Here is a 72,089-nt window from a genome sequence, read left to right on the forward strand (position 1 = left end):
TTATCTTTCGTCTTGTTGTATGCATCAAAAAATCAGAATCATTTTCATATGTTTCCTTTATGTTATCAAAAGAAATACCTTCAATAGTAGATATATTATAAATGGTAGATCTCATACTCAAAGCATCATTAATAACATTTTCACGTCCAGGTGTATATTAAATAGTTGGCTAAAAACTTTAAATAAAAGATATCCACTTAATATGCCTATCTAATATTAAAGGTTGTAAAATCAATTGTTTAATACTTTGTTGATCAATTTTAATGTTAAACTCGGAACCTATAAGAATGTTTTTAAATTTTTCATGCATGAATAACAACAATCAATTCTTTATCATAAGCAATATACTTAAGCTCAAATGGTTTTAGTTTTTACTTTCAAAAGCAATTGGATGATTATCTTGCATAAGCATAGCACCAATACCATGTCTACTAGCATCAGTTACTTCCTTTATGCAATGGATCATCTAAAAGATCTTCATTTTTAGAATTACTCAAGAGAGAAGGCGTCATTCTCTATATCTTCTTCACCATCAATCATGTTGACGTGTGCGGTTGTTGAATTTTTTCTTCTTCTCATTCAGGGCAATTGGACACAATGTGTCCTTTTTGTCGATAATTGTAACATATCACAACTCGAGGTATAAATTCTTGTTTCTTCTTTGCGTCATCGTTCTTCTTATTGTTGTTGTTGTTAGCACCATGATTGTTATTGTTGTTTGAAGCAACATCCTTGGTATCATTGGTATATCTGTCAAACTTACGAAAAGGAACAAACTTTCTAAATTTGTTAGCATAAGAATCATGTGGTGGTTTGTTATCCTTTTGTACTCTATTCTTTTGCTCACAATTGTAAGCCAAACAGATGGCCATGGAGAGAGAATGTGGTTGGAACATATTGATCTCTGCTTGAAGAGGAGGCTTTAATTTGGCAATGAATTTGTGTTTTTTATCCTTTGTTTGTATCCGTTCAAATAGCCAGGAGTTAAATGAGGACTTGCCAAAATTTGTCCACATATAGGTGTACAGTCTCTTTGTCAAGTTGATGAAGCATATCCCATTGTTGATGTGCACTTGCTTTATATTGAGATGGCAAGAAATTCTTTTTGATTCCAAAACCTTAATAAGGTCATGGCAAACCTTGTTGCCAAATGGTCAGAGGTGATATTGATGGCCTCGTCCATTATCATGTTTCATGCCATTTTTGACTTGTTCAAATTCTAAACTTAAATAGTCAATTCTTATATAAACCACTCTTTAGAAGTACATTTTTGTACTTGTTCAAATTCTAAACTTAAATACTCAATTCTTATATAAACCACTCTTTAGAAGTACAATTTCTTTGAGAAGAAGGAGAAAAAAGCTTTATTAAAAAAATCATAATTATTCGAGTATAAGAATTGGTTATCACTCAACTTCCTCAGCCTTAACTAATAGAAAAGTCCTAGTCGTCATACTAGAATAAGAGTGACTAGTGACATGGCTAAGGTTTACTATCCTATGAGGCAAGGAGAGAAGAAGCTCACTATCCTATAAATTCTTCTAAAGGTTTGAATATTTTGGCGTATGGATTTGCACAGACGAAGTTTTGGTACTAAACTCATCTTAAAATTAATCAAGGTAAACTTATGTTTTCTCAAAGCATCTCATTTTGACTATAATAAGCATAAATCCATCGACATCCAATGAACCACTGATGTCTTCTATCCCAATAATTAGGAAAGAACATCTCCTCAAAATGTTTGGACAATAATTCCCTCTTGCGGCCCACGAGTTGATAAGAGGTGCTTGAATGAAAAGCTATTATATATCTTATTCGATGTTAAACTTGTGATCCCAAATAAGCAGAAAATATTTGAGCAGCCCCTGTTACTTATGATCAATCAATCATGGTTGTAAGGAATTATGTCATCCTCTTGGGCAAGAAGGGCTCGTCAAACTAGTGTCCAAAAAATAGATGTCAAAATTTATTTGGTGACCCATTACTTTGATGCCAGTAATCTATAAAATGATCAAAAAAACGCTCACTGATAGACTCAAAAAGATTTTAAATAATGACCTCCATCCTGCACAGCATGGTGTGTCCCACAAGATGACAGATCACTAATAATATCTCTAATGCCTATGTGGGGATATAATATGCAAAATATATAAAGCAAGATATTTTATGACTGTAGGTTGGTGTAGTAAAGGCATTTGACATTGCTCAATGGGATTACATTGTTGCAGGCATGACAAAGTAGCTTGGGTTTGTGAAAAGACTATCAAATGTTATTTAGTGGCTTTATGAAGAAAGTATGGAACGTTGCATATTGGGCGAAGGACTATCCTCTCAATGGGTATTGGGAAAATTAATCAGATAGCGATGCCTATTAAGTGCTTTATTATATGCAATTGCCACTCGTTCCTTTGCTACTCTACATGGATAAACTCACTAATATTGGGCACTTACATGGGTTGTAATTACCAAATGGGTGTGCTTTGGTTGCTCAAGATTATGTTGATGACTCTTTTTTTTCCCTAAGAATACACACCCAATGATCTTAAAGTACTTGTGCAAGCTCTTAAGCTCTTTGGAGAGGCGAGACACATGTTCATAAATTTTGGAAAATCAAAATTATACGTTTAAAGGAGATGGATTGACATAGCATTTTATGACCGGGACATATTATTCAGACATTTTTCAACCCTTGGGATATCCTCTAGGATAGAATGTCTCATCAAATAGCTACTAATTGGGTCATGCAGCCAAATTGGATTTCTAGCACTTATCTACTTGATCTCTTCATGTACAACTCATAGTTGTGTAGTCCATTCTTATGGCTTACATTCAAATCTCTTCTTGCCTTTTTTAATATGGTAAAAACAATAGATTTCAAGCTTTATGTCAAAGGTGATGGAGGTTTTATGGCAAATAAAACATCATCTGATGGAGATTTTATGGCGAATAAAACATCATCAGAAAGCACTATACCTTTTGAGATTTGAAAGAATCTGCTCACCCAAGTTGTATGGTGGTCTCAAAATTCTTGATATTTATTATCATACGTTAGCATGCAAAGGAATCCTGTTATAAACTTTTTTGGCTCAACAACAATAGCCTTGGACTCTCATGATTGTTGCAATGTTGACAACCTATTAAACTTACTCCTTTGGTAAATGGAAGCTCCACTATTGGGATATACTATTTGGACATATCCAAGGCAAGATTCTTGGCTGTCTATACACAAGTAGATTAATTACTGATTGGAAAGCAGTATTGCAAATAAGTTTCTCTACCATTCTTCTCATCATAAATACTTGTTATTTCTTTAGTTTCAGTTATGGCATATTTACCACAGTGCTCCACAATTCAAGAACAAATTGACTCTATTCGTGTGAGTTCTTATTTAAAGAACGATATCTTTGACAGAAATTCCACAAGAAACTTCTCAAACGATTGAGTAGAGACAGTGCAAAAGAACTAAGAAAAGTTAACACGAACACATGTAACTCCATTACTAACAAAAAGTCCAAGAAGTCTGTCTTTACATATTACAGATGTTGTCAAAAAGGACATTATGCTAAAGAATGTCTGACAAAAAACAAGACCACCCTATTGGTCTAGAAGACCTCAAGCAAGAAAACACACATTGGAGTCGTGCTTTTGTTGCTCCATTGGTGATTACAGCTCCTAGATCAGCTTACTATCTATCTATCAAAGATGTCTATCCCTTGAGGAACCTGTTCTATCTTCCCACAGGTTCAACAAAGATGGGGTTGGGTATCCACTACAGGCCTACATGGTAAAAAATTCAAATATAACTACAGGACCTTGGCTAGGATTGTGCGCTTTTGCCGCACAGGTTGTAGCTGGGGACTTGCGGACACTGTATGCGAGCCACGAATGGCTGCAAGCATACAACCAGGGAAGGAAGCTCAAACAGAATGCCAAAGGGTGTGTCACTCACCACTCAACCGTCGCCTTGAAGGATTCCCGCGTCGCAGTGAAGAAGGAGCCGCCGTCGCCGCTCTACCGCCTCTCCGCCGTCGTGCCGCTACACAGTGCTCGATCGCTCTCTCACTCTCTCTCTCTCTCTCTCTCACACACACGCAGGAGAAGGAAACCAAAGAGATAAGGCAAGAGCACTCTTGTATTCACAACACATGAGAATGAGGATTTTAGGGTTACATTTGGCTCTTATAGGTGACTTGGCCGTTCACACTTGGGCGCCCATACATGGCTGGCCGATCCTAACCCTTATCCTACTGATATTCAAGGTGCGCCTCTCATCGGCGATCACCCAATCCCTTTATCCTTAACATATGGTGCCGACAAGCCCGGCCCATGACTCAGAATATTTAAATTAATGACGTAAAACATAGTACGTCTCAATGTCCGCCATGGGTTAACATGCCCCCCTTCCTGATGTAGATTCCGTCCTCGGAAGCTATGGTATGGTAAGCTCGAGAGGGTTGTTGTGGTAGACCGTCTCCAAAACAGGGAAGTAGAGTGAAAGTATGCTGGAATTCAAAAGATATAAAGTGTATAAATTCAAGCATGTTAGACCACAATGGATGCTGCTATGAGAACTTAGTTTAAGGGTCACATGAATGAGCTAGTGTAGCAAATTAACAGGAGTTTAAAATTATTGAAATTAAATCAAGAGTTAGCAAGGTGTCAAAGGTTAATCAAGGTTTATAACTGGTTTAAATCAAGGAAAATAACCAAGCTTAATAAATAAACAGATGACCACACTGTGTCTACTCTAAGAACAAGTTAATACCACAAGCCTAGGGACACAAGAAACATCAGAGTTACAGGAGCTTTTTGCCTCTTTTTTTTTTGGGCGCTAGACAATTTTTACACACAATGGCGACCTTCCTAAGGCAAAACTAACATCGATCCTCGTACCATGTTTAACACAAAGCATTCTCCAAGAATCTATTAGTTCACCTTAGGCAAGGCTATCCCCTACCAACCAAGGCATCGGTCTGGAGTAGAATACTCCTCACCTACCAAATATCAATAAGGCGATAGGCCAACATTAAAGCACATCATAAACTTGCATTGCCATTTATTGTAGGCTTTTAAAAAAAAAAATTTAAATTTCTTTTGATCTTCGCTCCTGAACTAAAATGTGTTCTTACATCCTTTCGACAAGGGGTAAAAGCTATGTCCTAGAGGTCAACACACACACAGCCAGGTGTCAAACATTAAGATGGTTTGATCCTAGACCTAAGACAATCGTATTCCAAGGTTAACTAAAGACGTCATGCATTCTCAGGAATATATCCAATAAGGTTAAGCTCATTAATGATTTACACTAGCACGTCAAGCAACTTCACAAACTAAGTATTACATTGACAATTTCCATGTGGTCATGCATTATAGTTCATGCAATTAATTGAACAGAAAAAACGGAAGAGAGTGGGTATGGAAGAATTACACCTGTATTTTGGAGATCTCCTTGATTTGACGAGACAGCTTGCAATTTGATGTAGATATATTTTGATGAACGTTGCGGCAGTCTCAAGACTTGAAAGCGAACCCACCTCAAACTTTTTAACCTGTACAATCAACTAACAAGCACTATACCTCGAGAGGCACATCAGTGTGAAAAATTAAAGACTCGTTTAAGGAATCTACACTAGAAAAAACTTGAAAACACTAACCTACCTACCAGTCACCACACTACTACTGAGGATACGGTAAGAGGATGTTGTAGAGTCCTGGCTCTAGCCCTAGGGCTAAGCCTCTATCCGCATCATCCAAATAAATAAAGTCAACCTCAGTAGTGCCATGAGTTTCATCCGTCCATTCATCATTGTCAGATATTTCCTTTTCATTTTCCCATCCGCATAAACTCATCAAGAATGTAACCATGCGAGGATAGTCATCTTGTGGAAAAGGAAAGCATTGGGCTATCGGGGATATTTCCTCTACGGAGTAAGGGTCAGTCATGGTCAATAGGCGAATTAGCCATTCTAATTCCTCAACATTTTCCTCTCTGGCTAGTACGTCTATATGATCCCATTCAGTTTCAATAACAGGATAGCACATGTGAAATATCTGAGAAAGGTATAGATGATACCTCTCACCAAAGGTAGGAGTGGATGAAGTGTATGATGATCGTGCATCTGCCATATGTGCAAACACAGATATAGCATCAGTAGGTTTATGATAGGTCAATCTAGTTCTTGATTGTATACGGATATTTGTCTTGTTTTTGTGCTCTTGCTCTTTTTACTATTTTTTGTTTTTCTTTTCTTTGTTTTTTTTAAAAAATGTATGAAGCTATATATATACATCTCCTTGAATTTGGCAATTACATGGTCAGGGGAGAAGGTTAAGGAGGAAGCATTAGAAGGTCGAGCGTGAGTACATGCTCTCCCTTTCCTTGGGTAGATCATATTAGTTGCAATGATGTTGCAGCCTCTTGGAACCAATTTGTCCAGCGGGTCATAGGTTGTGATGTGGGCAGATAGCTTTTTATGACCCTTGTGGCCACATCCAATTGCAAAGATGGTAGTGTACGCTCCCATTGCCGAATGGAGGAAATGGTTTCCGATGATACTATTACAAGGGGAGACGTAGACTCATCGGTTTTTTGTTGGGTGTTGACAAGAGTAGGTGTAGAGCATGTAGAAACTTCTATATTAGCGTGTGCCTGGCATGAGGAGCTAGAAGCTTCATGTGGCTCCCCTCTTCCTGAGCTAGGTGGTAATGATCGATATCGTTTGGGAATCCAAACTAACTCTGGAGGAAGTGGTGCAGAGCACTCTGTTACCTTTCCCTTACCACGATCTTGAATTGTCGTTGGGGTGGCAACAATTGGTTTGCAAGGTTTCACAGGTGATGTAGAGGGATTCAACTTATGTTTAGGGACCCAAATCTGGTCATTCCCCTCGTAGTACCCTTGGGCTACTAATAATTTTTTAGGGATCCATCGTGATGTTACATTGCCCTTTCTTGGGTGGGTAGCTGTTTTCTTCCTACGAGGCTTCTTGGTGGCTGAACGAGATTGAGCAGGGGAAGTAGCTGTTAACGAAGCTTTTGGGACCCATTTGTATATACTCTTTGGCATAGTAAGCAGAGCTTTAGAGACCACCCTGCATGTTTCCACTCTTGGCGTTGAAGCATTAGAGGAATGGCAAACAATCAAAGATGATTTTGCCACTGGACTTTGTGAATTTTCATTATCTAATATTTGAGTGGATGACTTAAGTGCGGGATTTTGAGCGGTCAGACCTAGTGTTGGTTCTTGCGTCGTGACTCGTCTGGTTGCCCAATCGATATTGCATTTGGTGGCCATCATCCATTTGCGCCCTAAGTTTACAGTCCCCTCCATTGTACCAACAGGCATAACCAAAAAGCTTTGAATTATGGTTCCCTTGTCATAAGCAACCGGAGTGTGCAGAATTCCTGAGATAGGGGTTTTCTTCTTGTTAATTCCTTGAACTTGGATAGAACTCTTGGATAAAGGTGGTTTTCCCAGTTGACACCACACGCCATATGATAGCAAATTGTGTTGAGCTCCCGTATCCAATAATGCATTATACAGCACCTCCCCGTAAGGACTCTGTAACTCAATTGGGTATCTTAGAGGTGGGTCGTCAGATTCCAGTGAATCCTCCTCTGCCTCCTCGAAAAATACTTGCGTAATTCCCAAGTTGGCTTCTCGTTGACGCTGTTGACGTTCTTTGGCTTCAACTCTCGCTTGTATCTTTTTAAGCTCAGCTTGTTCTTTAGCTGCCTTCTTTTGATGGATTGCATGTAACTCCTCTTGGCTCAGGGGGTCATAGTATCTTTTGAATTTACTCCCATTAAGGAATCCAATGGTTTCGACTCCGTCGAGAGTCTCCACTCGGATGGTACCTTGCGGGGTAATTTCACATACTCTATACGGTCCCTTACCAGCATATTTGAGCTTCTTCTTTTCGTTACGCACTCCATACATCAGGACTTTATCCCCAACCTTGATGTCTTTGTCCTTTTCAGGTGGCGATCAAACCATTTTTTCCTTCTATCCTTCTCCACAAGGGCATTGTACACAGCCAATTGTCTTTCTTCGTTTAGCCGCTCAAGGATATATAGACGCTCTGCTAAGGGATTACCATCCCAACCCTCTTGAGTAGCAACACGAAGACTAGGAATGACAAATTCCCACAGCATGACTGCTTCTGGCCATATACCATTTTGAATGGTGTGCAATTAATAGCCACTTTGTACGCAGTACGATAGGCCCATAAAGCTGTCGTAAGCTTTAGATCCCAATCCGTGCGATGAGCTTCAACTGTCTTTGTCAAAACAGAGATTAAAGTCTTGTTGGTACTCTCAGCTTGGCCATTCGCTTGCGGATAGTAAGGAGTAGATTTATGATGGGATATCATGAAATTTGTTGTGAGCTCCTTAATCACTTCATTTATAAAATGCGTACCATTGTCGCTCACAAGTTCAAAAGGACAACCGAAGCGTGTGATTATATTTTCAAAGAGGAACTTGGCTGTTGTCCTCGCATCTGCCTTACGTGTCGCCTTCTCGCTTCAGCCCATTTGGTCATATAGTCAGTGGCCACAATAATATAGCGAGATTGTGTGTTTCGGGCCGCTGGGCTAATCGGACCTACAAAGTCTAAACCCCACTTTTCAAATGGTTGGTTTACTTTGATTGGATGTAGGGGCATCTTATCTTTCCGTTGGGGTTTCTTATATCGTTGGCATTCATCGCAACCCTTCACAAAGAGTGATGCATCTTGGAACATAGTGGGCCACCAATACCCTGATTGTAAGATCTTTCGCACAGTTAAGTCTCCTGAGAAGTGACCACCGGCTACGCCCATATGTGCCTCTTGCAAAATGTATAGATACTCATCCTCTCGGGCACAACGCCTAAGAACGTCATCCTTTCCTCTTTTATAAAGAGTCCCGGCTATCAGGCAATAGGGTTCGCATTTTTTGATCAGCTTTCGAGCTAGATCTTTACGAAGCTCCTTGGGTGGAAAGCCATTAACCAAAAAGTTAACAATCTTCTCACTCCATTCAGGCATTGTCTCCACCATGAACAGGGAAGTGTCAAGTAAGTCATCATCAACCCCCGTAGGAGCCTCACCATTAGGTATGCGAGACAAATGATCAGCCATAACATGTTTTTTGCTAGGTCTCACAACAACAGTGAAATCAAACTCAAGAAGAATCAATAGCCATCGTGTGATTCTTCCTGTGGAGCATGGTTTGTTTACCAGATACAACAATGCTTGATGATCTACATAGAAAACAAACTTGGTGGCAAGGAGGTAATAACGAAATTTCCTTATTGCATATATCATTGCCAACCCTTCTCGCTCCGTAGTGGTGTAGTTCATCTCAGCATCGTTCAACTGGTGACTGGCAAAGCTAATGGGGTAGTCTAGCTTGTGCTCTCCAGGTTGAGTTAACACACACCCAATAGCAAAGTTTGATGCATCAATATGCACATGGAAGAGTAAATCCCAGTTAGGCATCCTCAAGATTGGAGCACTCGCCAAGGCCTTCTTTAATAGCTCATAAGCATGATCACATTCTTCGGTCCAAATAAACTCGATGAGAAGCTTATACAATGGTCGAGCTATCTCGACGAAGAAGAGAATAAACCTTCGATAATAACCAACGTGGCCCATAAAGCGTTGGACTCCCTTGTAGTTGGTGGGTGGTGACAATTCCAGAATGACCTTGATTTTACTCTCATCCGTGGAAATCCCATTTTTGGACACTATATGCCCTAAGATAACTCCGTGTTTAACCCAGAATTGGCATTTGAAAGGATTCAATGAGATGCGATATAATCTACACCTTTCAAATATTTTTCGTAAACACATCAGGTGCTCGTCCCAGGAGGAATGAACACAAAGATCATCTAAGAAAGCTTCACAGAAGTCCCTTAGATATTCCTTAAAGGCCGTGTTTATCAATCGTTGGAATGTTGCAGGTGCATTGGTCAAGCCAAAAGCCATGACGCGAAAGGCAAACATTCCAAACTCCGTGATAAATGCTGTTTTAGCTTGGTCCTCGACTGCAATTGTGATCTGATTGTAACCCGAGTACCCATCTAAAAAGCTATATGCCTCTTTGCCCGCCACTCTTTCAAGCACATGTTCAGAATATGGCAAGGGGTAATGATCCCTTCTGGTGGCTGCATTAACCTTTTTGAGATCAACGCACACTCTGAGTTTCCCATTCTTCTTTGGTACGATGACTATCGGAGAAACCCATTCTGAGTGCTCAATAGGGTATATGAATCCACATTTTACAAGCTTTTCAATTTCCTCTTGTACAATCTTTGCATACTTAGGATTCATTGGGTAGGGACGTTACTGGACTAGTTTAGCAGTGCTAATCATTGGAATCCTGTGTTGCACCACCGAGGGTGGAACACCCTTCATATCATGATATGTCCAAGCAAATATGTCCTTGAATTCTTTAAGAAGCTTCGTAAGTGCAGCTTCTTCCACCTTGGTGAGGTCTTGAGCAATAAAAACTGGTTTAGACTCCTCACCTGGATCTGCTAAGTCTATCTCCTTGACTACTGCAGGGCCATCATAGACACCGCTACTCCCATTGGTAGGCGTTCGTTGGGCTTTTGTGTAGACCACTTTACGTTCCCCTGTGGTAAATGATTTGAAATGCTCGGGTGCGGGGTGTAAGTCTACTGGTTCTTGTTGTGCCAAGCTTTTTTCTTTCAATTCCGCTTCCTTTTGTTGCTGAGCCAACTCTTGGTTTTGCCGCCTCCTCGTTGTAGTACGACTTAGTTTTGGCTTCTCATCAATTTCTAATTGGGCGACGTCATGAGGTTGCGGAATACACCACATGACACTTTGGAGGTATTGTCCCCAATTATCCGCTAACTTCCGATGAGCATCAATGGCTCCTATATAACTAAGCCATTCTGCGGTGGATCTCTCCTTGTTTATTGCAGTGCGTACATTAGCTCGATAGCGTTGGCGCTTATGTCTCGTTTTCTTCTTACCAAGTTTTTGATTTTTGTTTTTGTCAGATTCAAACTCACTTGATCGATCTTCACTTGTGTCCCCCTCACTTTCGGATGAACTGCAAGAGGTCACTGTCCTAGGCCTTGAGCACCTTGCTTCCACATTTGGGTGAATATTTGATTCATTCCCCCCATCAGGCTCAGAATTAGTTTCTTCTTGAGATTCATACTCAGAGTTGCATTGGTCAGAGTCTTCGCTACTTTCAGTGTCAGTGGAGTTTGCCACTTTCTTGCCATCAGGAGTCAAGTGCATAACACCTATCATGTTTATTGGCACTAACGGTGGCATATCTTGCCCCTCACAGGTGTTACCCAGCTTGTGCCTCTATTCCCCCATGTGTCTATGGTTGCGGCTAGGTGTACCCAATCCACGTTATCCGACTCAGACATACCCGGTAGGACATCCATATAAGGAGAATCTTTCCCATCATCAGTCTCTTTTTTGCATGTATAGCAATACCTTAATGGGGCGGAGTGAATAGTGGTATCCGATCGATTATCAATGATAACCTTGCTTCCTAAAGGATGTGCACGACCATTCTCAAGATCAACTCGAATGACAGAGTCCTGGAATTGTAGATAGACATGGTTTGTCGACCAATCATGCACCATTTGTGCTTCCCTCATGAAAGGACGTCCTAAGATCATTTGATATGACATAGGATGCTTGGAGAAATCCATTACAATGAAGGTATGTTTTACCTTGTATCCCAGGACCTTGATCTTAAGGTCCCTTAACATTCCAATAGGTTTAGCTATGGTTCCGTTTGCCATCTTAACCACTATGTTTGTGACTTCCAGGTGAGGTCTTCCCATAGACTCCCAACAGTTTTTAGTCACAATGCTCACTCCAACACCACCATCAAGGATTCCCTTTAGAGTTAATCCCTTGGTAGTAATGGGGAGGGTTGCATTAGATTCGTCACCTTCAAAGTACTGTCCCAACTTGTTCACAGGTATTTCAACGACCGAGTCTTCATCTAGGTTGGGTTGTAGATCCCAATGTCCCCCTCCATCTTGAAGCGTGTCAGGTCTATCCATATTTGCAAATTGTGGTAGCCCCGCCTTTAGTTCTCCATTGAGAAATGCCCGAAGAGCTAAGAATAGCTCAGGATCTCCATATAATTTGGATATGATCGTGCTTCTGATTTTAGAGGACATGAAATCCATTAGCTTAGACACATTCAACGGTACTTTTCGAGACATCGCCCCTTGACTAGGGACTGGTGAAGATGGAATCACTTCCTCTTCGATGGGGTCCGGCATTCCCTCACTAAACATTCTTTCAAGCAAAAAGGGTGTTTGCCCACTTCCTGATGTCCTATCCTCACTTTCTTCCCGAATGATACTAGGAATAGCTAACGGTTTATGGTTCCTGTGAGGCTGAACTTGCGTAGGAAACACTGTGTCTGGAATTTTGATTTTTCTCGGGTTTGGCTCCAGTTCTCTTTGTGTTTCTTCCACCAAACCCCTTAAGTGTTGCACTTGTTCAATTTCCTCAACTGGTTTTGGGTAAGTTCCAATCTTTTTCTTAAGGGTTTTTGGCCCACAAGGCTTGTCTTGGGGAGTCTCAGTCAGTTTGGGTGGTCGAGAGGGCATTAACTGACTTGGTTGTGGGGCCGAGAAAGTTTCCTTTTGTTTCCCCTTATTTATGTATTCGCTTGATTCTCCTTCGTTGAGCTCCCAACTGGGTTCCTCCCTTAAGGTAGTGGCTTTGGTCCCCATGGTTTCTATTGAATCAGAATCATCTTCAGGATCATTCATATACACGGGGTCGTTTCCTGTCCCTATGTTAGTCTTTGAACTAGGCTTGGAGCTCGTGGCATTAAGCGATCTCTTCCGCCGTGTTTTCTTTTTCTTTGCCTGAGCGATTGATGCAGTATCCCTCTCTTCAAGAATGTAGTTTTGATTTTGAAGCATTGACCGTGTAACTACATTCGCGGGTACAACGGGTGTGGTTCCTCGTGCTTGGTTGGTGACCTCAACCAAATTCAATGGCGTAATCTTGGGTGCATTAGGATTATGTGGACATTGAGCGATCAAATGATCTATGCCACAACGATTACATGTAAGTACCGGCATTCCCGATGTACTCCCTTGATTTGGTTGCATCTGAGTAGCGATCTTCTGTAGCCTGTTAGGGCACTCCGCTACAGGATGCGGTCCGCCACACTCGTAGCATTGAAGAGGTGGTCTCCTCGCCAAGGTATTAAGGTTTTGCCCTCTTGTGGCGAGAGCAGTCGCTTGATATACAGGCTTGACTTGCCCGAAATGATCCTCCATGTAGTACTGGGGAATCATTTCAAACGTATCAATCCCATATGGAGCAGTGGGGTCTATCTCCTCTTCATAATCCCCACACGCACTATGTGACTCACAACCCATCTGGTTTATTGGGGTAATCCTTGGATGTGGAGGTTGTGGTCCTAACACTGGCGGTGGTAATGGCACAGACTGGACTACATTCGGATTCCTTGGCACTATGTGTTGCGGTTGCTCGACAGGTTGTGCAGGCATTAGCGCGGGTACTTGAGGTGTGTTTGACCAGGCTAGTGGTGCCTGATTTGCCAACATTCGCTTAAGTACTAGGCAATCTTTAGATTGATGGCCATACTTACCACATGCATTGCAATTCCCATTGAATTTGACTCTGAATGTGGGACATTCACTCGTGCTATGTGGTCCTAAGCACACCGAACACCATTGTTGCTCTCTTCTTGGGTACATATGGCTATTCTGAGGAGCTCGATTACCCCTAAAGTATTCTTGGAGAGCCTTAGTAAGGTCGGTCACAGACATTTCGGATATCTTGGGCTCCTTGGCAATAGGTTTTACTGTCATTGGCTCGTGCCCAGATACTTGCGAACTAACGGATTTTGTTTCTGAAGACACCTTTTTACCTGCAATCATCAAGTTGTCTTCTAACTGGATTGCATTGGCTACTTCCCACGTTATAAGACCTCTAATGACTAGGCCATTGTAAATGTCCTCGTGGCGCAATCCTCGGATGAATCTATCGAGGAGTTGGTTGTTATTGAAGCGTTCATCGGGAGTGCAGCGAGAATTTAGATGCTTCAATCGACTTATAAAGTCTCTCACTGACTCCCCTTCCTCGCGTTCAGCTTTTTGGAGTTGAGATGCTACTCCCCAAAGCACACCCTCACGTATGTATTCTTTCAAGAACAATCTCTTGAGAGTGGGGTAGTGAGTGCGCTCTTCAACCCTCAAGGTTCGATACCAATCTCCGGCCTTCCCACTCAAGGTTAAGCCTAAGGCTTTACACTTATGTAGCTCATTGTGCTCTTCCAAGGAATCACACACGTGTTCAAAGACTTCAATGTGCTTCCTAACATCCTCGTTACCACTGAAGTTTTGAGTGAGCTTAGCCACTTGTACTGCCTTGCTTCTAGGTTCTCTCTCAGGCATGCCCCGCATGTTTTCCGTAATGGATCGTCCGATCGTCTGAGCAAACGCTGCGAGATCACCTAGGTGAGCAGGCATAGCTAGTGGAGGCACTTCTGGGATAGCCTGGCTGATAGGAGTTGGCGTTGGTCTGAGTATGTTGGCAAATGACGTAGGATATGATATGTGACTAGGCCTAGCTCCTATTGGATAAGGGTGGTGATAAGGCGATCGTGGAGCATACGCCATTGGCATACTAAGAGGCGTAGGAGCTACATGAGCATGAGTAGCGATAGGTACATATGGTTGATAGGCACTGGCACGCACTGTTGTATGTACTGTTCCACTAGGTAGCGGCGTCGTACTAACTACAGCGGTAACAGGTGCACTTTCCGTTATGCTCATCATTGGGGTAAGCATTGTGGATTCCTTAATGGAAAGTTGAGCCAAGGTTGGAAAACTAAAGTTACTGCTCGTGGGCTCAACCTGCATTGAGACTCCAGGCGAAACAACATATGAAGGGTCTATGGGACTCATCGAGGGAGTCTCCAATTGTGATAGGGTTGGTTGTTTGGCCTTGCCCGTATCCAAAAATCTCATAGGGCCAATGGAAACTAAGTTCACTCCCCTATTTTGCCTCTTAATTTGGATAATTCTATGAATAACCTCACATATCATGTGTTGTTGCTCCTCTAGATTAGTGGCGCTAGATGTAGATCGTAGGACTTCTAACCAACCTACATGGTATGTGCAACCCGTGTATAGGTCAGTTAGAGTCTCTGTGTGTGGATCACATTCCCAATTTTCATTGAGAAATATCCCATCCAGACTTGGTGTGCCAAACGGTTCTCTTGAAGTGGACGCAATGTCACTTCTTATGGATTGGCTTCTAGGGACCTCTACTTTAGGAAGAGCATTGGAGTGTGGTAGCTCAGTAGGGCCCTCATTAAACGAAGTGGGTAGAATATCCACATGGACACTCTTTGGGAGGAGGGTAGGGTCTACATGAGATGTGAATGGCGAATCCACTACCCCTCCTTCTTCATTTACTTCGCTTGTCGCATGTTCAGAGCGTGTAGCTCTACTAAAGGTCTCTATTAGACGACTAAACATGCTAGATCCGAGTTGTGGGGCCCACACTGGCATGTTTTGGCTTGTCTCCTCAGGGTTCTTGGTAGGGTGTCCTTCCATGGCTTCTAAGTCAGAGGACGAGTCACTATCCACTATTCGTGGATCTTGGGTTGCACTCCCTTGGGTTCCAGCCGAAGGCCAAGATGCCAACGTGGAGGGATGGTGTGAGCCTGTGTAGACTGAAATGCTTCCTAGTGGCTCAGACTCCAGCACCCGACCAGAGCGTAGATGCATGTGACGTGGGTACCCTACGTGCGTTGGCAACTACCCTTGAAACTCACACAAGTGGTTTCTTAGGTGTTTCGCACCCCGTTTTTTCTTGTTTTTAGATTGTTTTTAACTCGTTTTTGACCCCCTAACTTACAGTCGAACTTGGACTAGGGCGTGTGATAGCTCGAAACGAGCGTATCATTCAAAGGGTCCTAGCGTGCTTTACAGCACCGTGTTCGCCTATCTAGAGCTCCCGTAGTCCTCAAAACAGTCCGTTTCCCTTGGGGGGAAGGGGCAAAAGCCTATTTGCTTGTGGAGGAAAGGGTGAGGGCTTTATCCCACATGCTCACTTTACTCCTTGGGGAGTGGGCTACATATAGGGCACAACTTCCCATAAGCTCTCACTTGAAAGAAAGCTATGGAGGCTCACTCTCCTATATGTATATATCAATAGACCGAGACCGGGGTCGGGGTCGTGGTCGTGGGTCAATTGGGGTTCTTTCTTTTCAAAAATTTTTTCTCCAATTAGAAAATCTTTCCTCTCTTCCTCTCCACACGTTTGGTTCTTTCTTTAAAAATAAAATTTAATTTTTTTTGTTTTTAATTTTTAATTTTTTTTATTTTTTATTTTCTGTTTTTTTAAAGATAAGTTTTCTAGGGTTCAGGCCGCGGCGCAGTTTGCACACGGCACAGATCTGGGGATTCAGAAATCCCCCCCGCACTCAGATAACCAGATAACAGAACGCACGCCCACACGCGGAGCGGAAAAAATAACAAAAGAAACAGAAATGCAGAAGACAGATTGCAAAACACAGAAACACCTCAACAACAAACACACAGTCACTTTCCTGCAGTGTAGATTAAACTTCACGCAGTAGTCGAGCTGCAAACTGGAGCTTGGTGCAGGGCAACTCCCCGGCAGCGGCACCAAAAATGTGCGCTTTTGCCGCACAGGTCGTAGCTGGGGACTTGCCGGACACCGTATGCGAGCCACGAATGGCTGCAAGCATACAACCAGGGAAGGAAGCTCAAACAGAATGCCAAAGGGTGTGTCACTCACCACTCAACCGCCGCCTTGAAGGATTCCCGCGTCGCAGTGAAGAAGGAGCCGCCGTCGCCACTCTACCGCCTCTCCGCCGCCGTGTCGCTACACAGTGCTCGATCGCTCTCTCACTCTCTCTCTCTCTCTCTCTCTCTCTCTCTCACACACGCAGGAGAAGGAAACCAAAGAGATAAGGCAAGAGCACTCTTGTATTCACAACACATGAGAATGAGGATTTTAGGGTTACATTTGGCTCTTATAGGTGACTTGGCCGTTCACACTTGGACGCCCATACATGGCCGGCCGATCCTAACCCTTATCCTACTGATATTCAAGGTGCGCCTCTCATCGGCGATCACCCAATCCCTTTATCCTTAACATATGGTGCCGACAAGCCCGGCCCATGACTCAGAATATTTAAATTAATGACGTAAAACATAGTACGTCTCAATGTCCGCCATGGGTTAACAAGGATAGACTGAAAGATTGGATATTCCATAGAGAGGACTTTTGTTTCCTTGAAATTTCCTTTTTCATAGATCACATCAGAAAGGATCTACCGACTAATTATACCACCACCATGGTTTTTGGAGCATGGAAATATGCTATGGGATATGAATAAGTCAGTGATATGGTGGATAAAAACAATGTAGAAGCTATGCAAATGCAAATTACCTTTGAAACAGAGAGTCTTATTTTGGAGATGCATTTGCAGGCGTACTTCCTATTGGTCACATTTTGGCAAAAAGAAAGTTTGCTTCTTCTCATTGTTCGAGATGTTTTTTCTTGAATGAGACCATACTTGTTGTGGTGCTGCGTTGACACACAAGATTTCTTGCTTCATTTATCTAGATGCTTGAATGCCTTTCCAGGTGCACGTTTTGCTCAACATTTTTGGACATTTGACATATATGAGCAATGATTTGCACATATGGTTTTTTTTCCCCAATGGATGCAATTTTGGGCTGTCTGGGGGATAGTTTGGATTACTCGTAATCGACTGATTTTCTAGTCAACCTCGATTGACAAGTATTAGTATTTCCATGAATTTGCGACAATCTCTACATGATTGCTATCAAAGTTACAATAATTAGATCACTCTCATTTGGATTTGTTTTTCCACATTTTTTAGGTTTCTTTCCTCATTTGTGAGACCTCTGCTGCTTTGACGGGGTATTTCTTTGTACATTTTCCATAATAGAAACAATGATTTTTACCAAAAAAAAAGGTGTGGATGTAAGTGTGTATGTATGTATACACACACACACACACACACACACACATATATATATATATATATGTGCGTGTGTGTGTGTGTGTATACACACACACACACATACATATGGATATGTATATATACAAATACACGAATATGTATGTAAATATACATCTATATATTATGTAGATACATACTATATATGTATGTATGTATGTATGTATATGTATACGTATCCATATGTATGTATGTGTGTGTGTGTGTACACGTACATTTATATATATAGCTACATATGTGTATATGTACATGTATATATATTAGTATAAGTATAAATGTGTGTACACATATATACATACACGTGTATACACGTATATATATGTTTATATATGCTTATATTTATATGTACACACACACACACACACACACACACACACAAACACACACACACACACATACATATATACTTATACTAATTTATATACATGTACATATACATATGTTTAGGTATATATATAACTGCATGTATATATATACATACATATACATATATGTATATGCATATAAATATACATCTACATGTACATATTTGTATACATGTATATGTATGCAAATATGTGTGTGTGTGTGTGTGTGTAGAGATTTATATATATGTATCTATGTATATATATCTATATATGTATGTATATCTATATAGATATATAGAGTGTGTGTGTGTGTATACATATACAAATATATAGATTTTATTTGTATATAAATGCACGCGCATGCGCGCGCGCGCACACACACACACACAATATGCATATTACTTTTTCTAAAGGGGTTGTGCTACAATTCACACTTGGTACTTAGACTAAGGAGACATTCCATTAGGATTGATGACAATGAAGGATGATCATCATAATGTATCTTGACCAAAGACTCATAACATTATAAGAGTGACTATTCCACAGACGTAGTGGGTGGTGTAAGATCCTTTAAGAGCATGATTCGGATGAAAAGGATGGGGAAAGAACATCAATCAAAACATACTAAACAAGCGATCTCTGCTATGTTGGGGAAACAACACCTATCAAGACATACTAATAAAAGAGATCCCTGACTATCCTGTAGTGCATATCTTACTTGGTTTCGTCTTTACACACATCTTACCTACTTCTTTAATGCATCTTCCTATACTACAAGGCATGCATACTATTGTGCGTATCTTGCTTGGTTTGGTCTTTGCATGTATGCTATGTAACTACATGTTGACACATGTTCTATGGAATTTTCATGTTCTTTTATATATTACCTCTATTCAAATGCATCATAGTTTGCATGTAAATTATTTTTCATGTTGTTTTTTGGCTTACACATGTTTAGTTTTTGTGATACAAGGAGTGTGAAGGTTTACACTATCAGTGGAAGTTATTTACTAGGGTAAGCAATGATCCTAGAATAGTAGAGAAGCTTAAAGAGATTAAACACTCCATACATAACATTTTGGGGCATGCTTAAGTCTTGATCATTAGTTACACTTCGGATTGTTCTTATAGGTTTCCTTTTCTAGTTGTGCCAAACGGATCCTTCTCTTTTGTTCTCTTACAAAAGGGGGGATCACTTTACCCCTTCTTGCAATGTGTTAAATCCCGTTCCCTCTCTTTGCTATGTGTTTGTGTGTATGCGTCAAGGCTCTAACTTTGAGGTCTGTACTACTGAATCTTTGAAAATAGGATCCACAGTAGTTATCTGGCAACTTTTGTGGAAGGTTTCCATAAGACTTGGTTTTCCTTTCCTGCTAATTGATACATGAGAAACTGTTGTGCTAATATAGTGCTCTTTTATATGTGCACTAAACTTTTGTGGAAGGTTTCCATAAGACTTGGTTTTCCTTTCCTGCTAATTGATACATGAGAAATTGTTGTGCTAATATAGTGCTCTTTTATATGTGCACTAAACTTCTATTTTGATTAACATAGCTTCAATATTTATTGTACAAAATATTGCTAATGTAGTGGTGTTTTGCATTATTTATATGTGTGCACTACACTTCTATTTTGATTAACTTAGCTTCAAAATTTGTCGAACAAAACACTGCTACCCAAGCATACTAGATTTGTAGTCATGTGTGCTCTTAATTAAGTGATCTAAACTTTCTTTCTCTTATTCTATATGGGATTCATGTTTTCTTTATTGGGTAATCAAGCGTGCTTTATTTGTTCTCTTGTGAAGCCAACATTTTCAATGTGTACACACTTCCTCCCAATATATACATGAGTGCCAGTAGGCTCACTTACACATATGAAGAAGCCACATCAAAACAAAATTACATGAGAGTAGCTTGCATGTAGGTCATTTTGATATACATAAGAAAGACATTACTTTTTCACACACACTGAGCTAAGATTTTAGTTACCTAGGTCCAAATATAGGTAGGAGCTATGACTAAATGCACAAGTGTAATGCTTAATTTTCCTTTGATGTTGCTCTTAGCCCTACCCATCTATAGGGTTTGGGCTCTGCCACATGGTTTGAGCACCTTAACCTTCAAGGCCCTCTACGGCATCACCTTCACCTGTGTAAGCATGGATGACCAAATGTGATGTGTTTTGGGTGGAGCATTATGGGATCGGGTACCCCTACTATTGAACCCTACCATACCTTTATTTAAAAGGCATTGGGTAACCTTTTAGAGCTATGGACTATAAGTGAATTGAAGAGCTAAGTATCTAATCACAACAAGTGTTCAAGCTAAGGGATAGAAGTTGAGAGAAATTGGAATGAGATTTAAAGCAATCAGCCTTACAAGTTACCTTATTGTACATAAGAGAGTTTGAGTACTTGTGAATGCTTACGTATTGGAAGTCTTCTACTCCTCATTATATCTCTATTTACATATATTGTAAGTCTTTTAGTGCTCATTCTATCGCATGAGTAGCCTTACAGTTATGTATCAGCACTTATTACAGCTAGCCAAAATTTTCTTTAATGGTACTCTATGTGGGCTGATTGTAGTATAGGAAGATGAATGAAAGCATGCACACATGAAAGTAGTATAGGAAGATGCATGAAAGCATGTACACATGATATATATACAAACTAAGTTTAGAAGCATTAACCAAGTAAGATACATACATGGTACACATAGAGATTATAGCAAGCACACAAAGATGAAACAATGCAAGTAAACAAATATGGTTTACATATATACTATTATACATGTAGATGACAATATATATGTAGATGTATAGTAGCACGAAACTAAAGAGTTTGGACACATATACTACATGTAGATGGTAGTATACATGTAGACACATGGTAGGAAGAAAGTAAAGAATTTGGATATCGATACTATACATGTAGATGACAATATATATGTAGATGTATAGTAGCAAGAAACTAAAGAGTTTGGGCACATATACTATACATGTAGATGGTAATATATATATAGACACATGGTAGAAAGAAAGTAAAGAGTCTGGACATAGATACTATACATGTAGATGCATAGTAGCAAGAAACTAAAGAGTCTGGACATAGATCAAACGGGGAAACCAAGTATAAATGTATACATGTAGATGCACATGACCAATAATAGCAAGAAACTAAAGAGATTGGACATAGATTAATCCAAGTATACAAAGATGAAACAAATGCAAGTAAACATACATGGTGTACATACATAGTATACATGTAAATAGTAGTATGCATGTAGATGGTAGTATACATGCAGATGCACAATATAGATAGCAATAGTGCACAATCTTGCAAGAATATTCTACCTCATACCCATTTAGAAGAAGATCTTTAGCCTTACATGGATGATAATACACATGTAGATGCATAGTATCTAACAAGAACCTAGAGAGATTGGATAGAGTCTACCACATACCCACTGAGAAGAAGATCCTTAGCCTTTATTGGGTGATGCTTCCAAGTTTATGCTTCAACTTTTAAATATAGACATATAACTAGCATTAGTCATTGATGAAGTTAATTGTCCATGAGCTGATGCCCCAAGAGGTATGGCATTTTCTACTTGGTAGCCATGGGTTTGAAGGCTTTGAAGTGGGTAAGCCTCGCAACAAGTGCCACAATACCTCCCCTACCTGGGGTTCTTGGTCGCTTTAACATCCATATAGGGGTCTCTTGGGGTAATTGCCTTAAGGGAGTAGAAATAAGTGGATCTATATTTGCCAAAACTACTTAAAAAAGCATTTGGCCTTTCTAGTTTAATGAGGAACATCTATGCCTAGCTGACCCCGATTTGGAAAACAAGAAAAAATGAAGTTAATGGTTGGAACTATGCCAGCACTTCTTATTTGTGTTTGTGTGTGAGTGGACAAAAAAAGACTATACATAAAGGTATGGTAGGGAGGCGGCACAAGTTGAGGATAAGCACTTTTAGTATTGAAACTATGGCAATGCTACTTATGTGTGTCTATTTGTGAGTCAAAAAAAAAGATCATACAAAAGGTATGGCAAGGAGGTGTCACAAGTTGAGGATGAGCAATTTCAATATTGAAAGTGGACATTGTATAGATATATGAGCACTTTCAATATTGAAAGCAGAGGATAACCATTTTTAGTGTTGAAAGTGGACAGTGTTACTAACTATATATATATATATATATATATATATATATATATATATATATATATATATACCTAGATGAATCCAAGAACATGCCCAAATTCACCTTTTAGGAACGTGCATGTTATATACTCATGGTAGTTGATGAATCCAAGAACATGCCCAAATTCACCTTTTAGGAACATGCATGTTATATACTCATGGTAGTCAACCCACAAGACTATATAACTATCAACTCCATTATGCATAGTATGGACTAGATACTACGACATCCCCACTAACGTCATCAGTGTGCCCAATAGTGGGTGTAGAACACCAAGCTTGCAAAGGCTATATAGTGTATTACAGATTTATATAGCACACCAAGCTGACAAAGTTAGCCATAGCTACCAAAGGTGCCTAGTTAGCTTGCAAAGGCAGTCACTAAGGAGGTTAAAGAACTATATTTACACCTCCCACATGTTCCAAGTAAAAACTCATGTCCAAGCCATAGCTACCTAATATGTGAAGGGGCCCTACTTGTGTGAAATCCAACCTTAGCTACTAAGGCTTCTAAGCCTAGCTCCACATATACAAGCGCGCACTTAGCTCCACATAACTATCGAGCAAAGCACGCGACCTACGCACAAGGGAACCAAAATGCAATGCCATAGCTTCCTTCGTGTATCGGCTACCGCCTAGCCCAACCCCCACAAGGCTTGTTCTGAGGAGTTAGATTTTCAAAGTGATGGCTAACAAGCTGGATTTGAGCAAAACCCTAAGCAAAATTGATCATTAAGCGACTTTTTAAAACTCAGCCATGTGGTTTCATGGGAACTAAATCATGACTAGAAATGCAGAAGAGAGAAAGAAGCCCCCAATCAAACCTATCCACACAAAATTCTATCAATCTGTGCAAGGATTCAACAAAACACAAGCCAGCAAGAATGTAGAGAGAAGATGCATCAGAGTTCATAAGTATTCTATTGCAAAAGGGAATGATTGTGTATTGCTTAATGTCAAAAATTGATTTATATACAAATGGCTAGTGTTCTCACTTAGTCCGCCATAACTTAAAAGATGGTCCAAGGCCACTATTTGTACCCTTAAGCAAGTATATATACAATCTATGACTTGCCTATTTGGCACTAAGCATAGGGTAATGCTACTTCATAGATATTCTAATGACATCTTATAAAGAATGGGCGGATGAAACTATGTTAAGCGGAGTGGTTATGTGTGTGTGTGTGTGTGTGTGTGTGTATACATGCATACATATGTATATATGTATATACATACATACATGCATATATATATATATATATATACATACACATACATGTATGTATGTATACATACATATAATATATATATATATATATATATATATATATATATATATATATATATACATATACATATGTATACATATAATATATATATATATATATATATATATATATATATATATATATACGTTAGTGTTTCCTAAAGAAAAAAAAGAAAGCAAGATCTAGACGGGTGACAAGAAAGAATTCTCTTTCTAGTCACCCAACGGGAAGACATGACCTGGTCTCCTTTCTTTTTGGACTCCTTCCCCTCCTCGTAGATTTCCCTCACGAATTCAAAGAAGGGGCTCTTCCATAGACTTGACTTGATTTCGTTGTTCCCAAGGCTTCTTGTTCAGTTCTCGAATTCATGGCAGTTTTTTTTCTTGCGGGAAGACCTCAACTTTGGCTGGGTCACACAAGTCTCTTGCGTGTATTGGTGTTCATGACCATGGGGATACTTCCTACTTAATCAGCCTGGACCCCTTCAAATCGTATATGCGATTGCCTTCAGATGTGAATCTTGTATTGGCCCTAGAAACTTTTTCCTTCTTTACCAGTAAAAAGCCAAACGAAGATTATCGTGTGTGTGTGTGTGTATATATATATATATATACGCCTTCAAATCGTATATGCGATTGCCTTCAGATGCGAATCTCGTATTGGCCCTAGAAACTTTTTCCTTCTTTACCAATAAAAAGCCAAACGAAGATTATCATGTGTGTGTGTGTGTGTGTGTGTGTGTGTGTGTGTGTACGTACGTACACAAATCAAGTGTGGATACCTAGTGGGATAGTAGCATGTCGACTACAAACACTTATGGTCTTGCTTAGCTTGATGGTAAGAAAAAAGCTGTATGTTCAACCTCTCCAATAGGTGGCCTTTGAAACACTTCGATGGAAAATATGGAAGAGCTCTAGACCTGGTTTGTCAACCAAGCCTAAAGTCTTGTGTCCCACTTCATGTAAACATGTAAGTAGGAAGGAGGTGATGAGTGTATGACTAATGGCCATCTCACTAGGAGTCATCAATCTGTATTGGAGCTGCTTCACCTTGAGGAGGAAGAGGCAAAAGCATCTTTGGACAAGGTACCGAATGAAGTGTGATGGTAATAGAGAGGGCATCTGCATGGAGTGCAAAGGGAGCATCTGCATAAGCTATACAACATCAGATGTGATACACTGTTTGCCATGTCCCATATATGGTATGTCATTTGTCATGTATTATGTGTCATATGTGATCAGATTAGGCGGTAAGCAGTGGTTGAAAACCTATCTTGACACCTAAATGATTTTAATTAACATACCAAAAGATGGAGACAGGATGACACATTTACAAGCATGCATAAGTAAATTAAAAAAATATGCATTGTAATGTGACACATCCAATTTTTTTAATTTGACCAGCGGTACAGAATGGGATTTTGACACATTGGAAATTAATGTTAATGGGATAAAATGCACATTGTGCTGGTTGCACTAATGTCTTTTTTATCTTTTGCATGAAATCAATGGCTCCAAGCTGCAAAAGCATTATGTCTTTCTGTGCCCAGATGATCCCATCAGAACACCCACAGCTACAACAAACATGAAGAGCATGCTTGCTAACAAGATATATGTTTTCCGAGAAGAACGGTGATACTCTCCAAACAGCAGAATTGCCCAGAAAGTGCTCACCAATGGCAAAGCCTGCAAGAGATGTAACCAACAGCAGGGTTAAGCATGCAAATATTTGCAGCAGCCCATCTCCATAACATAAAATCTTTAATGATTGTGAGCTTGTTTAGTATCATAAGTGGCAATTTCACATCTTGCACTTCTGTGACAAGTACCAACCTGAACAGCATCTGCAGCTGCATAACCAGCTTCCTGGCCGCCCATGAATTGGAAACCATTCCCAAAGCCACAGAGCAATCCTGCCAGTAAGGCCCAATGGCGGCCATTGCAATCTGAAATGTAGGCTCTAAGGGAAGATTTTGGCAACCCACATATGGGATAGTATAGGAAGATAAGGTTCAGTACAATACCAAGGAAAACACATGAGACTGAGAAATAAAAGAAGGCTGTGTACACAACCAAGTGTGGCACACCATGTTTAAGTGTATGCCATTGGTCATTAGTGGCCAGGTTAAAGGCTGGGGAGAATAGAGAGAAGCAGAGTCCTGAGAAGATCACGATACTCAATCCAAAGAAGATACTCCGGCCTCGAACCTGGTGTGGTGCCCAACAAGGAGCATCTTGATTAGTTTCTTCTAACTTGAGAAAGTTGTTTTTTTTTTTTTTTGTGGGGGGGGGGGGGGGGGGGGGGGGGGAAACTACTCTGCCTATACCTTGATAGCTCTTGTTTTCTCTAGCTGATGCAAGTACTCCACAGTACCAGCTTTATATCTCACATCATCTTCTGAGTTCACCAATTTTGCACCTGCTTGTTTCATATACAAAACTTGTCATATACCAACCTTTTCACATATTTTTCTAATAGAAAAATGGGTCACATTACCTTCCATATGAGAAGGTACCTTGTGGGTCCCCATCCCTAAAACAGACCTGTCATGAGGCCTGCTCACCATCAGTAATTGTCATACTCTGTATAGCACCATATCATAAAACTTAAAATAAAAGACTTGCATTTCCAGGTACAAGAGAAGGTTTACTTTTCAGCTTTTTGATCCGTGATAGAATTGGAATCAAACTTTGCATCATTGTCATCTGCATTTGAGGCATGAACAGCTGCTCCTAGGCAGACTGCAATCAGAAAGCAGCCGACTCCAGGAAATAGAATGTCTGCTCGATTTATTCTGTCATCTAGAAAGTAGTTCATTGTTGTACCTAGTTGCAAGACAAGGAGCATTTAGCGATAATACCTAAATGGAACCCAAGAAATCTATAATACACTAGCCTTGGAAGTAGGGCTCCTCCCAATAGCAAGGACGTAGCAGGATGCTAATTCCTCGAAGGGCTTGCTAGTATGGCTTTAAAAAAGATGTGAAATATTTTTTACAGGGGACAAACTAGTTGCCGTTCGGATGGCTCTTCTTTTATTCCATAGGAAGGCTTTGATAGGTTTTAGCAGTCTAAGCCAATGACATTTCTTAAGGTCCAGAAAAGGGCAGAAAAAATGAATGTAGGCAAGCAAAATAGAATTAATGACAGTGATTCTAGACTGGAAAGGAAGGGGGACATTGTTCCAGTTACTGATCTTCCCACTGATTCTTTGAAGAATCCACTCCAAAAGTTGTTTTCTGAGAGCAGCCAGCCATGAAGGGACCCCCCCTTCATTTTATTACTGTCATGGACAGGGTTGTATTATGCTTCTTGGTGGATTTTCTTTTAACTAATAGAAGAATCTTCTCTTTGGGAAAAAAGAAGAAGTTCATAAGATAATCCTACTCCCATGGGACATCCTAGATGTCTGAAGATGTTCCCTTTTACCTTGTCCTCCTTGTCTTTCTTGTGAGCCTTCACCTTTCTTCTTTATCCTCTCTACAATCCATCCTCTCTAAACTTTGCATTTACATTTATCATTGGCAATCTAGAACCATGAAAGAGAGAGAGAAAGAAAGAAAGTTGTATTAACGTCTACAAAAGGCCAAAATGACTTATGAGACCAAAAGGTTACATCATGTCCATGAAATACATCATCATGGGTATCAAAAATAAAAATCAAAGAAAGTAACAAGAGCTGAAATGTCAAAGCTGATCCCAAAACAAAAAGTGTCCAGCTCTCATATCACCCTAAAATATCCCGCATAGGATGCTGCAACATGGCACCCAATGTAGTAAAGATAGGCCGGCGGGAGAAAGTCCTGCGGTGGTGGGAGATAATGGCTCTGATCCTCCTGTAGTGGGCGGAGACCACAGGGTTGGGGGCGCCGCGCTTTGCATAGTTCAATGGCTCTGTCTAGTGTCACTCCTTTTGGCCAAGCTCCTGCATCAGCCCAAAGGTCGGGCGTTGCTCTAGTCTGGAAGAGAGAGAGAGAGAGCAAGAGAGAGAGAGAAGAAGAAGAAGAAGAAGAAGAAAAAGTTTTATTGAAGTCTACAAAAGACCAAAAGGGTCTATGAGACCAGAAGTGTTACCATATGCCCATGAAGTGACTCAATCATGGAAAATCATTAGAATAAAGCCAACTAGAGTTGAAAGAAAAAACAGCCACGTAAAAGCCAATGGTACAATGATAAAATATGATGGGGTCAAAGCGGGTCCTTGGCATCGTGAGAGAGAGAGAGAGAGAGAAGCTAATGCCTTCAAAAGTCCCAGAGGGTCTATGAGACCAAAAAGGTAGTACAATGTATCCATAATGAATATTGAACCATAGAAAAGAAAAAACTGTGCGAAACTAGCTACATAAGCAAAAGTATCCATGTGATGCTACATGCTACGCGAGAGAGAGAGAGAGAGAGAGAGAGAGAGAGAGAGAGAGAGAGTCTACAAAAGACCCCAATGTCCTATGAGACCATGAATAGTCAATGATACCATGGGTATACAGGGCCATGGAAAAAAATTAAAAAAGAACATGAAAACTGAAAAATGAAACATGACTCTATGAGCCTTTTGATGGCAGATGGAGGTATAGGCATGTCATGTTGTCGGAGAATCGTATGGATCTATTTCTCTGTGGTGGAGATCCTCGGCGCTCTAGGTCAGGGGTACTTGGCACGTAAGATGGAGCAGGCCTGCTCACTCAAGACTCTTCTAGGACGCGAATATGGCCCCAGTTGTTAACCACTTCACCAGTTAACATGATTTTGTCGCCCGTTCGTCCTACCGCAAGGCGCTTTGCCATCTCACCCACATGTAATGGAATGCCTATTCTTTGTAAGACGGCGCTGGACTTTATGAAGTGGCATTACCCTGAGCACTCTTGTCTTGAACACTAGTGGACAGCTGGTATGAGCTCATGTCAATGCAACAGTGTTGGTGTGGGTGGCTGATGTGGATATTCGTGCCGTGAAGAAATCAGCGATGGACCTCTGGGCAATGTCTTTTACGGGCTGGGCTTGTCTCTCAGCATGTCCTCTCAATACTCCGTCCCTATGTCAGTTGAGCTCTATCACATAAATCTCTGGTCCTTGTACGGTATTACCCATGATGACGGGGACTCAACTCCTCCCAAAAGAGGTAATGAAAGAGGAGATATCTTTGCATATCCACTCCTTTGGTGGGATGGTCTCAGCTCTCCCAGTCTCTACTCAGAGGTGGTGGGAGGATACTCTGAGCTGATCAATCGCGATGCACATAGCATGACACGTGGATCTGCATGTACCTAGGACCTCAAAGGATATATCCCCAGTGTGTCTCCTTCACATATTGCTCTGTTAAATAAGCTTGCACGAATGGGGGCTAAAATATGGTGTCCATGTGCAGCTTGTAAATCCTTAAGATCTCTTGCCCTCCCATTATGCAGCTTCTTTAGGGCCTTGGTGACATTCAGAGTGTTAAGATGTGGGTCTAGGAATGTGTGCCGTCTGTGGTACGGGCTGGCCGTAGAGTGTGTGCTGTGAGGGAAGCTGGCACGGGCTGAGTCATGGATCATAGAGGAGAGTTGGGCTGTGATGTCATAGAAAGGTAGTGACAGATCTAGGAAGGGGATTGAGAGAGAGAAAGAAAAGAAAGAAAACCATACATTTTACAAAAGACTGCATGGGTCTATGAGTCCAAGGTGATGTCACGGGTCATGCATAATGGCATGTGTGTGTGTGTGTGTGTGAGAGAGAGAGAGAGAAGAGAGAGAATTTGTATGTACAGATATGAAAATTTGGCCAACTTCAACATGCACATCACTCTTCTTTATCAAAAGAAATATTGAAAGAACACTTACCGACTACTACTGTAATACTTGATGAAACCACCTCGGTTACTGAAAGGCCCACAAACGCCCATGCATATTGAGTAGACAAGTTCCCCAAGCTTAAAACCACTCCACCAACCATGGCGAATGCAACTGAAGGTCCATTATCCTTATAAACATGAACCAAAAAAATATTTACTCATTTTCTGAACTAAACTTGGAAGTGAAGCACTCTCTCTCTCTCTCTCTCTCTCTCTCTCTCTCTCTTTCTCTCTCTCTCCATTGTCTCTTTAGAGAGGGGTTTGGACCCTTATCTAGGACCATGGATTACCCAGATCAGCGGTGCTTGGGCCTCTTCCTACTAGAGCTTCACCGCCACAGAGACTCACTGATTAGGGAGTCGAGATCCCATGGCAGACACCCACCCCGGCCCCAGGCGAACATCACTCGGTTCTTCCGACCACGAGAGGATGCCCCACCAGCTATGGATGGCATACCCATAGCCTGTGGACGAGAGAAGGTAGGATTTGTACTCAGCCTCTATGGAAGAATCAGAAATACTCCTTTGCTTTTGAGACTTCCAAGAAACCAATCCAAAACCAAGCATGAAGCAATATCCAAATGTAGACCTCCAAGTATCAATGTAGCCTGCCCAATCAGAATCTGTGAAGCCAACCAAATCAGCACCACTGGAATAGGCATAGTCACATGAAAACGCGTTTCTGGAGTGAGAAACCCCGAAACGCAAGAAACGTTTCGAAACATTTCAAAAACTCGTAATTTTTTTTGGTTTCTCAAAAAAAAAAAGTTTCTCAAAATATTAAAAGTTCGTATTGTTTGGAACTTACGCAATGCAAAATTATATAGAAAAAAAACCGAAACCTTGGCGTTTCTTAGCCGAAGACTAAAACGTTTTGCCCCGAAACCCCAAAAACCCCGAAACGTCAAAAACGCAGAAACGTTTCGGGGTTTTTGACGTTTTAAAAAAAAAAAAGTTTCTCAAAATGTTAAAAGTTCATATTGTTTAGAATAGGTGATGCCATAATCTGAAGTACCTCAAAGATAATGAAGAACTCTCAAAGCTTCCTGCATGACACTTGACTTTGAAAATCCATTTCACATCAATAACACGACGATGTAAAGGTCATGGCACCAAAGACCGAGTGTTGTTCCTCTCAATAGAGGCCATCTTTGCTTCCATGGCTTGCTGCCACTGCGGCTGTAAGAGCCTCCTCTCGACTCTCAGGCTCGTCGATCTCCTAGAGAGAACTCATGAGAGCATAATTCATTGTGTGATGAGATGTGGAAGCTCGAGATGAACGACGAGGTCCAGGGGTGGTGGTAGAGATATGGTTATGGAGCTCTGCATCAGTGAGACCAGAATCTCTAAAGAGTTGCTGAACCCACCGAGGTGGGCCAGCCTTCCTCTCAAAGTGTGAAGAAGAAGATCCAGCTGCAATAGAGGACTCATCCGATGCTGCTGGAAGTGGTGATGAAGTAAGCACTGGTGAGGGTAATCCCGGAGTCAAAGCAGGACTCATAGAGGGACTAGGAGCTGCAGAAGCTGGTGCAACAAGAACGGGTGGTTGTAAAGTAGCAGCTGGCAAAATGGGGTTGCGGCAGGGGGAGGAGGAGGAGGAGGAGGAGTTGGAAGAGGTATAAGATCACTAGCATCTGCTGGGAATGGATCATCCAGAAAATCGGTAGATGCATCAAGTGGAGAGGAATCAATGCCAAACACGCTCTCATCAAACCGAGCATCACGAAAAATGATGATGTCATCAACCTCCGGATCCCAAAAGCAGTACCCTTTGGGTCTCAAACTGTAGCTTGTGAAGATCATCCTCTTTGACTTAGGTGTGAGTGTGGTCCTTTTTTTTTAATCTGGGACATGCACATAAGCAACGCAACCGAAAACACGAAGATGCGAAATAGAAGGCTTGTGTCCTATAAAAGCCTCCTCCGGAGTCATCCCCTCGACCGCTTTTGTGAGAGAGAGGTTAATGAGGTAAACTGAGGTAGCCACAGCTTCACCCCAGAAAAGAGGAGGGAGACCTGCATGATGCAACAAAGCACAAGCCATCTCTTTGACGGTCCGGTTCTTCCGTTCCACAACTCCATTCTGCTGAGGAGTGTAAGGAATTGTAGTCTGTCGGTGAATGCCCTTCGAAGCAAGGAAATCATCAAATGATACAAACTCGCCACCATTATCAATTCGGAGGAATGAAACTCTACTCCCAGACTGATTTTCCACCATTGCGATCCAAGTCCTAAGACTGGCAAAAGCATCTGACTTGCGGGCCAGAAAACATACCTAGACTTTGCAAGTGAAATTATCCACAAGAAGAAAATATCAAGCCCCTCCAAGAGACTCAACCTCCATAGGTCCTACAAGATCTGCATGTATAAGCTCCAGTGTTCAAGTTGCTCGATGAGTGGCCTTCTCTAGAAATGCATCTCAATGATGTTTGCCCATCATGTAGGATGAGCAGATGTGTGAGAGAGACCTAAGCTAAGGTAGTCCGCTAACAACCTACTTAGAATGGAACTTTTGTAAGGCAGCAATGGGTACATGACCGAAGCGAGAATGCCACAGAGAAGTATCAGCCTCAGAAACCAAAGCCATCAAGGGGGAGAAAAGCTAATGAATATGGAAATCACTATGAGGGATTTGGGAAGAAAAATTGGTGATCTTGTAGAGACCCCCATCATGGACTTCATTGGCAACAACCGAGAGAGTCTTCCTGTTGATTACTTTGATGACCTCAACATCAAAATACACACCAAGTCACTTCTGAGAAGCTTTGCATACTGAAAACAGATTTTTGGAAATTTGTGGTACATACAGAACATCATGTAAGGTGGCAATGAAACCCAAAGAACATCATCCACACCGGTGACAGGAAGCGAAGAGTTGTCGCCGTTACGAACTGAAGAAGAGCGAGTCTCGTAGTCCTCCAAGATATGGGCCTGATTGGTAGTGGGGGACCAAGGGTGGTATTTATACCACCCCCTAGTGCTGGTGGGCCAGCCATAAAACAACCGACAACAGCCCAAATGTCCACGACTGGAAAAACAGCCAATCGGCTAGCTCATAACCAATCGGCCATTATATGTTTACATATTGTTATTATATATATATGTATGTATGTATGTATGTATTCTATATATTTTATTATATATCTTTATATTTTTATTATTTATTTAATTTTTCTTCTCTCAACATACCCCTACACTCCTCTCTCTCTCTTCCCCTATTCCTCGCTATCTCTCCCCTTCCCCAATACGTGGCCTCCACTTCCTCTTGCCTCTCTCTCTCTCTCCCTCTCCTCTGCCCCAACATGTGGCTCCTCCCCTCCCCCATTACACCCCCTTCTCTATTTCCCCAACCCCAACACTTGGCCCTCTTCTAACCCGCCATGTGTCTCCAAAAAGTTACGCATAATAGATAGTATACATACATACATACATACATACATACATACATACATACATACATATATATATATATATATATATATATATATATATATATATATATATATATATATATATGATATTTATAAATGTAAATAAATACACACACACACATATATATATATATATAATTTTATGTAATTTATATTTATTTATATTTATTTAATTTATTAAATATTATATTTTACTGAAATCTTCTTTTATTCCCACAGACGTCGACATATGATCAGGGACATTCAGGCACGACACCAGAGGCAACTACAAGAGAGAGGACAGCCATGACCCATTGATCCGGCGGCCATCTTTGCATATCATTACAACCAGCGCTAACATGTATGACATATTACACCCCCCCTCACCACAAGATGGAGCTGACTAGGAGCATGCCTGCATTGAGCATCGTTGTATCACCTTGGTATATAGTTGTGCATTTACCCCAGTAGTGCTCCATCCTTATATATGTACATACATCCCGACCTCACAGTTTTTTTCCAGTTGTTGTATTGTGCACTAAGCACCATCTGATACTCAGAGATACCACATACATTGTACATGGTTTTGTCTCATAGGCTAGTTCTCTTTGGCCTGAGAGAGACGTTAATACAATCTTTCTTTCTTTCTTTCTTTCTCTGTCTCTCTCTCTCTCTGTGTCACACACACACACACACACACACATGCAAATATATATTATATATAATATTATGTTTTATTATATTTAGACACATATACCTATATATACATATATATGTGTATTTATAGATATAAATAAACTTATATACACACACATACACATATAATTTTAATTTAGATTAGATTAAAATTTAATGGATGGAGATGCGTGGTGAGATGTGCTTTGCATCTTACTTGTAATGTCTCTCTTTGTCACACACACATGCATATGCATCCCTACTATACATACATATATATGAGTATACATATATATGAGTATACATACATATATATGCGTATACATAAATATAACTAAATTTATACATGCACGTATACATAATTTTAATTAATTAAATTTTAACTCCGATTAAAGTAATTTTAATAGGTGGGGATGCGTGGTGGTGAGGTGTGCTCATTCTTAAATAAGTGCATCTTACATATATATATACCTAGATGAATCCAAGAACATGCCCAAATTCATCTTTAGGAATGTGCATGTTATATACTCTTGGTAGTCAACCCACAAGACTATATAACTATCAACTCCATTATGCATAGTATGGACTAGATACTACGACATCCCCACTAACGTCATCAGTGCCCAATAGTGGATGTAGAACTCTGTATCAAGATATGCTCTCACACCACGCACTCCACACACACACACATAAGAGCATATATTCACACAAAGCCCTTCGTACTGAGTTTCTGTCAAACCTCCGGAGATGCAGGGCAGAGACTCAGCCATAATGAAGCCTAGCACTAAGGGAAGTAGCAAATAGAAAGAATTAGTGCAGCAAATTAGTTGATAGGACAAATGTACCGCTAAAGATAGAAAGAATAAGCACAATAAGCATCTTACATATAGCAAACTGCTCGACACTGGATCCCTCAAAAGAAAGAGTCAATCTGCTCCAACTCTGTACCAAGAGTAGCCAAATGCTTTACAAAAGCATCCTTTGAAAAGGTCGGATCGCAAGATGTAAAGACTCTGTAGAAAAGATGGGGTCCATCTGCTCAAACTCCCTACCATGAGTTGCCCAATGTTGTACATAAGTACATGCCACTGAGGTGGGCATCGCAATATGAAAGGACTCCACATCCCCCTTTGAAAACTGATGTCGTCGGACTAGTACAAGCCCAACCTGATTCTGATCCAAATCCAAAAAACTCTGGAAGTACCACTGTGCCCCAGGCACAGTTAGCAACCACAAATCCAAAGCATTCCACTAGGTCCAAAAGTCCATCCTCCAAAACAACAAACCTGCACACCGCATCAAACTGGCAGGGGGAGGGGCATGCTCAGAAGCATCACAAAGAGAGGCAAAGATAGACTCCTCACAATGAGGAAGGGAAGCAGGAATATAAACTGCAGTGGTAACGAAGTCTGCAAGAGCATCACTAAGAGCAGAAGACTGTTCCAAAAGTAGAATCAGATCCCAAGAATCAGCAACAAATAAGTGATCCATGTGAAAGGATCACACCTCACAAGGAAAACACCCTCCTTGTTCTGCAAACACTGCAAAGAACACAGGCTCGGACAAAATAAACTCTGCTCAAGACCTTTGAAAAGATCACTGCTCTCCTCCAAAATCTGTAAACTCGTGTCACAGAAGAAAGTCTCCACAGATACAAAATAGCTCTCGAAATTGATCCTCAAGAGAAGTAGCTGGAGATGGGCCCCCTCTGAGTGTAGAAAACTTCTTTGGGAAGCAAAATGCAGCCAACACACTGCTGTCCAGCAAAAAAACAGCACTCCACCGTCAACAGAAGGCAAGGAACATGAAGAAATCGGGTAACTGTGTAGGCCAGGAACAAAACGCAGGTATAGATGCTCCAAAATCAGCAAAACGCTGACTGAAATCAGAAATTTAGTATCCTCCTCAAGTACCAAACTGCCTCCAAAGCCAGAATCCAAACAAGAAACCCCCTCTGCAAGTGATCTGTGTCCACTGGAGAAGAAAACGCAGCCAAACAAGGACTACAAACCTGAAAATTCAGGCCAACCAGTGTCCACACCTCCTATGAGGAAAAACGCTGAAGAGAAGGTACCTTTGGGTCTAGCAGATGAAGCCCAGGTGAAGGTAGAGCTACCAGCAAGATCAGTTCAGAAAAACGCAACAACCATGGCTACAAATCTGAAAACGCAGAGGTATTCGGTGTTGAAAATAAGTGCACACTAGGTGTACTATTTCTCTAGTCTACATTTGTCTAGTTTCAGTTTTGTCTTGAGTCTTGAGTGTGTGCCATGTGGCACCTCTACATTTATCCCATAAGCACTCTCGCTCATGGTCTTGTACTTGGCCCTATTTATTCAGGGGTCACATCAATGGAAAGAATCTCTCAGTTTTGCTTCATTCCTCTTGCACTCTTCTCCATGTTCTAGCTTAGTGTGATACCATGCTAGATTTCTAACATGGTATCAGAGCCATGCTCTAGCAACTGCCCCCTCTAGATCTGGCCGCACCTCTACCTCTGCCCCGCCATTCTCTGCGCCATCTTCTCTTGCATCTGCCCCGCCATTTTCTGCTGGATCTGCCCGCTTCTCCCCTCAGCCTACCTCTCCAGCCGCTGCCCGTGCTGCCCCTATCCTCAGTCTGCTGCAGCCATAGCTGCGTTTTTTTCTGCCCGCCATACCAACCTGCCCCGTTTGCCTCTGCTCGGCCTGTTGATTCTGCTCCAGCTTGCAACTCCAGATCTGCGCCAACAACTGCCCATCTTCTCCTTCTTGCTGCTGCGGGGGTTCATCATGGTGCTGCCGCCTCTCTACTTGAGCTTACCGGCCTGTTCATGGAGCCACGACATCCAGCAAGCTCACCTAAAGCTGCCGTTTCATCTGCCGCTACGAAGCCCCCATCATCTTCTCCTCCGGCTTCCACTCCAACTTCCACGTCTCCATCTTCTACTCCAGCAACCTCTACAGCAGCAGCTCAAGGCACACTCCAACTAAGAAGTATTTTCAGTCTACTTTCTATCTCTTGAAAATTAAAAATCTCAGTTTTGAATTTTTTATTATTATCTCCTCTCGAAAATATCAAACTACAAAGATCTCTCTTCTTAGGGATGAGACACTGCCCTTGCCTCACATCCTCAACAAGTGGTAAGACCTTCCCTTCTCCCTCATTTACTTCTCTATCTTGTACGGGATTAGACACTGCCAAATATGGTAAGACCTTCCCATCTCTCTCATATTTGTCTATGCTTTCATGCTATCTACCACCATTGATCACCAATGATGTAGATCATGGGGTAATGTCATGTCTACATGGACTTATCTTTGTCCCTATCCAAAAGGCACCCCTGCATTACCCACTCTAGCAGGAGGATTGCCCTTGAGGAGGGATTATCTATCAAGGTCCATCTGTCTATCTACAATCAGTCAGTCTCTCTGTCTATGTGTCTATCTTGTGTGATCTTACAGTCACATGTATCTGACACTCTGTCTATCAGTCTATATGCCTCTGTTTTGTGGATTAGCTACCCACATTCTCTTGGCATTTTCTGTCTATGTCCCCATTTATCTTCTATCTGTCAGACTCTCTCATGTGTAACTGACAGTCTCTCTCTCTGTGGGACCACTCTACTGGCTGATTGTCTCTCTCTCTCTCTCTCTCTGTCTATGATCCACTCTTGTACCTACCCTTGTGGACCCATATGAGGATATCACTTGAGGAGGGGTGTCTCAGGATCTTTGTCTGTCATGTCTTATGTCTTGTCTCTCAGTCTATAGGTCTTTATGTCTGTCTTCTAGTCTTGTCTTTCTGTCTTCCTCCTAGTGTCCACTTAAGGAGGGTGTTGGAAATAAGTGCACACTAGGTGTACTATTTCTCTAGTCTACATTTGTCTAGTTTCAGTTTTGTCTTGAGTCTTGAGTGTGTGCCATGTGGCACCTCTACATTTATCCCATAAGCACTCTCGCTCATGGTCTTCTACTTGGCCCTATTTATTCAGGGGTCACATCAATGGAAAGAATCTCTCAGTTTTGCTTCATTCCTCTTGCACTCTTCTCCATGTTCTAGCTTAGTGTGATACCATGCTAGATTTCTAACATTCGGGGCAGTAGAAAAGGCAAACTTTGGAAACGCAGAAGAAATAGGTACACCCAAGCCTCAGATCAGCAAATTGGCATCAAAAAACCTGTAGGAGGAAAAACGCAGCATGTAGGCTGCTGCTGTCCTGCACAGAATAGGCGGCCAGCACTACGGGGGAGGTAGATGCTGCTGAATACTGAAGACTTGCTGCAAAACTGCTGTAGACAACACCTGTAGAAAAACGCAGCACTCTAGGTGCTGCTGCCCTGAAAACAGAGCAGAAAACAAGTGAATCTCAGGGATCAAAACCTGTAAAGGATGACCAATAGCTGCAATGGAGGAGACGCCTGGAAGAGGCAGGCGACCAGCAACAATTCTGAGAAAAAAAACACAGATCTGTCCATCTGCAGAAAAAAACACAGCCAAGAGGGAGAGGAGGGAGCATCCAACACTGTAGATCACCGGCGCTCTGATACCATGATAGAATGTGCGGCGGAAGAAGGGAAAGTGGAAACACAGGAGAGAGAGTGAGAGAGACAGAGAGATGGAGAGGAAACACAGGCGAGAACTTGCTCTCAATATCATCATCCAAAGGAATACATGTCCCGAGCAAGAGGGGAGAAAACCTCATATATGAGGGACTGCAGAAACAATGCTAAGCAAGCAGTGAAGAATGAGGTAGGCAAGCCAGCTATATATATGCCCATCTGAAGGCAGCCGACTAGGGAAAAAGGTCCTCCATGACTAGGGAAAAAAGACCAAGACTCCATAAAATGGGGAATAATATGGGAAAACATATGTGAGGGGTGAGCCCCTATAGCTAACATGGTCAGCCCTAGAGGCTAAAATAGGACACCAAACATGAAGCCAGCAACAAGGAGATGATGTCTAACATATTGGACACAAGGGCTCCCTCTTGAGTGGAGGAGGAAGAGGATGAAGAAATTGAGTGGATTGGTGATAGCGGCGCTTCGGCACATATGACCAAACATTCTCACATTATGGAGGATTACAAGCCAGTCTGACATCTGGTGGCAGACCAAACATACACAACAACTGACATCATTCCAGAGGGAGACTCACAGCGCGGACTGGCACTGTTTCATGTGCAGGACAGTGCACACCTGACCTTGGACTCATGTGCCGGACAATGCACACCTGACCTCGGACGACTGAGATGGATCCCTGGCTGACTCCCGGACTGGGCTCACATGGGACCAGTTCACTATCCCAGGTCCTGCACCTTCTGTACAAAAATGTCTACGTGGCATCCAAGTGCGGGATGCACGTGACACATATGTCCAATCGGGAGTAGGTCAACCATACCAAACAACCGACGAGAACCCGATACTATCCCTGATCAGTCCCTAGAGAAGCATCAAGTGAAGAAAGCTTTCACCAATATCCATAGGAGAAGATACTGGTTTGCACCCAGTCATCTGAAATCTGTCGAGAATCTCCCAAGTGTACTGCTGCTGAGAGAAGAAAATGCCCTTCGAGGTCTGCCAAATCTCAAAGCCAAGAAAATAATGCAAGAGGCCAAGATCCGTCATCTCAAACTTTGTCTCCAAAGCATCCATAACAGAACGGATCCGCACAGAATAAGAACCTGTAAAGATGAGGTCATCAACATAGACCACAATGATAACAATCAACCCCCTCTCAAGGAGGATATAAAGGTTCGAATCTACGTGAGAACGGCACAAGCCGAGCTTCTAAAAGAACTCATCAATCCGTTGGTACCAAGCCCGCGAAGCCTACTTTAGACCATATAAAGCCTTCTTCAGCTGGTACACATGATTCTGTTTGCCCGGAACAACAAATCCTGGCGGCTGATCAATATAAACCTCCTATGTAAGCTCTCCATTCAGGAAAGCCGACTTGACGTCCATCTGGAAAACAGGCCATCTATGATGTCCTGCAAGTGCAAGAACGGTGCGAATGATAGTCATCCGGGCCGTTGGAGCGAAGGTCTCATCGAAGTCGACACCAGGGCGCTAAGCATAACCCTTGGCAACCAACCTCGCCTTGTGCTTATCCAAGCTGCCATCAGCTCAGAACTTTGATTTGAAAATCCAATTCACACCAATCACCTTACGCTGCAGAGGCCGAGGCACCAAAATCCAAGTGCCATTCCGTCTCGTCGAACACCACATCACGGCTCACAACAACTTTACCGGCCTGAGGATCATAAAGACGATACACCTTGGACACAGTGCTGTATCCGAGAAAAGGCATGCGCCGAGACTTTGAGTCCAACTTGGAGTGGTGCTCCTTAGGCACATGAACATATGCCGTACACCCAAATATCCGGAAATGAACAACGGAGGGCTTCTCACCATGGAAAGCCTCATATGGAGTTTTATCGGGAAGAGCAACAGTAGGAGACCTGTTCTGAATGTAGACAACAGTGGAAGCCGCCTCAGCCCAGAAACGTCGAGGTAATGAAGAATGCTCAAGCATAGCACGGGCCATCTCCATAATGGTCCTATTCTTCCTCTCGGCAACTCCATTATGTGATGGAGTATATGATGTAGTAAGCTGTCTCCGAATGCCATGTGTCTTGCAAAATTGCTGAAAGTCCTGGGATGTCAACTCACCCCCTCCATCGGTCGTGAGAGCCTTGACTGAGTGACCGGTCTCTTTTTCCACCTCAGCTTTCCAATCACAGAAGTGCTGAAAAGTCTCATCCTGGGTCTTCAGAAAGAAAACCCAAGTATATCTGGTAAAATCATCCACCATCACGAGCATGTACAACGCCTTACTCAAAGACGCGGTACTCATAGGACCACATAAGTCTGCATGAATGGAGCAACTGATGTCGAAGATCTATGTGTCGCCTCCTTCGGAAAGGCGGCTCGGTGTTGCTTCCCCTGTAAACAAGAGGAACAAGCAGAAGACGAAGCCTTGATGGTCGGTAATCCCTCAACCAACCCATCCTTAGAAGCTCGCTGCGGAAGCTGATAGCTCAAATGGCCAAACCGAGCATGCCAAAGAGCAGAAGAAGCACCAGAAGAAAGCAGAGCAATCAATTTGTAGAGACCACTGAAACCGGCCTCTGGTAGAAACCAAAGTGTGGTAGACTAGCAGTCACCCTTCCACTTGTAGTCCAGATATAAAAACAAATTTAATTGGAGCTAGAGTGCCCCAAATCTGAAAGGAGAACGACACCTGTTGGCCCCAAAGCTTGGCGTCCCTTTCAGTATTTCTTTATTCAAATTCAAAAAGATGTAAAGCTGAGTACAACAAAACCAGCCAGGGGATTACACCTGTATGTCCAATCTGGCAGCCCACAATACCTCTTAGCACAGAGGATTCACACACAGATCTGTGTCCCAACAAAAGCAACACTCTGTGTTTCCCTCTGATCAGCCAAGACCATTCAGCAGGGCAACCTTGAGCACACATCTGGCATATCCCATGTACATGGTTCCACAACTCAACACAAACATACATCCACTGTCCAATCTCTGTTTCCACCCTTTCAATCTGCCATACCCCTCCTCTCACAAGGGGCCAGATAGCACAACTCTGCAGCAGACATAAGCCAATGGAAAGAAAGAAAGATGAACTAGTTCAGAGCTTACCAGATCAGCACGTGGTTCTGCACTCGCGAGGCAGTTCGTACCAGTCTGTACCTGACGACTGTCTGTACTCTTTCCCCTCCAACCACCTGACTGTTGCACCAAATAAACTCTGATAAAATCCCACGTGCAGCTGGAGATACTACCTGCCTGTACTTGTCCGTACAAGTCAGTAGAGTCTGACTGTACCTGTCCGTACAGAACTGTACGGAGTGTACTTGCTGACTGGGCTCTGTTCGCCTGCGCCGCCTGAACCTGAAGATGTCCAGCTGACTGTTTTTGCTGTCGTATAGCAGCGCCTGTACTGACTGTACGGAACTGCAGACAACAGCTTTGTCCGTGTTTACCTGCAAACGCCGCCTGAGCCAATAGCCAATAGTACTGCAGCCGCCTGAACCAGCGCCGCCTGTACCTTCAGCAACTGTGCACTGTACCTGCTGCCCGTACAGAGCTGTACGGCTTGTTTGATAGGGCAGTTTTGCATGCAGCCAAACACCAGCAGCAAGCATATGCAGTCGACCAGCCTTCTCCTCTTCTCCACACTTGTTTCTTGCACGAATCCCCAAAAGCAAGAGAGAGAGAGATGAGAGAGGCGTGTAACTCCAAAAGTGGAGTGGCCTCTCTCCAAAATTATCCTAGGGCCCAAACATTAAAGTTTCCTAAGGCCACTTAGGCCTAGGGGCCACCCATGGTTCAAACATTAATAAATATTAATGTTTTGGTCCCCCTTCACATCTGTAGATGTCCACACATCATTCTCTTTGTCCGGGCACCCCAAATGTGAATCATTTAACATTTATTTTGCTCTGCACCCACCATGCCCACACTTGTGCTGTTCCATTTTCACAGGGTCATGACAACCACTATCTTGGACTCCCTGAGCCAAGATGCTACTAGTCGCCTTATCACGAATGGTAATCTCATAACGAGAAAAGATCACCTCTGCACCCTGAGCTATAAGAGCACTCACTGACAAAAGGTTAAAAGCCAAATCTGGAATATACAGAACGTCAGAGAAGTACCTCTTGTCCTCGTCAGAACGAAAGATGGGGATAGTGCCATGTCCATGCACTGGCACAGAAGAAGAATCACCCAGAGTGATCTCGCCTGATCTAGTAGTGAAGTCCTTGAACCAATCTCGATGGGGTTTCATATGAGCAGTAGCACCGCTATCAACAATCCGAGACCGTGACTGAGAAGTCACAAGAGCAAGTATACGCCGAGTACCTACTAAGAGAAGAATGCCATCATCCTTCTTGGGTTGAGACACCGCCGTTGAGGAAGAGTTCTTTGCTGCTTCATCACGCTTCTTCTTGTAACATTGTGGTGACTTGTGACCCTTCTTGCCACAATAATGACATTCAATGTCCTTATTCTTTGAAGATTTGTTGTCTTTATCCTTGTTGGAATCCTTGGAGTTCTTGTCAGAACCCCCTTTTCCTTTCTTTTGTTGAGTCTTCCCTTTATCTCGTGTTGCCAAAGCTCCATCAGGGCCACCAGAGGTGCCAATCCGCTCCTCAAAGCGAGACTCAATCTGCATAACGGAGGGGAGAACTTCCTCCCAAGTAACTGGAACAGGACGAGGAGAAGAAACTAGAGACTTAAAGTATGCATCAAACCTCTCTGGAAGTTTGGAGAGCACATATCCTCCCTTGCCACAAACAGCAAGCTCGTCCCGGAGATCTTTCATCTTCGAGATGAAAGCAGATAAAGATGGAAAGGCAGAAACTGATAAGTTCATAAGTTGCTTTTCCAATGCCAAAATCCGACCCGGAGACTTAATCTCATAGAGATCTGCAAAAGCCTTCCAAACTTCATGTGCAGCATCTGCTGTACGCACATGAGAGTGAACAGCATCTTGATAGTTCAACATCAGAAAGGAGAAAATGCGTCGATCATTCGACTGCCAAATATCAATCTGTGCCTGAGTCGCACCACCGGAAGCAAGGGTGGGAGGGGTGGCATTGGCTGGTGTAACAAGCCAATCCCAGAGACCCATGCCACGCAAGGCCGATTTCACCTTCACCTTCCATAGGGTGTAGTTGGAACCATCCAACTTGGCAGACTCAGCAAACATATGAAGAGAAGTCAGTGCAGCCATCACAAAAGCTTGGGCTCAATCTCAAAAAATGCACAAACTCTGAAGAAGAAGTGTCCTCCACAGGTACCAAGAGTGCCACCAAAGCTTGCAACACCACAAGCCCCCTCTGCAAAGGGGAAAGGGCCACTGGAGAGGAAAACGCAGCACAGAAGGCTGCTGTCTTGTAGAAAACAGGCCGCCTATGTCCAGTCTCCAAGTGGGAAAAAACGCTAATCAGAAAACGCCAGATGGTTGCAGTTGGAGAAGCCAAAACTGGAGGAGAAGTGACCAGACGTTGCTGTCCAGAAAACGCAGCAGCAAGGGCTGTGGATCTGGGGGAAAAACGCAGAGGAGGAGGTGCTGAAAACAAGGCTGAATCTGGGGCAGCAAAGAGGTTGCTAAACCGGGAGCGATGATACCATGAAAGAGTGCACAGAGCGGAAGCAAAGTGGCACTAGAATGTGCTGAACAGAGAGTGCAAGAGAGAGAGAGATATGGAGAGAACTATGCTGAATATACTGAAGCAAAACAGTCCCAAGCAAGAGACACAGATAGTCTCGTAAGTGAGGGAGCAAAATATGTACAAGAGTGAATAAGAAAAGAGAGGCCAGCACCCACTATTTATAGTAAGGGAATGCTGGCCGACTGGAGCTGCAAAACAGGCCGACTGGAGCTATTGGACATGGCCGACTGGTAAATGCCAAAAAGGCTGGGAAAAATCCCAGAAAAATAGTAGAAAAAGGGGTTGCCAGCCCACAAGCAAGGGCCATGCAAAAGGGACCAAATGGGCACCATAAAAGAGTAGAATCTGGGGATGAATATGCTAACAGTAATCATCTAAATCTTTTCCATTGAAATTGAATAAAGAAATACCGAAAGGGGCGCCAAGCTTTGGGGCCAACAGGTGTCGTTCTCTTTCTTGTTTTGGAGCACTCTAGCTCCTGTTTATTTGTTTATTAACTGGACTACAATTGGATTGGGTGACTGCTAGTCTACCGCACTTTGGTTTCTACCAGAGGTCGGTTTCAGAGACTCACAGTGCGGACTGGCACTGTTTCATGTGCAGGACAATGCACACCTAACCTTGGACGACTGGAATGGAACCCGGTTAAACGAGTCTTTTCTGGTGAAAGCATTTATGTGCATAGAAACATGAAAGGAAGATGGTGGGGGAGTCCAGGATGGCTGGTGCCCATATCCAGAGTGTAAGGTTTGAGGAGAAAAACCAGAAAATCCTCCAAGACCAAGCATAGGTGTAAGACCTGTCGAGGGTACGGAATATAAGTTTGGGCACTCAGCATAGGTGGAATACCTAGTTGAGACACGAGTCCTTGAGAGGGCACATAATTAGGAAAAACATTAGTGCCATGGATGGGTTGGTAAACCACATGATACCCCGGAAGTGGCACCGCAGTGCCAGAGGGCATAGTGCTGAGAGAGACCTAGGATACTCAGGACCCAAAGGAGGTGCAGGCGGTTATGACTGCACGCCAACACTAGTAGAAAAAACCATGGGTTGGGTGGGAGGGGTTTCTGCTTGAAGTTGAGCAGTATTCCATAACACATTTGGAGCAGGGACACAAAGTGAACCAGAGGAGAAAACAGTGTTACCTTCTTGAACACCAAAAGTATGAGAGTGAATTGTACTCCTAGACCCTCCTCTGTTTGGGTTCACAAAATGCCAAGGATCGAGGGTAGTTGATGGTACTGTTTGTTGAACCTGTGCTACAGAAGAAGATACCCAAGTAGAATTAGGAACATATGTACTAAAGGGCACATACAACCTGACGCGGTCACCGGCAGGGTTGATGATGATGGATCTCCGAATGACCGAGGAGGTACGTGTCCTTCTTGAGAAAAAAGCCCCATACCGAAGTCCAATTTGTCGGCTAGAATGAGAAGCAAGGCTCTCCAGATACTGGCACATTGGCTATGGGCATGTATCCTCCTCTGGAAGTAATGGCTGATGATGAGCTCGGAGAGGAAAAACCATATGCCAAGGGTGTAGAGGGTGAGTAGGTAAAAATAGGCTGGTCGTCTCCCAATGAAAGACCTCGAACAGGGCTCTCCAGTGAATGAGGAGTCCCATCCTCCGTGTGATCTAAATCTGAATAAGGAGAATCAGTATCTGGTAAGAAAGGTTGATCCTCCGGAATCGTGGGTAGACGATCCATGCTGTGTGCTCTCAAGGTCTTCAATCCTTTCGCTCACGATAGAGGGCAAAAGAGACCAAAGGACCAAATATACGAGAGATCAGAGCAAATCACACAGCATGCAATGGGGACATATATATAAATGATAAAATCTAGTACAGTAGCTCTATGTGAGACTCCGAACAGAGACTCCGAACAAGCAGAGAAGGCTACTGTCCCAAAAACGCAAATACCAGTCCCGAAGTAAGCCTGATGTAAGTGCCAATATATGCCTGATGTAAGGCTGATGTGAGCTGAGATGTAAGCGCTGATGTCCTAATGTAAGGCAGATGATAAACGCTGATGTAAGCACAGATGTAAGCGCTGATCACTGCTGAAGTGAAACGCAGATGTATGCTACCAATCCAGCAGCAGCAGAATGCAGGTTCCACCTGTCGTAGGCGGCCTGTACCAACAACAGCAACCGGAGAGGAAAACGCTGATGATCAGCCCTGATGTAGGCAACCAATCCAGCAACAGCAGAATGCAGGTTTCACCTGTCGTAGGCGGCCTGTACCAACAGCAGCAACCGGAGAAGAAAACACTGATGATCAGCCCTGATGTAGGCGACCAGCAGAGGAGGTACTCGTCTCGTTGGTTCCACTGAATGAAGATGCACTTCCTATAAATAGGAAGGGAGGGTGCTGGTTGGCCAACAGAAAAAAGGTAAAGTAAAAATAATAAAAATAACCCTTTTTGGGTTGGGTAAAATACCCTTTTGGGTATATTTTCACATAGAGAAGCCCATCTTTTACCCTCCTGCAGCGCCTGGTGCAAACTTAGTAGGGTCACCACTGGCTAACTAAGGGCATGACATGAAAACCCTCACAGAGTCCTAGCAACAACTTTGGCCATTCAGCCTATCACGCTTGGCACAGGATTCTACAACTGTTCTCACAAGACCACCAATAGAACTCGCATAAAGAGTAGTAGCCTGGGCAATGGAGTTGAACCTCCCTCTTCACTACGGGGAAAATGTCTCCGGGTTGGCACTCCCCATGGACTTGCATCAAATCAGATTCATGAAGTTACTGTCAAAGTCACACAACAGTAGCACGCACACCACCCTAGGGCACTGAGCAACGTCAATGGCTGGGCTCCCATCTCCTAGCCGTTGCTACCCCCAAAAACCCAACCGGAGGAGATATCCATGACAAAGTGCCACCACACCCTATATATGGCTCTTCGACTTCCCATGCTCTTGCATATGGGATAATCCACCACAACTTCTAGTCATGCGATAACCCGAGAGTAGCTACAAGAATTGCCACCTCCAACACCCTCTTTCAATTCAAGCACCTCGATCAAACAAAGGTTAGGACTGCCCAGGACCACGCAAACCGAGCTCTGATACCATGTTAAAGTCACGCAACAACACGCACACCACCCTAGGGCACGGAGCAATGTCGGTGGCTGGGCTCCCATCTCCTAGCCGTTGCTCCCCCCCAGAAACCCAACCGGAGGAGATATCTATGACAAAGTGCCACCACACCCTATATATGGCTCTTCCACTTCCCATGCTCTTGCATATGGGATAATCCACCACAACTTCTAGTCATGCGGTAACCCGAGAGTAGCTATGAGAATTGCCACCTCCATCAGTTGCAACAAATACCCTTGACTCCCTAGGACTCAAACCATTCCCCTCCCCCACCCTCACCCCCGCCCACCCCCCCCTCCTCCCCACCCACCTCAAGAAATGGTCGTTATTAGTTTTATCTGATGTATTCATTTATTGTATCCATCCACCAAATAGAAAGATGTCTTTCTTACTTCAAAGGAAACCAATAGCTTGGGGCGGTACACACGTGCGGGAGAAAACTTCATGTCCGTCATGGCCATCGGGATGGTGTTTCTCAGGTAACAGGTGAACGATGACCTCCGCCTATTGCCATCCACGGATTCCAGCTGCTGAGGTGTCACACCATGATCGCACTTCACAGAAATTAGTATTCCAGCTGGTGAGGTGTCGCATATTCCACATAACTTCGTGTTCTAGTTGCTGAGGTGTCACATTGCCAGGCCACAACGGCCCAAAATGGCCGTCAATCAACCATTTCCCAACAGCCGGCTGCCTCTGGTCACCACCCATTGGAAAATGGCCTCCCGGCGGCCATTCCGTACTCCGTAAAAGTTGTGTCTATCATTGTGCCTCTGAGAACCACGGAAGTGCTTGTATTAATCAACAATGATCATCCTCTGGAGTCCACAAAGGTTTACCATGATTTGACCAATTTCTTCATGTGGTAGGCCTTTCAAGTTTCAACACCACCCAAGCACCAATAGATGCGGCAGGACCACTGTCCCACTTGGACCACTACATGTACCCATGAGCTCTCAAAAGGACAGCCAATCCCGCCATTTTGGAGTCTCTCCACATGATGGGCTGTCTGTCTAATTCATGAGAGAGACTGTCAAGACCAGTTCTGAGCTCTGACAATGGAGGCTAGAAAACGAGGTGAGCCATGCTGATGTCTGCCTCTACGAAGATCATCTCAAGCAAGCTCCCAACCCCCATGCTTTCCAAGCATGCAGCATCACATAAGCTGATGTATGAGAAAATTATTCCTTGGTTAGGAAAATTTCTATACACAGAACGTTTTGCCAACGAGTGCACTGCTTTGTTAATTGAAATCCCATGACCACCCCAATGCTTCGGGACTATGATACTCTTTGAGCAATTCATGCCCTCAGAGTATTGAGAGCCATTCAAAGCTGCACTATACATGAACACAAAAAGCAATAGCAAGGTGTTATATACTAAGCTATGGAAAGGATAACATGGTCGCAACCATTCAAGATATGCTATACCCAATCTAGTCTGACTCGGCCTTTGCATGAGAGATTAGCAACATTGGTTAGAGATCTAAAAAACATTTTGAGGGTAGATGTTCATTGGTAAGGATATGAACAAGGAATGTGATCGTATGCAAGCAAGGTGAGACCATGATTATTACCTGGCCCAGTTGAGTCAAGAAGTTGGGGGAGTCAGGGGTGCTGCTTCCAATCTGGCCGAGTGTGAAAGCAATGATGAGGGCAGCCAAGAAATTGGTGATGGAATAGTCGAGGTAGGTGTGCTGAGGCAGGCGGCCTCGCCGCTCCAGGAGAGTGAGCAGAGCAGGCCAGGTGCCCAGGAAGCACAGGGCAGCTATCATCAAGGCAATGGCACCTCCTTTGTCATGTACAAGATACATCTTGCAGCTCAAAGGCTTACTGCTGCGCCCTTACACACTTCTGGACTCAGGCACAAGAAGCAGCGTTAAGCAGGGCAAAAAAGCCAAGGCCATCAAGGTTTGCAAACTTGTATTTTGACAATTACTGTATATGGTCACGTTGGAAGCGAGAGAGATCGACAGGGTTCTCTCCTTGGGTCAAAAAGCGAGTGACACAGGGATCTCTCTCTCTCTCTCTCTCTCTCTCTCTCTCTCTCTCTCTGCGTGCGTGAGAGAGAGAGGGGGGAAGAGGGAGAGAGATGGAGAGGGAAGGGGGGTTTTTCTTCGTTTTGATGAGCTCAGCCCAAGACCTTGGCTCTTGGAAAGAAACAGAATCCTTGCTCACCTACACCTTTCCAACTTCAAAGCAGCCTCGAGGTCAACAACACGTGTCCTGGCTGCTCCCACATATCCGTCGCAAGCGTAGAAGAAGATGTTTTCTTTTCTGTTTCCTCCAAGAACGTCGGAGGGCAATGCTGTATGGGCGGTTCACCGTTTGACTCGGTTACTCAATTTTTTATTTTTTATTTTTTTTTCTACCAGTCGTCTTTAATGGGGCCTCTTTGTATGCATGTGCGTACGTAAGCATATGTGTGTAAGCATGTGTAGACATGTGTGTTTGTGTGTATACGTTTGTATGTATTTGTGTCTATGTGCGACTCTCTCACATAGACGCATATCTGTGTCTCTCACCTCTATGTCTCTATCATGTGCACAAACACAACTCTCTCTCACATACATGCACTCTTTCTCTTCTTACACCCGTCTCGCATACTCTCTCTCTCTCTCTCTCTCTCTCTCTCTCTCTCTCTCTCTCTCTCTCCACATGCGCGTGTGTGATTGTCTATGTGTATGTGTATGTATGTGTAAATGTGTTTATATATAATAGTATTATTATACATTTACTATATGTATATTGATTTATATATCATTATTATATTATATTTACTTTTTATTTTTTATTTTTTATTTTTATTATTAGTTACGTATATTTATATTATATTATTACGTATATTTATATGCTATATTGTATTATTTATATATTTTTATATTAAATTATTATATTTATAATATATTATTATATATTTGTTACATATATATATATATATATTTCTTATTTATACTTTGTATATAATATTATAATATATTAGTATAATTTAATATATTTATTTATTTAATATCCTTACTTATTATATGTTTACATTTTATTACTACTAGTATTGGACCTGCGCGTTGCTGCGGGTAGAGTTCTAGAAAAAATAAGCTCAGTTTCTCCAATTTAGGTCATGTTTTAAGTAAACACAATACATTATTTCAAGTGACTTCATATATACATATCTCAAAATAACATCCATGTCTCGTAGATTTATAGCGAAAACAAAAATATCATAGTAATGTAGCATACGAAGATGCAAAAAAGGACCAATATTACATATTCTCAAAATGCACCACAAAATACGTATTCTCAGTCAGTAATGTCAGAATCAACAAATTTTTCTCTTGTGAGAGAAGGATCATTCATTTGTCTCCTCACAATACGCTCTCTATTGTAAAGCGGTGATCCATCCCGCACATGCTCTACTATCGATGAATGCAAAGGACCTGCACAAACGACACAACGATAAGTCAAATCTCAAAAGGACCTACACATAATGACACATCGATAAATAAAATCTCAAAAAAATCTTATAATAGAAAAACATAATCAAAATTACCTCGTACAATAGAACATCGAGTGGATGGTACATGAGGAGCTCTAGTATAAAACCCATAACGAATACCAATGGTCATGATGGATGTAAGAAACAACCAGTCATCGGGTACTGAATACCCCTCAAATGATGCAAAGCATCTGCCCATCTCTCTCCAAAACAAATAGACACCCCACTCCTCATCTCAGGAACACCGATCCCGTACATCTCGACAACTCTTACCATAAACGTATCAATGTCATGCAATATCCTAAAATCAAAGCATAACAAATAGGTTATACAATTATTTATATATAGGTTCAAAAAATATTTACACAATGCCTAACAATTACACTTATACTTACCCATCCCTATAAGCATCAATCATAATCCCTGCTACATGACCTGCAATAATAGGAGCTGACCATAGCGGTGGCTCTGTACAGATAGACATCAGTATAGAATGTCATGTTTCATACTTTGTAATCAAGAAAAGTTATGCAAATATAGAGAATAACTCACCTACTATCCTCGACAAAGGCATGTCCAATGTAAAGGTAATCTTAGACATGTCATACATAAACAACAAAAATAGGTACTTTTACCATGGACAAATATGTATAAAAAAAGAAATCGCAACAAAATTAATCAAATTGCAGAACTTAAATAAGAAACATGACTTGTCACTCTGAAGTCATCAAGATCTCCTTATAAACAATATTATTTGTTGTAGGTGTATAACTTTGAAGATCATCAAATGAACACTCCACATTAGCGTTATCCTCAAGTAACAACTTCACAGCATGAGGAGGCCATGCTCGTGACAACGCGACACTGAGTAAACACTGGAGTCACCAAATACAACCCCAAGACATTTAGGGTTTGGCCTTGTGATTTGTTTATTGACATGCCAAATGCCAGCCGCACGGGAAACTGTTTCCGCCTCATGGTGAATGGTAGTTGGGCCTCGGTGCATCTAAAGGTAATCCGTGGAAGAAATACTCTTTCACCAACTTTAGTACCAGTGATGATTTCAGTCTCCAAGACTTTAGAGTGAAAGGCCTTACATATCATCCGTGTACCATTACAGAGTCCACGTCTTAGATCCAAGTTACGAAGCAAAATAACAGGAGCTTCTAACTATAAAACCAAGCAGTGTGGTGGATATCCGCCCCGAAGGTTGATTGTGTTCAAAAATTCTGTGGAATATAGGAATGAATTTTCATCATTTTCAAGAATTGAATCTGCACTAAAATACTGCTTAGGCTCACCAGGCATTGCATCCAAAGCTGTCTTATTCACAATATCCACTTGACTGTTTATCGGAGCAAGAATAGCACGCTCACTAAAGTATGAAGCATATGTCGTAGTGATAGCCAATTCAGAGTATACCCAATGTACTAAGTCTTTAAGAGTCGATCTTTGCAAGACCATATTACTTGGTAGTGTCACCATCGTATTATCATCGCTACAATCCACTCCATTCCCAATATTCATGACCCACTGTTTAAACTCATTACATCCATTAGTATTGCTTGATTGAATACGCATATTTCCAGTTAACTTTAGAACTTTGATAGAGTTCCATAATAAGAACGACACAATGCTGCATTAACTTTAGAACTTTGATAGAGTTCCATAGAAAGGAACGACACAATGCTGCATTAACAATATCCTCACGTCTTCCCTTCATAATAATAGGCAAGATTTGTCTAAAATCTCCCCCCATTAATACAACCTTTCCACCAAATGGCTTGTCTGAGAATAATACATCTTGTAAGCTCCTATCCAATGCTTCAAAAGCATAACGATGAATCATTGGAGCCTCATCCCAAATAATGAGCTTACAAACTCTCAAAACCTCAGCAAGTTGTCCATGTACAAGGATTTTGCAAGTTGAAGAATTGTTTAGCTCCAGAGGTATCTTGAATCTAGAATGTGCAGTATATCCATTCGCCAAGAGTAGAGAAGCAATACCTGACGATGCAGTGGCCAAAGCAACATACCCTTGTCCATGTACTCGTGCAAGCAAACAATTATATAAATAGGTCTTGCCCGATCCCCCCGGACCATCTAGGAAAAAAATGTCACCCGCATCTGTCGCAATTGCATGCATTACAGCATCGAAAGCAACACGCTGGCTATCTGTTAATGTTGACTCCATAGCACTTGAGACAGGCTAGATTGTTCGACAGTATCAAAAGATCTCTCTTCCAAAAGCAATCTATTTTCACCCAAGACTTCCAAATTAGTTTTGTTTAGTTCAGGCATTCCTTCAAAATCTGCCAATGTCCGTCTCTGAATTTCTTCTAAATGTAGTAGTGCATGACTTTCAGCTAATTGTTCAATACCAATGAACTGACCCCTGCTTCTCGATAAACTGGTATAGAAAATCTTCTATCATTTCTTCTCGAAATCTCTTCCACAATATTCCTAGACAGGAAGGCTCACAAAATAGCAATATAGTAACAAAAAGACATCTGAACTGCAAGGCATTTTGCATGGATGATGCTTCCTCCATACATGCAACCCATTCAGAATCATCTTCTAGTATCCCTCTGGCAATGCAAGCTGCCTTGAAAGACGGATAGATGTGACCATTGAGCAAATGCAAATCTTCAAATGACTTAAATCCTTTACATATTGTAAGAAGTAGGCAAACATAGTATGCCTCACCTGCCAAAGGAGCTACAAAGTACATGCGCCCTATACTGTTTCCAATCTTTCTTTTGGTCCATTTCTTCAACCTGGAATTCCAAACCCATTGTTGAGGGAAATCACTATACAATGTATTGTTTGCTTCAGGATGTTGATTACAGGTAAACCATTCAGTCATAGTAGTCTTGCCTACATTTTCCCTCTGAAAAACATCTGCAATATTATCATCATCTCTGAAGATAACATTAGGACCCCCATCTAAGTGTACCTGCAACCGTTGCACATCAGGCTTCTCATTGTGTAAATCATACTCAAAGAGTCTCCAACATGCCTATGATGCAGAGACGTAACGTGCATCCGAACACCTCTGAATCTCATCGACTACGTAAGCAGCATTAACATTCCCACCTTGTACAGAGCTAAATCTTATTGTTGCTCTGTCATGTCCCTTGTGTACTTGCAAAGATATTTCACTGCTACTATTGTTGAGCATATTTCCACATTTGCATGAGCATTATATGTGACTGAAAGATAAGGGTTATATGGCACAACCCATCTATTATCAACATTACACTTTTTCAATGCCACAGTTCTTCCATCATTTCGACGCATATACACGGGGTAACCACTCTCATCCACAGAAGTCTCTTGTGCAAAAGCTCGTGGATAGTTCCTTGTGCAAAAGCTCGTGGATAGTTCCTTGTGCATTTCCCTTTATCCATACGAATTTCACTTGGATTAAATGGCCCACAGGGCCCATGGATATTGCAATGCAACACGACATCATGCAGAGTAGGAAACATTTGCTTGTCAAGCAATTGGCACACCAGTAAAACTGGAAGGTAACACTATTCTGCTTCCCACTGTCCTTCCTGCAATACCACTTCTTCCTGCAATACCACTTCCACTTCCTTCTACACATGAAGCATGTCTGATAAACCACTATAAACCTCTGAACACAAACTTTCTTGATTATGGCGTAGCCAAGATAATCATGACTCTTCAACACTGCAATAGGCATCAACCATAAACTGTTAACAACCTTCCACCACGTAGCAAGCATGCATTTGTATATGGGCAAATTTGCAATCTCGATAAGCATAGTATTGTCGTTGAGTCACACAATGACCATTTCTCAATGCACTCACTTGTGCATCAGCATAAGGGATTCTCAAGTGCCATCCGTCCTCCCCTCTTGGAAATAACATGACGTACAAAAGAGGCATATAGCACCTATGCAAATTAGAGATGTGTTTGCATGTGCCTTCTCGAGTATGTAATAAAATATCACAACGACCAACATTATGATATCACCTTGATCAATCATGATACCAGCAATCTCGGAAGCTGTTGGCATTGAGTACTGCCTAGATGTGGATTTCGTCTCACATATAGCCATTTTCAAATCCAAACTCGGATTGTCACTCAACATTCATCCCACGTACTTAAAAGCTTGTGCAAATGGATTAGAAGTGTGCATCATGGATTGAAGTGCTTCTAGGGTTGTGGATTCCAATCCATTCATGACACCTAATTGATTTTGTAATTCGTGCTTAGTATCAAACACATACAGTTGTGCAAATTGTGGCTTAGGATTGTACATATTATTGGGGACCAAGGACCCAAGATAAACAGTCCCATGCACCTTGAAAGTATAGACACTACTATTGTGAAAGAGAGTCATCTATTTGTGCACCCAATGATGAAAAAGCCAACACACTACTATAAGCCCTGATGTTTTCTCGAAATTTTTTACTTGTAGTGTCACTACAATCAAAAGAGACCTTAATGGCTCAGGTGGTTCAGCAACAAGTGAAGGAACAGACACACGCCCATGTTTACAACAATATTTGCCAAGAACCTGTCCACAACTCATCTTCTTTTCACTTGCCCATAACTCTGCTCCACAAAACCCACACTCATGTGTCATCCCTCCTAATGAGTGACTTAAAGTGCACGAATATACCAAAGGCCAAGTAGCTGCATGTGTACCTTGTATGGGCGAGCGGGAGTTCATGGAGGATAGAAAAAATCCCTCCCTTTCTTTTTTCAAATACATAAGAGGGAATTTCTCCGATACTCTCCCTTCTTATTGTATTAGCAAATGGCACTTCTCTCTTCTTGGGCAAAAAAGGAAGACATTGTAATTGCATTACCCTCATTTACTCTTCGAGCTCATTTACTCTTCTAGCTGCATTATAAGAGGTCCTATTTCTAGCGACGGTACCTTCTTGTAAGTCTCAAACTTTCAACTAGTGATATCCCTGAATAAACTCCACTTGCCATTTCCCTTGTTATTTCTTTCAAAAGAGTCCTATTCCTAGCAATTTCACGGTGAACACTTCTAGCACTCTTGTTAGATATCCTTTTATCTCCACCCAAGGCAATTTGAGACCTCTTAGTGCTAGATTGAGGTAAATACATCAAAGTTTCTTTTGCTACTTGTTTTTGTGCACAAAAGGTATCGTTTTTTGCAAGAATCCTATGAGTCTCTTGCATCAATACATCACCGGTATTACAGGTAACATTATGCACCCTTGCATCACAACAATGAGGTTCACTATCCCTTGACTCCTGTGCACATTTTATTTTTTCATTTCTTCTTCTTTTCCTTGGAGCATTCAAGGAAATGGTCTGAAGAGGACACCTCAAACTACGTGTCTCTACCATTCTTGCTATAAACCTAATTCCATCAAGTATTCAATTAGAAGGAGTGGCACATTGAGTATAAAGTCATTTTCTTTATTATAAAATAGTAAACATTGAATAAAAATAACAATATTTTTTTCTATAATATTTGTGTATACACATAATATACAATCCCTCATGAGATTTTCTCCAATCTTCACATACATACTAAAAGATTATAAAGCTCTCTCTCTCTCTCTCTCTCTCTCTCTCTCTCTCTCTGGATGATATTTCCCCACCTGGGTTCAAGTCTTCCCGTCAATTGGGTAGAAATAACCCTCTATGTCGACGTTAAGCGGTCTAGTCTCAAGTGTGTGTGTGTGTAAAGAGGACAATTCTCACTACCTTTCTATCACCTAAGCGTGGTAGAAATGGCTAGTGGAATTGCCCTTGGGATGACATTTACCCACCTAGGTTCAACTCTCCTCGTCGATTGGGTAGAAATAACCCTCTAAGTCGATGTTAAGCGGTCTCGTCTCTCAAGTGGGTGTGTGTGTAAAGAGGACAATTCTCACTACCTTTCTATCACCCGAGCGTGGTAGAAATTGCTAGTGGAATTGTCCTTGGGATGACATTTACCCACCTAGGTTCAAGTGTCCTTGGGATGACATTTACCCACCTGGGTTCAAGTGTCCCCATTGATTGGGTAGAAATAACCCTGTAAGTCAACGTTAAGCGGTCTTGTCTCAAGTGGGTGTGTGTGTAAAGAGGACAATTCTCACTACCTTTCTATCACCCAATTATTGCACCAATCTTGTGTTCTTTGATTTTCATGCTCTTGATTTATGCTATGATGTTATGGTTTATTTCTTTTATTATTTAATTTCTCAAATAATCTAATCTCCATGTACCATGGTCCTGTAACAGTGATATCATCAGAGTAAGGCAAATTCAAAAATTGAATTTGGGTCATGGAGAGTTGAAGAAAAATAAAGAAATTGATTTTTACTGAAAGGTTATTGGCTTGGAGCAAATTTGAAGGATTTTCAACAAATTCAAAATACTTGTAAATAAAGGGAAGAGCGAGAATCTGCACCAAGAGTTCAAGGCTTTGGATAAGGACACAATTCATCCAAAAATCCAAGAGGTAAAGAAGATGCACCAAGAGTACAAGGCTTTGGATAAGGACACAATTCATCCAAAAATCGAAGAGGTGAAGAAGAGAAGGTATGGAAGACCTTTAAGCAAAAGAAAGTATGGTTAAAGAAGAGAAGGTATGGAAGACCTTTAAGCAAAAGAAAGCATGGTTATGTGAATTTTGTGGACAGTTAGATCAAGATTTGGATCAAGGGCTAGGAAAAAAGCCACATGGTTTAGTGGTTTAGTGCTCAAGAATTTTTCTTTTTCCATTATATATATATATATTTATTTAAAATTATATATATATATATATATATATATATATATATATATATATATATATATATATCCTTTCTTTTTCCTCCACCGTTTGGTCGGCGAGCAGCGAACTTCAAAATTTCTTTTTTTTAATCGCTCTTCTCCTTGGCGATTGCGCGCGGTCGTGAATTTTCCTTCTTGTGCCGTTCTACAGGCGTCGGCCCCAGTGATAAGCTTAGTAAATGCTTTGATAAAGCTTAGTATAAAGCTTAACATTAAAAGCTAAAGCTTTAATAGTTATTATATATATATATATATATAAGTTTAATTGATGAGCTTATATATACAAGCTTAATTTCAAAAAGCTTTTGAGGGTTTCAAAGAAGAGAAAGGGCCATAATTCAAAAAATAAAATAAAAATAAAAAAGCTTCTTGCAACAAAGGTTTTGGACATTATTTCTGAAGATCTTTCGAAGCGGTTTTGAACGAGCTCCTTTCCAAATTGTCAACATCAAAGCATTACTGGATTATTATTTTAATTCTTCATGGGATGCCATCGACATCGAGCACTTCGACAACCCTTCTTTCGAAGTTCACAGAAGTCAGATAAGTTTGCTACCTTTTCTATTTTATTTCTACATTTTCATAATATTTTACATGTTTCTTTTGCAATGGTAATCTATCCACAACCACCCACTATTCAAGATTAAGTAAATGCATTGCAAGCTCAGTTCTTGAGTGAGAAGAGGGAAAGGAAAAATTTTGAGCGAAAACTTACTCGCGAAGCGAAAACATGCGTATTCTAATTCTTTGGATTCTGACAAAAACGACCCTATTCAAAAGACTGTGTGAGCCACTCTCAGAGCTCAAGAGTCTCGAAAGGGACACAAGATCAGCAGAAAGGCTTTTACTTTTCAGGATTATGATGGCAAAAAGGATGCACACATCATACTCGCATGCTTGAGCCAACTTGATGATTATTTTTCATTAGAAAAATTTTATGAGAAGGATAAGGTTAAATGTGCTACTAATCATTTGGTAGATAGTGCAGCTCTTTGGTGGAATGTTATAAGACAGGGCAAACATAAACCAAAGTCATGGAAAGACTTCTAGAAGCTAATCAACAAGGACTTATTACCTCCATCATATAAGAGTAAAGCCAGACAGCGATGGGATATTTTTAGACAGCTCGAAAAGGAGAACATATCAGCCTATATTGACAGATTTTGGCTAACTTTATTGCAACTTCAAGCTATAGAGAGTGCGTGAGAAAGAGCAAAGGAGAAAGTTCATAGCCGATCTCAAGCCAGTTATTAGAGCAGAAGTGAACATGTTTCATCCTCGTTCTCTTAGCAATGCCATCTCTCTAGCAACATACTGCGAGAAGAAAAATGGCTTTTTGAGGGATAGTACACTGACAGATTCTCATATTCTTCCGTCTTCTCTCGATCTACAAATTTTGAGAGCATATTCTTCCGTCTTCTCTCGATCTACACATTTTGAGAAGCTTCAGCACAAAGATAAAGCAGAGAAACACAATGGTCCACCAGTGAATGGAAAGAGTACCGAAGCTGCAAAGAAGACCAATAATGGAGATCAAAAATCACGTGTGATTACATGCTACACATGCGACAAAGAAGGACATTATGCATATGTGTACCCATAAAAGAGAAAGAATTGAGTTGTCGTCGTGTGAACGTGATTGAAGGCGAACGTGATTGAAGGCGCAAAGGCGACCAACCTATACAAGAGGGTACTCCCAACCATGATTTCTACCACTAGAGAGGTAAGCCTAAAACTCATACTTATGCATTGTTTATTTTTATTATTATTTAAAAAACTATAATTAAATTTAAATATAATGGTCAAGATAGTTCAATGATTGATATGTACTTTCTATACGCGGAAGAAAATACATATTAGACCATTCGCTATCAGGACTTCAGTGAACTAACAATGATGCACATATGTTTTTCGACTGATCACTGAAGAATGTATGTAACTTATTGTTATTTCACATTCAACCTTTAAACTTTAACACCTAATTTAATACACTTTCTTCAAATTATTTTCTTTCTATAAGGTTAACCAGGTGTTTGTGAAAGATACTTGTGTTGATGTCTATGAGAGAGATACTTGTATTAGTGTCTGCAAAAGATAGTCGTTATTGGTGTATGTAAAGGATACTCAGTTTGATGTTTGAGAGACAGATAATCTAAGTCCTTTAGCAATCTTAGTTAGGGCCCTTCCAGATCTTCTCAAACATCCACTGTTTGCTTCTTGCGTAGGATTTTGCTCTTCATCAACATCCACTAGAGTCGAAGTCACTAGAATCTAATAATGAAGAATCCTCTTCCTTCTCTTTTCCTTTCTTGGATTGTGTCTTCTTCTTCTTAGGATCTTTCTTGCTTTTCCTTAGGATTCTTTTTACTCTCATTGCTTCTGCCACCACTTGCTCAAATGTGAGGGTTTCCTAGGTTAAACAAGACCACAGTTGTTTGGAGCATCATCTATAATCCTCCAACAAACCATTGGCTCAAAGTAGCTATTGTTGGTTTGTCAGGTTAATCCAATCTCATTATTTGTCTTGTTCTGCAAGAAATAATTCTTGAGCTCACATCAATGTTTGGAAGTGGTCTAGACCATACTGCACATGATGGTTGATTTACCATCCACTATTCTTGCAAAGAGAACTCTATCCTTTGAGCTATTGGGAGCTTTGGTGGCGGCAAAAGAGAACTCTATTGTTTGAGATATTAGAAGCTCAAGTGTGGCCAAAGAGAACTCTACCTCTTTTGAGCTACTGGAGCTTTGGTGGTGATCATTTCGAATGAGAAAACATGGGCATCCAGATCTTTGTCACTCCCTTTGAACTTTGGGTACTTCATTGCCATTTCTACTGGTTGAGATTGCCTAGCTTCTTTTGTTTGGTCTTCCTACCTTTTATCTTCCGTTTGGTCTTTCTACCTTCTATCTTTCAGCTTTAGCTATTCTCCATTTTGAAATTCTTGATCTTGGGGCCCAGCTTCCATAATAGTTTCTTGTTGTTTCAAATGAGATTACTTGGCTTTAAACTTTGGGTACTTCATTTCATTGCCATTTCTACTGGTTGAGATTACTTGGCTTCTTCTGTTTGATCTTCCTGCCTTCTATCTTTCAGATTTAGCTATTCTCCATTTTGAAATTCTTGATCTTGGGGGGCCCAACTTCCCTAATAGCTTCTTATTAGGGAAAATTCCTCAAGAGCACATCAGTTTTCAGCTGAGCAGAAGGATGCTCTAGATGAGTGTCCACCATTAGTTTTCATGCAACCTCCATGTACACCGCTTCACTAGAAATTACTCGTTGTTGCCATAACTTCTACAATAATCACATTCCTTTCAAGACATGGTTAGACCACTCCACTAAGCTCTAATATTCTTATCTAGGTTTCTTCTAATCTTCTAGTACTTCCTAAATTCCTAGCAATCCCCCTGCTCACTCCCCAACACTCACCCCCTCTCACTCATTCCCTAGAAATCAATCCCTTGTGCTCACTCCCCAACACTCACCCCCTCTCACTCATTCCCTACTATAAGTCAATTCCCTGTGCTCACTCCTTGATGTTCAACCCTCTCACTCATTCCCCAGTATAGTCAATCCCCAATAGGATCACCAAAAGTGTCGTTGTCTATTCCTGACACTTCAGTGGTGGTTTCGAACTACCTAGCCATCTCTCCTGAGCTAAGCTATATGACTATGCCTATGCCCAACACCATAAGTGAGCAGAAGGATACTCTAAAGACTAGTCCAGAGTCAGAGTGAAATGGAGTGAGCAAAAGGATGCTCTAGAGACTTTCCTTATTTGACATTAAGCACAAGGTAAGTCCACTTTATATGTTCTTCAAAAGATAAGTATGTATTTGAGTAGGTAAGATGGAAAAGCACCTTACGATAGGTCAGGCACGTGAAGCTATGTTAGCCTACGGAGTGGTTAACAATGAAGTTTGTATAGTTGATGATACTAATGTTTATCACCTATGAAGGATTTATGGACATCTATAGTCTCTTGAAACGTAGAGCATGCTAAATGGCATAAATTAAATGTTATGCTTAGATAATTTGATGATTGTGGCATTGAAAATATATCTTTCTATCCGTATGAATTGCAAGATGTTAGGCATTTTAGTGAGTATGTGAAAGAACATGTTAACACAAAGGGTTTGCCCAAAAAATACTTTACTATAGTGGTACATGAATTTTAATTACATTTGAAGGGCATCATTGCTCATAATTTTTGTGCACAATGGTAGCATTGTCAATTCAAAGAGTTCGTGAGAAAAAAAATTCTAATGATGTAACTTAAATTACATTTGAAGGGCATCATTGCTCATAACTTTTGTGCACAATGGTAGCATTGTCAATTCAAAGAGTTCTTGAAAAACTTTTCTAATGATGTATGCAGTTATCCATACATTCAAGGAGTAGAACAAAATCCAATCCATGCATTGGCATAGCATGTGTTGGGAGAACAAAAAATAGTATATATTTGTTAAGAAGCATGACACCTTGTTTGTCCATTATTGCATTTTGTTGCATGACAATTGTGGTTGCTTAAACAAGGGTTATACTTCAAAGAGACATTGGGTATGATGATCTGATAGTGTTGCTTCACAATTCAAAGCTACATGACCATTCTACTTTGTTGGAAGATACTATAGGTTGATAAGTGCATGTATGATTTTTTTTAGTTTTGGAAAAGTTAAACATGAATGGTGCTAGTGTAGCAGTATAGGTAAATGGGGCAAAGTTTCAAAATTTGCATGATGGGGTGGGGTGGTTGAATTCGAAGCTGATAACTTCCAACGAAAGCACAGACAAACTACATCAACAACAACGGCATTTCAATGTATTTTTTTGGGTGAAATTTGAAAAAACTAACTAGAAATATATCAAGCCCTTACAAAAACTAACTAGAAATAAATCAAGCCCTTACAAAAAATGATTCAAATTTACTAGTTTTTTTAGTTAAAATATGCAAATTTAGCCATAATCATGTCCTTATTTTGATCGATTTTTTTAAAAATGCTTTTATTCAACATAAGTTATTTGAGGTCAAGGTAAATGATGTAAATAAAAAGATTAGATCAAAGTATTCATTCTACACTTGGATTTAGTAAAATGGACCCAACAAAAATACTTTACCATAGCTTATCGTAACTTTGTGTTTTTTGTATGGATGAGATTTGGGATGAATGTATAAGCTTGCAACGCTCTAATTCAAAGCTCACCAAGTTGAAACCAATGTCGTTGTATCCTCCTCACAGTACAGTGATGTGATTGTGTGGTGTTACTTGGTGTGCAGGCCATTGGCAATGACACATTATATCCTCCTCACACAGTACAATGATGTGAACTCTGTGTGGTTTTTCTTAGTGTGATTTCCAATTGTATGCACACTAAGCAAGGCTAGATCATCACCATCCCTATAAACATACACCACAACAATCGAGCATGCAAGCAACAACAAAGCAAGCATGCATCCACAAGCTCATGAGAGTTCACATCACTGTACTATGAGGAGGATATAATGACTACAGTGAGGAGGATACAATAACACTAAGCAAAAGCACATAGAGTTCACATCACTGTACACTGTGAGGAGGATACAATGACACTAAGCAAAACCACACACAGAGTTCACATCACTATACTGTGAGAGGAGGATACAATGACACCAAGCAACACCACATAGAGTCCACATCACTGTTTTGTGAGGAGGATACAAGGACACTAAGCAACAGCACACAGAGTTCACATCATTGTACTGTGAGGAGGAGGATACAAATTTAGGGGACCTTGTTGAAGTTGGTGATAGTTTTATCCTACTTTCCACACCAAAATGTTGATTTTTTAATAAAATTATGTTGCATTCTTGCAACAGTTCTACACTCAGAGTTGGTGGATTAGTGGGGAAATATTTTTACTCTAGGGAATACATTTTTGTCACAAGTTTGTACTTTCATATAGTCTCAAGGGAAAAGAGTAGTTATGTGTTATCGATGCACCTATGGGCATGACGTTGAAGTTATGGTGGCTATTAAGTTCCCAATTCAATAAAAGAAACACTGGTTAAAGGGATACAACTCTATGTACTCCATATCTTTAGAAGTGCACTACTATAGGATTAATCTTTCAATTTTTGAATAATTTTAAATATTCATTTTATTTTTCCACTATTGAGATGATGAAAAAGTAGCTATAGTTATGTTCATTATTGCATTAATCATAGTTCATTGTATTTCTCACTATTCTATTTACATTAATCATAGTTCACTGTATTTCTCATGATTCTATATACATTAATATTTACACTACTCAAGTTACGCTAAGTCAATTCAAGCCCATAAATACTACTCACAGTTCTATTTACATTGATATTAATACTACTCAAGTTAAGCCAAGTCAAGTCAAGCCCAAAACTACTAATCATACAATAATAGTGTCTATATTTATTGAGAGTGACTATTTGTATTCAATACCATGTTGACAGTGACACAAAAAGCCTCGGGCTTTATTTTTCCAAAATCATGTTTATTATGTCATTGTTTTATTTAAAAATAATATTTGATAATTATAGTTCTAGTTACAATACTATATAATATTTTTGTAGAAGTAGTTCTATTGCTAGTTTTGGCATCTCATAATTGTATCAATAACATAATTATTAACATTTCTATTAATAAAATATTAGTAATAGTACTTTGAATAGTACAATTCATAGGACTTACTAGTCATAGTATGAGAGAGAGAGAGAGAGAGGAGAGGAGAAGAAGAAAAAGAGTTCTATTAACGTCTATAGAAGGCCATAACGGCTCACCTATGAGACCAATAAATGAATACATAAGTAAATACCATGAAGGTCTTATGTCAAATCTAGTCCATATAAAGGAACACTAAACTGAAAAAAAGGCTAAGCTAAAAAGAGAAATGTCCTAATTATCATCTTTTATCTTAATACAAGATGCAACATTAGTACAAGACAATTAATGTTATAGACATTTGATGTGTTTCCTAGAGTTAGCCAAGCTTGGCATAGATAAAGGATCCACTATTTCGACTGTTGCATAATTCTTTCTCCTCAAAACTTGAGATTTACTTATGGCACCTATAGAGGCCAACAACACTGCAGTAGAATTCACTAGTGATTGGACCATAACATTAGTGTACTACAGCAAAAATAAGGTTGCAAGCATTGATATTGGCATATCCATAGATAGCTGATGAAGTGACCAAAGGATTAGCCATAAATCTTGATGATCTATGTGGAGTTACCACAATTTCTTTCCAACCACCATGCTGCTTTGTGTTGTTGTACTTAGAGCATTAAATTATTACTATTCAACATTATACATTATTGTAAAATAGTAGTATTCAACATTATGCATAGCTATGGAATAATACTATTCACTTATGCACATATTCACCAGTGGTGTAGAATAGTACTATTCTACACTTTATATTTTACTTCATAGCCTACTAAATTTCTACTAGTGTACTACTATACAATACACCAATAGTATAAGATTGTTCTATTGTATTATTGTAGTTAATAGGACAATACTATTATGTAATAGTATTAAGTAATGGTCTACTAAATTACTATAATGGTCTATTGTTCTATTGTAGTATTCTATTGTATTATTGTAGTTAATAGTACAATACTATTCAGTAATGATCTACTAAATTACTATAATGGTCTATTGTTATATTGTATTATTGTAGTTAGAGTAGTAGTACAATACAATTAAGTAGTACACTGCACTACACTACACTATATATATATATGGAAGTGTATAAGGTTACAGAAGGGAAATGTACCCAATGATCTTCCAATTGTTGCTCCACTATCCAATAGCTTTCTCCAAAGAATCTGCATCATGTAACGCAGCTCTAAGAGAGCAGAGGTGTGCGGGCACCTTGCTCCGATTTCCATGCTTACAATATGTTTCCATTATCTTTAATAACTTGCCTGCACTGTAGAACATGGACTAATGGTTTAATGTCTTCCTTATTTCTAACGTGAGAAACACATGGTTTCTTGTCCTTTAGAAGCAAATAATAATAAAGATTAAACATATGCAATTCTAACATTATCTTATCATATCCAATGTGGTTCAAAACCTACACCTCCAGCATGGTTTATAACTTGTGATTGTTCTTGGATAAAAACACATTGTTGGAGGATACTAAGCACGGGGTGAATAGTACTAAGAACAAGTTGAATAATACAAACTAAGAACATGGAGGAAATAGTATAAAATATGATATTGCTCTTTTTGCTAATAGTATATACATAGTGACACTAGACCCTTTGTAAGTTGGAGAAGAAGGGATGAAATAACTATAAGTTACCAAAAAAAAGTGTTATCATGTACATATTCCTAATAGTTATAAAAGAAGAGTTCAATAGCAATTTGATATCCACCAAAATGGCTAGAGACTAGACTTCTAAAAAGTTTTTCTTTAGTACTGGAATGGTGTTGTATTTATGATGAGATTTTAGTTATTGCCATACCTCAAGGAGTGCTCTCTCTCTCAGCGTGGCTATATAGAAGGGGGAGCTTATATATAGATGGTTATATAGAAAGAGGAGATTTAACATAGATTGCTATATATAAGGGGGAGCTTATATATAGATGGTTATATAGAGAGAGGAGATTTTACATAGATTGCTATATAGAAGGGGGAGCTTATATAGATGGTTATATAGAAGGGGCAGCTGCCACATGGGGCAAGTGGGAGCCACCACTCGGGAGCACCCCCATGTCCCAAATAAGATATAGAACTCTCTCTCTCTCTCTCTCTCTCTCTCTCTCTCTCAGCATGGTTATATAGAAGGGGTAGCTTATATATAGATGATTATATAGAAGGGGGAGCTTATATCTATATCTTATTTGGGAGCTACCATGTGGTAGCTCCCCCTTCTTCTATATATATATAAGCTCCCCCTCCTATATAACCATCTATATATAACCTCCCGCTTCTTCTATATATATAAGCTCCACCTTCTATATATATTGAGAAGTCATAGCCATGTGTAAGTACAACCCCCCCAAGCCATCGGGATGCTTCAACAACGTAGCCGAGTATGACCACTACTCCCCTTGGGTAGTGCAACATCAACTCTAGCCTATATATGGCTCCTCAACCTCATATGTTTCCACATATAAGATCATTCGGCACACCTTCTAGTCATTTCATGCTTGAATTCACCCTCCTCCATTGGATCCACCCAAAGACAAGAGCGAGGGTTGCCCAGCACCACAAGCTCGAGCTTTGATACATGTGAGAAATCAGAGTAGTGTCGCCACGTTCAAGCACAGACTTGACCATCAGGATGATTCAGTAACGCAGCACTAGGAGGTAGCCACCACGAGTACCCTTGGGCACTGCACCAGCAAACCCCCCAACGCGCTCCTGTCTCCTAGCGTGTTGCACCCTAAAATTACCGACCAGGGGAGATGAGTATAATAGGGTGCAACCCTAACCACTATGTTGTGCCCCAAAATAATTGATAGGGGAAACAACTATAACAAGGTGCAGCTCTAGCCTATATATAGCTCTTCGACTTCCCATGTGTCCATATATGGGATAATCTAGCACAAATCTATCCACTCATTTCATGCTCAAATTGTTTCCAATATATGTATCTACATTTTATTTGGGAGCTGCCATATGGCGGCTCACCGTTCGTCTATATATATAAGCCCCTCCTTCTATATAACCATCTATATATACCTCCCCCTTCTTCTATAAGCTCCTCTTTCTATATAACCATCTATATATATATATACCTCCCCCTTCAATATATATAAGCTCCCCATGCTTGGAGGGAGAGGGAGAGGGAGAGAGAAGAGGGGGAAGGGCGGGCGGGTGGGGAAGGGAGGGAGGGAGGATGGTTATACAGAAGAGGGAGGTTATACATAAAGAAGAAGGGGGAGCTACCACATGGCAACTCCCAAATAAGATATAGATGCAACAATGAGCAATGCAAAGTATGTGAAGATGTCAAGGCTTATTGAAAGTTGATATTGCTCCACCTTATTTGCCCTTTGTTACAACATATGATTGAATGCTTCTTTCCACCTGGCCTTTCTTGGTCACACTGTAGTATCTACACAAAGTCTTGTGATCCACTTTCATGGGCTTCAAATCTTGTTTTGAACTTCAAAGAACCACCACCCCAAGCAAAATAGGGTTCTCAAAAATGACCACCCAAAGCACATTTTGTTCAGTAATGGGATTCGCTTGAAGGGCAGGGTTGCAAATTTAAGCTCTACCACCCCTAATGCTAAAGCTTAGCTCAAAAACCAAGGCTTATACCTTTTGTACCTTTTCAAAATCCAAAAATCATTATTGAAATTTGGCATTGCCTTTACTTCCAAGGGAAAAGCTGTGTATATGGGCATCTCTCTCTTTTAGTGCTACATCACAAAGCTCTAGGACATTTTTAGTGTAGATGGCACTCTTTCAAGGAAAATTTTGGACAATTTAGTTGTTGCCTTTAGTTTCAAATAACACTTGGAGCAATTTAGTTAGCACTAAGGTGCTGCATCCCAGTTACTTTCAAACATCTTTACATGGATTGCTTGGAAAACATTTTTTAGAGCACTCGTCCTTTGTGTGATGGTAATCCTTTTTCAATAAAATTACATCTCCCCACGTTATGTTTTCTCCTTTGTAGTGCATAAAGCTTATCATGCGTGTAGAGCTATAAGCAGATACCCTATTTAGGTCTTACCCATCTCCACTTCTAATGCATAGAGCTCATCCTCATGAATACGTAGTATAACATGCTTGTGTGCTGTTCAGTTTTTAATTCACAAATGCTGTGGGCTGTTCAATTTGAAAACCATAAGTTGTTTCCCCCCTATTTCTAACTTAGATTGTTTCTCTGCTATTTCCATGTTCAGCCGAACCCTTCTCCAGAAGTTTAACATTAGCAGCTTGCTATTTGTAGGAATCAAACTTGGGAGAAGAATACTGCAGAAAACTGTCAACTAATGCAACCCACATGGAATTAGCATGTTGATGGGGCCGGGTCCTTAGTAATCACGTCAGCTAATACCTCCAACTTTGAAAAATGCATTGTCAAAGAGGAACATGGAATACCAATAATAACCACATTGAAGACACTAGCAAAGGGCTTGGAAGCACAAGAAAAAAGCTTCATGGACTAGGACTGAATGAAAATGTTCATTAAAGAACTAGCACAAGGCTTGGAACCACAAGAAAAAAGCTTAAAATGAAAATGTTCATTGGAATAAGATAACAAGGCATGAGTTCAAAATAACTAAAAAAAATTTCCTTCCAAAAGACATTTCCACTTGCAAGCTATCTAATATCATTTATGAAATGTGCTGATTGTCTTACTGCACAGTTTCACTAATGTTGACAAATTATTTGTACTTGTAGCATGTATGTACATACTGGTAAATCAAAATAAATAATGGGCAGCCTCCCAAAGTATATCCCAAATTGTTTGGGGTACACATACACAATGTTAAAATTCACCGTTACATCCTTCCAGATATCAGCTTATTGTTGTTTGCTGAACCATTAAGCTGCCTTGGCAAAGCCTACACGCGCTTTCCCATAATCAAAAACTGTGTGGTAAACTCCCATAAAGACATCTCCCAAAATCCTGGAAGCAATAATATCAACTCAGTCACCTAAAGCTCACCAAAATGCAGTGTGTTAATAATTCTTTTTATATTGATTGAGCCTTACCACAAGGGCCCAGAAGGTACATCAAGCCCCATGAAGCCACTGACACACTGTGCTTCTTTACCTTCTCCCACTTTCAGAATATACTGTCACAAAATTATTATACAATGATGAGTCTTCACTACACAAGCCCAACCTTACCATTGTTTACCATACAACAAGTCTCGTTCCAAAAGGACAATCCTCAACCATTGAGAAAAATATGTGAAGGGCAAATGTATGTACCTGTTCAGGTGAAAGACTGAACTGTTTTCCTCCAATACTGAAAGTAACATCAGGCATTGAAGACAGTCGGTCACAGTCTACCACAGACTCCCCGTTTGGATTTGGCAGGCGTTCACACATCTAGCAAAGCGACCAACACAAGCTTGTCTGGCCTCAGGCACTACATATAAAAAACATCAATAAACGCATGCTTGTCCAGCTAATAACTTACATTATTAAGATAGGCCTTGATAAGTTCTGCAGACTGATTGTTCATGACTTGGTTCTGTGCCCAGACCACGGCCATTTCACATATAGAGCATCCTGCGTCACCAAGACTGTGACCTCTATCCACGACACTTGCAATGTTTGAGCTGTTCATGAAATGAAATCATGTCAAGACATGGAGGACAATAGGCCTTCTCTCAGACCATCACGGTATGTTTTTCTTAGAATACAAGGGCAACATATTGCAAGCATATACACTTACTCTTGGCTTTGTGCCCTCTGAGAGCACATGCCAATCTGAGCACAAATCTTGTAGGGGCTCATCTGTAATCACACCATAACATAAGACAGTTGATATGACACTAATAATGCACATTAAAATGATGATGATACAAATGTTGTTCAAGTGCTTGACATCAAACCTGTTGCATGAGCATTTCAATCATGGTGTCTCCATACTGAGTAACGATGCTCTTGCATTGCTGATTCATCACTCCAGATGCACCGATTGCCTCATTGATGGCTGTGATTATTCCCTGTCATAAAAGTTATTTTAACTTGACATGCCCCAGGGCACAAAATATGCACTCCCCCCCCCCCCTTCAAAGAAACAGCCACTTACAGTTGGACCGGCCATCAAAGAAGTTCCTGAGTCGGCAATGGCAGCACAACCCTTGGCACAGAAACCTAGTCAGACAAAAGAAGAAAAACAAAGTTAAGAGACACCAGCAGAAAAGCCAGGCTGAAACAAAACCAGGAGAGCTGTCATATAGTCAAGCATTACCTGTTGTCTTTCCATCAATGAGAAAATCTCCCATGTCAAACTGCAAGATACATATCCACCAACATACCAACCAATTGAGCACGATGTGTATGTAACTCGTGTGATATGTGTGTGTGTGTGTGTGTGAAATGTGTGTAAACATATATATATATATATATATATATATATATATATATATATATATATATATGTATGTATGTATGTATGTATGTATGTATGTATGTATTTGTTTATATGTGTGTGTGTGTGTGTGTGTGTGTGTGTGTTATATATATATATATATATATATATATATATATATATATATATATATATATATGTTTATATGTGTTTATATATATATATATATACGTTTATATATATATATATATATATATATCTGTATATATATATATATACGTTTATATATATATATATATATATATATCTGTATATATGTTTATATATACATATATACATATATACATATCTATATATCTGTATATATGTTTATATATACATATATACATATATACATATCTATATATATATATATATGTATATATACAAATGTACGTATATATGTATGTATATATACATATCTATATATATATATATGTATATATACAAATGTACGTATATATGTATGTATATATACAATACATATACATATATATATATATATATATATATGCATACATATACATATATATATATATATATATATATATATATATATAGATATGTACATATATATATATATATGTATGTATGTATATGTATGTATATATACAAATGTACATATATATACATACATATGTATATATGCATACATATGTATATATATATATATATACATATGTATATACATATATATATATATATATATATATATTACATATACATATGTACATATACATACACACACACACACACACACACATATATATATATATATATATATTACATATACATACACACACACACACACACATATATATATATGTATGCATATATACATATGTACATATATATATATATATATATATATATATATATATATATATATATATACATATGTACATATATATATATACATACATATATATATATACATACATATATATATATACATACATATATATATATACATATGTACATATGTATATATATATATATATATGTATATGTAATATATATATGTATGTATATATGCATACATATGTATATATATATATATATATATATATATATATATATTACATATATATGTATATGTATGTATATATATATACATACATATATATATTACATATACATATATATATATGTATTACATATATATATATATATATATATATACATACATATACATATATATATATATATATATATGTATGTATATATAGATATATATATATATGTATATGTATGCATATATACATATGTATATATATATATATGTATGCATATGTATGTATATGTATATATACATACATATACATATCTATATATATATATATGTATATGTATGCATATATACATATGTATATACATATAAATATATACATATATATGTATATACATGTATATATGCATACATATACATACATGTATATATATATATGTATATATATACATGTATATACATGTATATATATATATACATGTACATATATATACATGTATATGTATATATGTATATATATATAACATGTATACATATACATGTATGTATATATATATATATATATATATATATATACATACATGTATATGTATACATGTTATATATATATATATATATATATATATATATATATATATATATA

At 40.5% G+C, this 72,089-nt stretch overlaps 2 protein-coding genes across 3 annotated transcripts in view; both read right to left on the minus strand.

The window, feature by feature from the left end:
• Window positions 1-25,222: 25,222 nt before the first annotated feature.
• On the minus strand, window positions 25,223-49,236 carry LOC147612171 (ureide permease 2-like). Of its 2 annotated transcripts, none has more exons than XM_086784050.1 (7): window positions 48,664-49,236; window positions 29,704-29,842; window positions 26,539-26,713; window positions 26,385-26,443; window positions 26,215-26,306; window positions 25,721-26,095; window positions 25,223-25,573 (listed from the first exon to the last, which is right to left on the minus strand). In XM_086784050.1, exons 1-7 carry the CDS (start codon window positions 48,898-48,900, stop codon window positions 25,418-25,420), a joined length of 1,233 nt encoding a protein of 410 aa, XP_086640176.1. In that variant the 5' UTR covers window positions 48,901-49,236; the 3' UTR covers window positions 25,223-25,417. The 2 variants fall into 2 exon arrangements, with proteins under 2 accessions (XP_086640176.1, XP_086640177.1); XM_086784051.1 differs by having other exon boundaries at window positions 26,385-26,431; window positions 48,664-49,235.
• Window positions 49,237-68,618: 19,382 nt separating this feature from the next.
• Window positions 68,619-72,089, minus strand: part of LOC147612172 (phytepsin-like) — a 5,891-nt gene continuing 2,420 nt past the window's right edge. Inside the window, exons 6-13 of the mRNA XM_086784052.1 lie at window positions 70,279-70,318; window positions 70,117-70,181; window positions 69,917-70,030; window positions 69,757-69,818; window positions 69,499-69,640; window positions 69,288-69,407; window positions 69,066-69,148; window positions 68,619-68,979 (exon numbers count right to left, since the gene is read on the minus strand). Coding sequence (XP_086640178.1) covers window positions 68,895-68,979; window positions 69,066-69,148; window positions 69,288-69,407; window positions 69,499-69,640; window positions 69,757-69,818; window positions 69,917-70,030; window positions 70,117-70,181; window positions 70,279-70,318 — 711 coding nt within the window. The 3' untranslated portion in view covers window positions 68,619-68,894. The remainder of the gene's footprint in view (window positions 68,980-69,065; window positions 69,149-69,287; window positions 69,408-69,498; window positions 69,641-69,756; window positions 69,819-69,916; window positions 70,031-70,116; window positions 70,182-70,278; window positions 70,319-72,089) is intronic.

Source organism: Cibotium barometz, chromosome 46 (assembly GCF_041138505.1).
Source record: "Cibotium barometz isolate CiBa-2024 chromosome 46, ASM4113850v1, whole genome shotgun sequence".
Taxonomy (NCBI): Eukaryota; Viridiplantae; Streptophyta; class Polypodiopsida; order Cyatheales; family Cibotiaceae; genus Cibotium; species Cibotium barometz.

Bases quoted from the DNA above. Each gene is read 5' to 3' on its own strand.
- LOC147612171 (XM_086784050.1), bottom strand. From the start codon at position 48,900: ATGTATCTTGTACATGACAAAGGAGGTGCCATTGCCTTGATGATAGCT. The intron at 26,714-29,703 runs GTAAGTGTTCTT...TCTTGCAACTAG, and splicing joins AAGTATTACAGTAGTAGTCG to GTACAACAATGAACTACTTT. The intron at 26,444-26,538 runs GTAAACCTTCTC...GATGGTGAGCAG, and splicing joins ACGGATCAAAAAGCTGAAAA to GCCTCATGACAGGTCTGTTT.